At 33.3% G+C, this 72,089-nt stretch overlaps 1 protein-coding gene and 2 pseudogenes across 1 annotated transcript; 1 reads left to right on the forward strand and 2 right to left on the reverse strand.

Moving 5' to 3' along the window:
- Window positions 1-11,598: 11,598 nt before the first annotated feature.
- Window positions 11,599-12,336, reverse strand: LOC125833598 (uncharacterized; annotated as a pseudogene).
- Window positions 12,337-25,062: 12,726 nt separating this feature from the next.
- Window positions 25,063-54,756, forward strand: LOC125833696 (TMV resistance protein N-like). Its single transcript, XM_049512910.1, has 5 exons — window positions 25,063-25,565; window positions 25,886-26,975; window positions 27,552-27,866; window positions 42,518-43,907; window positions 54,668-54,756. The coding sequence occupies exons 1-5, from the start codon at window positions 25,066-25,068 to the stop codon at window positions 54,754-54,756; spliced, it is 3,384 nt and encodes a 1,127-aa protein (XP_049368867.1). The 5' UTR covers window positions 25,063-25,065.
- A 14,777-nt stretch (window positions 54,757-69,533) lies between these two features.
- The window catches only part of LOC125833880 (uncharacterized), a 6,098-nt pseudogene continuing 3,542 nt past the window's right edge, over window positions 69,534-72,089 (reverse strand).

Below are 72,089 nucleotides of genomic sequence, written 5' to 3' on the forward strand. Positions count from 1 at the left end.
TATTTATTTTTAATTGATGACAACTGTCTTTAACTTACAAATTGCTACATCATGTCATCATCCATAAATGGAACACCAGAGCTGACACGATCAACTACATCCTTCTGTCCTGAACCATATAGTATGAATTATTTTGGTTTTCCTGAAATTGAAATAAAACTTGTTAAAATCTGATAGGATATACCATAGATGAATGGTCAACATCATTTTCAAATTATTTAAGAACATACTTTTGGAAGTTTATATATGATCCAAGAGTGCTGGATGCTTATTGGGAATTGACATCTTCATACAATAGTAATATTGTCAAAGTAAAGCTCATTGGTCCTGTGAAGGACCTATTTAACTGGGAATTTGAAAATGTAAATGAATTGCTGCTGAAAGTGGAGGCTATCTCTCTCAATGATCAGGTTGCTTTTGATTACTCACTGTGGTGGAAGTTTCAGAAAGATGGCAAGTTTATTGTCAAAGTATGTTTTAGAAATTTTTGGGGAATATGGGAAGCATTCAAAAGGACTGGCCATTGAGAACAATTTGGAAGACAATTGCACCCCTGGAAGCCACCTGTTTCACTTGGATCGCTACTCCCGAAGCTTGTTCTGTGCAGCAGCCAGCAGATGCTTTTTGTGTGAAAGTGCTCATGAATAAGTAAATCATCTACTGCTTGACTGCACCTTCACTAGACAGATCTGGACAATGTTTCGTGCTATTTTTGGTGTCCAACAGGTCATGCCAGGATGCATTAAACTTGCACTAAGCAGCTGGAACGAGCAGCTTCACAAAGGGACAATGAACACTATGAAATTGCTATTCCTTCCTTCATTTTATGGTCTATTTGGATGGAGAGGAATTGTAGATATTTCAATGACAAGAGAAGCAAGAAAAAAAGGTATGGCGAGACTGGATCACCTTGCCTTAGACCCGTCTGAGCAGGGAATTTTTTTTTCCCGTAGTACCATTAATAATGATAGATACTCTTTAACAGCAGTAACAGCGTACTTTTATCCATTACAATACTTTGACAGAGTAAGCTGAGAATTCTTTTTTGACAATTATGTAATCTGAGAATTCTTGTTCGGTGTAGTATCAAAGGGTTTCAAAAATTATTGTCCCCTTTCCCTGATTTCGAGATGTGTGGTTATGTGACATTATAAGAGGGATCAAACATTCAAAGATGAGAAAATATGTTTTCAATAATTGGAGTTCAAACGGGCCCATGCAATTCCAATTAAGACATGCCCACTCTGTCTTAGTATATGATACACACATGCTTGGTTCTCAATTCTCATATCTAATAGTGGATCAAATCAAGTCTTTGACCAATAAATTTCTACACTACTTTAATATTTCTAATATACTCTGTACTAGATTGAGATGAGTTTAGGTAAAGCAATATGACTAGTGAGAATTCATATAGCTGACGTCAAGAGTTGAAATCTCAAATTGTCACTTACCTATTGATAATTATCTCAGAGTGTTTTTTTTTTTTTTTTTTTTTTTTGTAATAGAAAAATCATTCAATTATTGTCATTTCACGTATAAAGTCACTCAACCAATGTAAATGATATTTTTGATAGATATTGATGATGTGAAACTTTGTTCAAGCCAAACGTTTCAGAAATGAGAAGATATCAAGTTATCAACCAACAAAAGCACTTCAGAGTCTTGTAGAGAAGAAATTGTTTTATCTGAATTTTGCAATTTCGGTTGCTCTCTCATTCATACTCTGTCCGTTCATATTTTATTAGGGAAAATATAGTCAAATTTTGGTTGTTGTGTTTTTATCTTTTTAATTTTATGCATGTGTTACACATCTTTATTTTTTTTTTCAAGTAAACAAAACTATCATAGAGAATCACCCTTTTAGTTTATTTTACTTCAAAAATAATGGTATGTTGTATAACTTTCTTATTTATTATCATCACAAAATCTCAGAGTTAATCTCATCGATGATAACGACTAAACCTACTTTTTGTAACAAGTCACAAAATTATTTTTTGTAACAAGTCACAAAATTATTTTTTGTAACAATAAAGTCACTAAACTATATGTTAGTCCAATTTAAAATGCAAATCACTGAAAATTAGGGAAGTGTACGGATTCGACCAAAATCATTAACTTTGGTCCAAACATTGTTTAAAATGGTGAGGTGGTAGGGCTTTAATTATATATAGGTGTCATTATTTTTTTTGAAAAAAAAGAAGACATTCTTTTAATTATTTGTTTTTTTTTAAAAAAAAGACAATTATTATTATTTTTAAATAGGAAAAGTGGTTTTTGTTAGCCAACAATAAAAAATGAGTCATTTGGCTAATAACAAGTTACAAACAAGACAATTATCTAGCTCTTTTCCCTATCAAATCTACACACACCATTTAAATGACTAGTTACCTAAAGAATATAAAATAATGTAATGCTCAATGTTGAATCTTGAATGTATAAATAAGCCCCTTTATATTACTATGACATAGCTTCTAAACGTATTGTTTCATTATTTAATATTGATGATATATGTTGAATTTTTTTCTTGTAAAACTTTTAACAAATGAAAAGATATCAGTTAACAAAACCACTTGAAAGTCTTGTAGAGAAGAAATTTGTTCTCTCTAAATAATGTAAATTTGACTGATCTATGTCATTTCATACTTTATCCATTCATATTTGAAGAGGGAAAATATTGTCATTCTTAATTCAAATTTAGGTTACTTTGTTTTATCTTTATAATTTTTAGGCCAAATTCATCGATGCCTCCCTAAAGTTGGCATCAAGGTTCACTTGGACACTTTAACTGACCGATGTTCATTTTAGACGTCTCATATCATGTTCCACTGTGTCATTTTGATATTTTTTGCTAACATGACAGATTGTGTGTTACACTCATTTTTGAGCGCGTGAAAAACTTAAATTTTACTAATTTTTTTTTTAATTTCGTCTTCTTCCTGCTCTCTCCTTCCAACACTTCCTTCACCATCCACCACCATCCTGCCAACGCAATGCCATCAGCCCAACACCATATATCAAATTTCTCATCTCTTGATGAAACAAATTAATTTATTTACTTTATTTTTAAGTTTTAGCAATGATAACAATAGTAAAATGAAGACAATATCAAACAAATGTTATTCAACCATGGGTAGCTTCAACAATTTGTTATCTAATTTTTGAAATATAAGAGGCATTTAAGTTATCTTCATAACTCTTGTACAACAATGTGTTTTTGGAGTGGAAGAGGAGACAACAAAAGGCAAATCGAGGTGCTGCAGCTTTTTTTAATCTTATTTTTTAATTTATTGACATGTAACTTTTAGTTTTTCAAGTAATTAACTTTATAAATAAGTATTTACTCAAAATAAATTTTTAAATAATTATTTATGTTATATTAAGAAAAGAAAAAAAAATTATGTTATATTTGCCACATATCTTCATTTAATTCTTCCCTTTGACACATCAGCAGCAAGTGTGCCACACTCTTTTTAATATTTTTGTTGATTGTGAAAAAAATGTCAAAATGACACAACAAGACATGACATGAGGTGTCTAAAGTGAACAAAGTTTAGTTAAGGTGTCTAACTGAAAGTTGGTGTCAACTTTAGGAGGCCACCGATGAATTTGGCCTAATTTTTATCCATGTGTTACACATCTATATTTTTCCAAGTAATCAAAACTATAATAGAGACACACTTTTTTTAAAAAAAAAATTGTATCTTGTGGTACTTCCTATTTATCATCATCACAAAGTTTCAGGGTTAATCTCACCAATGGTCACTACTAAATTTAATCTTTGAAACATTACCATCACAAAATTATTATTTTTAACAATAAAGTCACTAAAGTATGCACTAGTCTCCTAAAAATCCAAATCACCGAAAACTGGGCAGAGCTAAAGATCAAGGTACAGGTTCTTCCAAACCTAGTAACCTTAGACCAAACATTGTTCAAAATGGTGAGGTGGTGAGGGTTTATGAAACCCCTCGCAACTCTTCTCTTAGAATTTGAATCATTCGTCATACGTATAAAAACTTAAACTAGGTGATGTCATACTTGTACATATGTGTTAAGGCCCATTCCTAGGCGTGAGAAGTGTATCAAAAGTGGTTTAGGGTCATAATGGACCTCTAGCACTAAGTCGAGTTCAAATCCTTCCTACCAGCTAAGCTTTTCGCATTAGTTTATACAAAGATTTAGATGGTCCATAACCTATCAAATTAAAGTTCTATGAGTCTTCTTTTTGACGCCATCAAGTTTGCATCAATCAAAATTCGGAGGAAAAAGTTATGATCATTTTAGTATTGTGAGACATTCTACTTTGAACATGCGTTTCGTTGGCAATGAACAATTCTGAACCAGTGAAACACCGGTCTAGAGCCGGTTGAGAGAAATATTAAGAGGTTTTCTGTTTTTAACATGCGTATCACTGGCGTTGAACAATGTTAGATAGGTGTTTCACCGATTGAAATGCTGGTTGAACGATAAAGTGTGAGTTTCATACCTAAAATATTATTTATTAGTTTGAGAAACACACCTCAGTGGGGTGTGTAATAAACTCTCTTTATTTGATAAAACATTTCCACATGACATTCCACATCGATAAAAATATAAAACCGTGAGAAAAATTAAATAAACTTTTAATATTAGTTAAAAGTTGAAGATTAAGGTATTACTATCTCAAAAAAATAATTATTTAAAAAAAATAAAATTTAAAATAATTTCTTATCCCACTCCACCACCTACTCCCATCCGACAATCCCCCGTCCTTTTATTTTATAAAATTTCTTTTATAAAATATTTTTAAAAAATTCATACTTCACTCCCTCCCCAAGCCACCCACTCCTTCCCAAATAATATTTGTTATTATTATTATTTTTTTAAAAAAATAAAATCCTACCCTAACCCATTTAATCCACCGCTCCTAATACTTTTTTTTCCTATTATTATAATATATTTTTCTCTTTTTGTGTTAGATATGTACATATATTTTTAAGAAATCCGAAAAATGGAAAAATCCGAAAAAAACCGAAAAACCCGAGGTTGAAAAATCCGAGTTTTATTGGTTTTGTTTGGTTTATAAATAAAAATCTGACACAAATGGTTTGGTTTGATATTTGAAAAATTCGAACCAACCCGGCCATGTACACCCCTACCAAATATAATAGAAATAATTTTTTTATTTTTATAAAGTCTCGCAGCAAGTAAAAGGTACTTTCCTAAAAAACATATGTATAGGAGTGAATGAGAGGGTTGATTATGAAAACTGAATTTTCTACACATTTAGGGTAATTTAGATGGCTTCCTAAGGGTTTTAAGGACTATAATACCCTTAAATAAATAAATAAAACGAGTTGGAAGTCGGGATAATTTTCTAGCAGACAGTGAGGTCCGTATTGGCTCCGTAACGCAGAGCCATATCGCAGAGCTGCTGCCAGGTTAGAGCATCATTAGTAAATCAGTCATAACTTTTTACTAAGAGCTCGAAATTTAGCAAACTAGCGGCATTGGAAAGAGGACTCAAAGACCTTTAACTTGATAGGTCATGGGCCACCTTACTCTTTATGTGCTAAAAGATATGGTCGTTTGAAGTTGACCCAAAACTTAAGAAAATGATGGGTGACTTGAGCGAACTTCTCTTTAGTTTTTTTTTGAACTAGAGGTGTTACATCTAGTGACCTTAACACCTTAAAAAATTTAAATCACTAGGAAAAATTCCGTTCATAATGGAAAAGGGTTCAAATCTTGATTTAGAAATTTTTGGGGTATTACAATTGCAACCACTAAACACTGAATTTTACCTCAACCAAAGCCTCCCAAACACTCCCCGAGTGGTCACCCATGTTGCCCCGAGGATTCCCGATGCACCAATCTTTGAATCAACACAATTGAATCACTAGAGTTTTCAAAATCGCAAAAAGAAGTTTGTGATTAAGTGCTAATCAGGTCTAGTCTTTATTTAAAAGAATAGATTGTTTAACCCGCCAACGCGGCCCGTGAATGCAAAAGCTCATCAAGAATAACCTTCTTGAATGCGGTGAGGAGCCCACGAACGTGAAGGCGAATGTGACCGGGGGCTCGCAAACATGGCAGGGGCCCCGTGATCGCAGAGGGTTAGGGCCCTAACCCATCGCGAACGTGGAAGAGGCCCTGCGAATTAGGCTACCACGTCCATTGGTCTCTGCAAATGCGACTTATTTCCCGTGTGCAAAGACCATTTTTAGTTGCACCAACTAATGCACATCTGCTCATTTATGGCAAGTCCAAATCCTCCGATGCAGTGCTCATGATTTATTCGGAACCCCGTGCATGCAAACGAGATATTCTACCCTATAAAATTTGATATTTCAAACTCAAAGGAGCAGTTAAAACTTCCCTTTAAGTTTGCTAAAAAAAGTGGGTCCCACACCTAAACTTTATTTTTAGTCAAAATCTATTGAGGGGCTCGAAATTATCCAGAAGCCTCGGGATCCACACAAAGGATCATTGTTGACCAAACTCAATTTTATGGTGATAACCGCGCTAACTTAATTTTTATCTGAGCATGTTTACCAAGAATATTGAACGAGGTCAAACTTAGGCCAAAGCTTAAAAGTTAAAACGCCTAATGACACAAACTCGCACCGAAAGCCTTGAAGTCTGGACCAATCATGACACTAGCCTAAAATGAACCTTCAAGAGCTGATGGAAATGCCAAAATTGCATTCCGTGGCTGTCTTCTTTAAATTTTGACCAATGTCAACCATTCATGTTTTAAAAGCTCCAAAACACAGAAATTCGCATAAAAGCCAAATGAACAACCAAGTGACCAAACTGTTAGTCCCAACAAGTCATAAATGACTTGAATCACTATAGGGACACTCTAAACGACAAAAAAAAGGAATTTGCACAGAATTAACCCAGAGGTTCATTCCAAGATCCACTACTAAAAAACATCAGTCCGCAAAACTAAGATTCAAGAAGTACCTGAAGGCTAAAAAAAGCCAAGAATTTGCTCTCGTGTCTCATGCTTGGACTCCCAAGTAACACCCTCAACTTGACGATGCCTCCAACATACCTTCACCACAAGAATGGATCTGGAACGCAACTACCGCACATCTTTCGCTAGAATAGCAATTAGACCCTCCACAAAGGTCAATCGATCATCCAATTCAATCGCATCATACTAGAGCAACATGAGACTTATCGGAACATACTGACGTAACATTAAAACATGGAAAATAGGGTGAATAGTTGTAAATGCTTGAGGTAGGGCCAACTCATAGGATACCTTACCAACTGCCCAAAGGATCTCAAAAGGCCCAATATACTTGGGGTTAAGCTTTCCTTGCCTCCCAAATCTTATCACACCCTTCATGGGTGACACACAGAAGAGTACCTAATCACTAACTGGAAACCGAAATGGTTGACGCCTATGATTGACATAACTCTGGTGTTTACTCTGAGCTGCACTGAGCCTATCCTGAATCACCCGCACCTCATCTAAGGCCTCCTGTAGCAGTAGTCCCTTTTACGATCTATAGAATCCATCCGTATAAATCAGAAGAAAACTGAGTCTCAGGACTCTTGTCTATGAGTCCATTTACAACCCGTTAAGGGTTTATGATCCATAAACATGACTCATCTTATTTAGGTTAAAATCAAAGTTTCTGAACTTGATCTGTGGATCAAGTCTACGACCCATAATAATTTACGAACTGTAAACCTAACTCATAGATCACATACCATTTTCCCTGTTTCTAAAGTTGGTCTATGAGCTTCATCAACGACCCGTGATTCCATCTATAGTCCATAAATTCAACTTGTACAAAATTATGTAGACTTGGGTTTTTTTTCTAAACTTCTCCTGATCTAATCTGAGTTAGGAACGTTTAGGGTGTTACAATGATCTACAAGAGTCCTAGGGTTTTGAATCAAGATTCTTTCCCAAACTTTATCTCTAAGAACTCCATGTAATGGTTTCTCAAGTTCAAGCTATAAAGTTTCAAGCCTAAATCTTTTCTCTAAGAATATGACCGAAATCTCAAAGACACATTTTAACTAAAAGGTCTTATTATCCCCCTGAACTCTTTTTTTTTTTTTTTGTAATTTTGTACACCTTTTTGGCTTGTAAGGCCATAATTAAACCAAAGTTCTGGAAAGAAATTGTTCCTCAGGAAGTGTCCCCTACCTTTATGACACAAGCTGTAAGTTACACCACTTTCCTCTTCTTTTTTTTTTCTCCAAAAACTTACTTTGATCCTACACCCTTCGTTTTAAATTGAGTGACCTATTTTAGTTTGGCACAAAATTTAAAATAGTAAATAAGACTTTTAAATGTGATGATCAAATATATTTTTATGATATTGACTAGGGAATGCCATTTTATTTTTTATTTTAACACAAAGTGAGAGAAAGCACGTGAGGTGTAAACTATGACAATGAGACATGGTCTCATTCCCATTTATTAATTAAAAAAAAGAAGAAAAAGAAATAGATAGATACCAACAGAGTGACACATCAATTGAAAAACAGTTTTATGCCATTAATCATAGGGACTACTTAACCAAATTACCTTTTATCTTTTCTTTGAAAGCGTAATTAGTAATTATGTACCTTCTTGGAGTAGTAAACATGATATTGGCAAAACAAATCTTCTAAATTAATAGAGGGATTTTTTAAAATTAAAAATGTAGTAATAATTAAAGGGCTTCAAGAGAAGAACATTGTTAGGATTGTAATTTTGAATTTTTTGGTTTCACCGGAGAGTAAAAAGGACAATCTGGTGCATTAAGCTTATACTGTATATAATGTGTGTGAAAAGGTTGAATCACAAGAGACTTTTTGATAACACAGAGACAACTTTATCAATTAAGTTAAGGCTCTCGTCTCCTTTAAATATAGGGAAATCTAACTGAAGTAGGCATCAGATATAAAAGGTGATCAAAAGAAGAATAGTTCGAAACATGATATCTTAAATTGTGGAACATGACATCAATGAAATTCGTTCTTTAAAATGAAAACAAATAAAGAGTCAAGTGAGGGTCCCTCATAGAGTTTTGAATGCAATTATTTACGAAAAAACATCATCATCAACATCAGTATGGGGATTCTTGATATATAGAATGGTTTCAAAAAAACAAAGAAGGGAACAACTTTATTTTGTTTTAATAGGATCTAACTTAACCATTTTGAATGTTCTTATCTTCTAGCCTTTCGTAATGAGTATTGATAAACTCTTCATTCAAAATTAAAGCGCTCAATAAAGTAGAGGTTCAACTTTTGAATTTTGTGAAGAAGCTTCTTTCATCTTTATGCATCTTTTGCTCAAACAAAATGGATATATGGTGAATGACATTGATAAGAAAAAGATATCATACGTATAATTTAACCTCAAAAACTAGCTTAAAAGTCAGATTTCGAAATCATATACATAGTGAGATAAATTGTCATGTCACCTGCTGATGTAGATTTAATGTCTTAGTATGTGTAGATCTGACAATTAAAATGTGTATAAACTAATATAGGAGTCTAACATCGAGTGAGACAAGAATTGAATGAGACAAGAATTGAATTAGGTGTACTCTGATCATTACCATAAAAAATAGACAACTATATACTCTTGCATAATCCTCACCAAAGTGAAACTCAACACATTTGGTGATGCAACATATAATCCCTCTACCTTCTAGCTTATGGGGCAACACTGACCAACATAGGAAAGTGGTTTTGGTCTCTTGGGAGAAAATCTAATTGCTAAAGAATTTGGTGATTTAAAAGTTAAATGTGGTAGAAAGTGAAATGTCGCAATTGTGGGGAACTTAGTGTGTGGCAATTGGTTGAGAAAAAATGTGTGTTTTCGATGAAATTGATAAATTGAGTATATATGAAGGAAAACACATATATTTGGGACCATAGACTCCCAAATAATTATAGTTGGTATAGAAGAAAATTAAATTCTACAAAGATAAAGATGATGAAATGGTATGCCAATTGAAGAGTTAAGTTACTCTTTGACTTCAAATGACACATAATTAGTCACCAAAAAATTCAAATGGGAATTTCACAGACACTACACTGACTTGCAAGCAGACATACACTAAAAGTGTTTAGAAAGGAGTTGGCAAAAAATAATCTAAGAACCACATATATACCACACATGAATTGGGATATATTCAAGGAGATTTATGAACAAATAAAAGTACTGATAGCACAAATACAAACTCAGGTAAGAAATAAAATAGAACAACTGAAGTGTACAAAAAGAGCTCATGCATAGTTCTAGATAAGAGTGTTCATGGGTTGGTTATTGATTTTGGTTCGGTTGTTCAATTATTAATCATGAAAATAAAATATAAAAACAAGGTGTGGAAGAGAAAAGCAAATTAATTAGCAAATAAGCATCTGCCAACTTCACCTGTCATAATGTACTTTTTCCTTTCAAATTGAATTTTCACTAACAGAGGAGAAAATGAAATGAAAACTAGATGAGCAAACAACTGAATCATGCCCCCAAATTGATTCAATTTTTTCCACCATAAAACTGGCTAGTGATATTGCCTGATCTAGGCACAAACTTGAAAGGCATTGGGATACGTCACTAGAGAGTCATGCCTGCTTACTTATAAACGCCATCATATAAAATATATGTATATAATTCCACATTGCCTTTTTTCAATCAAACAATGACCTAACCTGCTAATGATATTGTCTGCTTTGGGCCTAAGCCCACATGACTTTAAAACACGTCACTAAAGTGTAAAATCTACTTACTTATCATGTGTTTTTCCGGTGTGGACTTCTTATCCACACAAACACCCCTTATGAATTCAATGTACTCACCGAGGTTTGTCCAACCATATAAAATTTGCCTAAGAATTGCCCCATCAAATGAGATTTTCCTAGACATAGCAAAGATGTTTGCTCCACCTTATTAGAATTTGTGGAAACTTAGTTGAACTTTAGCTCGCATCGACACAACTGACACAAAAGTGACTCTAATACCATATGTAACAATCTAATCCACTAGTGATATTGTTCTATATGGGCCTAGACTCACACAACTTTAAAAAACTTTATTAAAGTATAAGATCTGCTTACTTATATACTTAACATCCATCTTGTTTTCTACAGAAGTGAAACTTCTTATCCTATGTTAGGGGTAACACATGCAACCTCCTTCCTAATTTTTGCTAGCAAATTAAATTATTTTTTTATTCTTGAATACTATATTCTTATAAATTATGAAGTAAAAACTAATTTGAACAAGTGATTCAAAATAAAAGAAATATGGGCCTGATAGTTGGTCATACAAATTGGGACTCTATATAAAATAGAACAATTTGTCTGCAAAATAGAAGATTTTGCGCATTTTGAATTACACTTACATTGGACAATAGGACTCAACAACTAGAAGCCCATCCAACACAGACTCAACAACTAATTCAAACATAAAGACCATGCATATCGTTTTTTCACCAACTCAACAATGAATTGAAATAAAACAAAAGACCTTGCATGCTGGTTTTCAATCAATAATAGACTTTGCATATTAAGTAAATAAGGATTCAAATGGCTATTTAATCTCCAAGGAAACAAAACTTGACCTTTTTTAATATTCATCGAAGTTTTTGATCATGAAGTTTCTTCTTCTTTTCCCCCCTCTTCTTCCTCCTCCTCCTCTAGTTCATCACGATATCCTCCATATTGTTGTTGCCAGTAGAGCAAATTCAACTGCCTACTAAACTGATAATTCTCACATGTCATTCCAAAATGTAAAGATTTACAATTGACACAGAAAAGTTTCCAACACTTAGGACATGCCCTAATTGGATATCCCCGTTGATTATCAATCAGTTTACCCATACAATCCATAAAAGGGCAATCAATAATTAGTGGCAAAGGTAGAACATTCGTTAGTCGATTGACATCTCTTACTCAGATAAGAAAATCAATCGGCATTATTGAATCGATATCCAAAATTTCCTTGCAATCAGAAGCAGGACACTTTATAGCAACCTCACGGATATCCTTATTAATTTTTTTACCTATATAATTCTGTATGCATTCTTCACAGTAACGATGATTGCAAATGGTGCCCCACATTATTGTGTTTGGCAGCGAAAACACATTTTTACAGATTTCACAGAAAGTACATGAAGATTCTCCCTTTTCAGTAATACAATTCTTTAGGTTAAGTGAATCTAGAATAACAGAATACTCAACTTCTATAGGTTTTTCACTGTTATTAGAGCTTGATTTCAAGTTCTTACCGGAATGAAATTGAGCTGAGTAAAAGAGAAACTTTTGCAATTCAATATCATCATCTCCGCTCTTGTAACCATTGTTATTTTCAATGATAGGGAGCTTCATTCTGCCGTCAGTGAAACCTTATATTTCTTTCCCAGTATATGCATATATGTTGTATATATATATGCTGCCTTTTCAGGTTCTTGTATTTATTTTACTTTTTGGGGTTTAGAATTAATTTGGATTATATCAAATTTAAAATATATTAATACAATATGTGCAATTTGGTATGATGTGTCGAAAAACGTGTTAGCCAAGTGAAATGGTCAATAAGATCATGCCACGTGTTGAAAGTGATACAACATGTCTAGTAAAATCAAACACGTATGAAAACATGCCCTCGTGTACAATTGACGTGTTTCAAACATTAAAAAATGTAAACTAAAATTTGATTGGTTGAAAAAGATCACCGTAATTACAATTCTTCCCACTCAAAAGAATCGGCATGTTCAAACCAATCGAATATCATCATGTCAACTTCAGTCTAATCAATCGGAAAAAAATTGTCCTCATCATAATTGTTCCATCCCAGCACAAGTGACATATTTCATTTAATCAAATATCATTATAACAACCAAAATATGGTAAAAAGAAGTTGTCCCGATCATACAGGTTTCATCCTAGCAGAAATCACATGTTCTAGATAATCAAATATTGTCATGAGAGTTTCAATGTGATTGGTCAAGAAGATTTTGGCATCTCTTCCTCTTGACAGAAGGACATGCTTGAGAAAATCTATATCATTATGTCAACTTCAATATGATTGAAAAAGGTGTGTCCTTTTTACAATTCTTCCAACCTACAACTATAATAAGGATTTTCATAATTTACCAAGCTAGATGATCTCGAGGATTAAATGATATAAGTTCTCTATGAAGATCAAGGATGAAGGCAAATTAAATACCTAGACATTTAAAACAAATCTAATGAAGGCAAATGTAAAACCAAGGTGTTAAAAGTTTAAATTCACTTATTTTTGTGGGATAATGCATAAGTACCCCCCTAGACTATGACCGAAACCTCAAAGATACACTTAGACTTAACTGGAGTCCTATTACCCTCCTAAACTAATTTAAAATGGAATAAAAACACCACAAACGCTGACTTGTCGTATAGAGTGTGCATTCTCTTGAAGACAAGTGATGAGTGCACAAATTGGACACATGTCATTTTTGTATTGGTAACTTTATGATTAGTTAGTACACATATTTATTGATAATAAAACTTATATATATTTGATTATTTTTGTTCTTTCTTTGTAAAATATTTATTTTAATTTCGCATTACCATTTCCCCAGCCTTCACGGCCTCGTTGATTTCCTCCTCATATGACCAGGTTCTACATAATTTTAACATACTTTATAACTTATATTCTATTGATGAACACTGAATTAGGTCGCGGGGTTTAGTTCGGGTACGATTTGGGGTCCATAAATGTGACTAGGGGAAAGCAGGGAGGAGAGGGTTGAGGTTCTGTCCCGCTCTGGCGAGGGAAATCCTGCACAAGCGGTCTCGCCGTGGCGGGGAAAATCCTGCCCAGCAGCCCTGACGAAAACAGAACCTCTGTTAATAATTTCTGGGGTTCCCTCTTTTCTATATTTCCCCTAGATTTCTTGGATATAACTAGGCATTTAAGAAAATCCCCATAGTTAGAACGATGATTGTCTATCCCTAATCAACCCAACGAAGTACGCATTTTAGAATCCTTTTACATTGTTTCAACACTACCACACACATATCCCCAGGATACACCCAGACTCTCACATGGTTATTAATTGGTCACAATGCACGTCCAAATTTCTCATTTACGAACCACATCGTAATTTATCTATACCTTTATACCTAATCTCGTGATGACTTTCTTTTCACAACACATTTCATGACACTCAAGCAGTTACAACTTGCAGACAAGTCCAAATTCTTTAATTAGTTAGTTCCATAGACGACCATTACTGATCATCTATGCCTTATACGACCCCTAAGGCCAGATACCAATCGGAACCTTTTCAGTTCCAATTAACTTGCTTGTCTCTTTTCAGCCGAGACTACGGTGTCTAGTTCACTTCGTTGAGATAGTAATTGAAATCGGGAGATACCAATTGGACTTAACTCATACCACAAGCGACAATAGTAGCTAGCGAGCCCCACAAAACTGCTAATTTCAATGAAAGAACTTGGTCGAACCCAATTCTTAACCGCCTCAATCTTTAACTGATGATAACTAAACCTAAATCAATTGTAGAGAAAACCAATGCACCTTGCAACTGGTCAAAAAGGTCATCTATCTGAGACAATGGATACGGTTCTGAATGGTGACCCTATTCAAATATCGGTAGTCTTTACACATTATCTCTTGCTAGTGATGGTGTTACCACTTTTGTTGCTTTAGTTCGAACCATAGAGTGAAGGAGGAAATATATCGATTTGTATCACCCAAATATCAATTGGATTCAAGTCATAGCACGAAAGAGTAGAAAGAAGTGAGTTTTTCCTAAAGTCCTATAGCCTCTCGAAGAAAGGTACAGACATCTTTGTACTATTCCGCAAGACTCTACTAGACTCATTTTGGTACAATGAGATCAACGAACCTAGGCTCTGATACCAACTTTGCCATGACCCAGACTATCGTGATTGACACCCACAATAACCCTCCGGTGGGAGAACCATTACTACAACCCAACTAAGCAGCCTTAACCAAAATACTACATATTTAAAGATACAGAAGCAGGTTTAAATGTAGAAATTATATGGAGTTCCCATAAACTCCAAAAGTTCAATTAACATCTAACAACTAATGCAGAAATACCCCTAGAACGTGAAAGTCATTGTACAAAAACTCTACTAACGACAAATCTAAGAACAAGGGGTACAACCCCGAAACTAAACAAATACCTTAAAACAAATAGTTTGAGTCCGAAAAGAACTTAAACAAGAGAGATCCAGGGCAGCCTAAAAGAACTGGCTCACCCTTGAATCCGGTCACGCTCACTAGTCACCTAACTGAGGTCTGTCAACAGCCGCCTGAAGATGCCAGTACTCAACAAAGAACAACCAAGTGCAGTATCAGTACACAACCACAGTGTACTGGTAGGATCACATGGCTATCCCAATAAGTGAAACACATGCAAGTAACCACAACATTATAAACATGCATATACCGAACATGTACAATATTAGTCATCTTTTCAGGATAAATGTAGCATCCCACATTCTCAATAATACACATTGGTTATCAATTTAGAGCAACATACAATCTTCCAATATCAATAATCATTAGATATGAACGTAATTATCACAAGTAGATACACAACACAATTCAACAGTCCTCTCACAGAACCCAATTCAATGGTCCTCTCATGGAACCCACACCCAAACTATTAACATGCCAGTACATGGTACACGATCCAATGTTTATGGCGGAACGTGGCAACCGATCCAATGTTTATGCTGGAATATGGCAACTGATCCAATGTTTATGCCAGAACGTGGCAATTGATCCCATGTTTATGTCGGAACGTGGCAACCAATCCAAGTTAGTGTGTCAGAACGTAACACCCGATCCATTTAACAAACCACAATCACAATCACAATGTATATTCTCACAATCATACAACAAGAGGTGATTCATGGCATACAATTATTCAATTATCCTCATTTACGATTAGGGTGATCAATAAAGCAACATTCACATACATACATGCATTATAATGAGCAATTACAAACATATATCACACCAACATGAAATAACAACCATCACCTACCTCAAACAAAGCTTGAATCCCCTAAGAAACTTGATTTTTTCCTTTCTGAATTCTTTTCGCTTGTTCTTGGTCTACAAACAATAATTATAATACGGGAATCAATAAACAATAACTAATTACCCGAATTACTAACAATCCCATCAACCCTAGATCAACCCCTTGATCCCAATATGCCAATTAGGATTGTTCCCACCATAAATTCTAGATCAAAACCCTCCCCCTTCGAGAATTACCCATTAGATTACGTTCTACGGATCGAAAAATGGATTCGGGGAATGAAAATCTTACCTTTAGCCTCAAGAACGGTGGAAAACTATCAAAATAAAACATGGGATCGTTTCTTAGCTCTTAAGTTCAAAAATTGCAAAATAAAACATTTTTGGGGGTTTATTTCCGACTTTAAGTCGCATCTGCCCAGCCATGGAGGCACTCGCCCGCTACAACGGCCCCACCCTGGCGGCAGAAATCCCCGCCAAAGCGGCTTGCACGAAACATTGAGCTATTTTAATAATTCCAAGACCCTATTTCACAACACACCTTCAACCCTTGACATTCAAAAACCACTCATTCACGCTAAGATCATTTTCGAGAATTCTGCTTGCCCGAATTCAATTATGTAAAGTCGTACGAGTTCCTTAACGTCTTAACTATGTATTAATGTAATCAAAATCATAATTAAATCACTCAGTTGTTACCAAATTTCCCTAGGCTTTACTGACTCCGATTTTATCCAAATCTGGACTAGGTTAGAAATTCCAAATTACTACCAAAAGTTTTCTGACCCCAATTATCTCTCCATTGGCTTTTTCCTAATGACGAAAATCAAGTCTTTACAGCTAACATCGGCTTTAGGTATGTTATCATTGGTGGTTGTTATCGTGGACATCGCCAGAAAATTTGTGTGAAGAAACTGACGGAAAATTGAAGTTTGTTTCTAGTAGGGTTGATTTTCAGACAAAATGGTGATTTTGAATTCGAATTTCTAATACATATGGATTTTGCTTCCTCTTTTAGTATTGGATTTATTATCCAAATTAATTTCACCTACTGGAGATATAGTACCTTGTGTATTTGATTCTGATGATGAAAACTTTCAACTCTCATGAAAATAGATCTAATCAACGAAACAATACGTTAGTCATGAAGAATTTGAAAGTGGAGAAGTCGAAAATAGGATGCATACTCGAGTTCTAAATCTACTGTAAGGCTCAAAGAAAGAAGAATAAAGTTGGATCTGTCATTACACGATCATCACTACCAAAGATACTGATTTTCAATGTATCTTATTTATTTTGATTCTTAATTTAGTCTTTGTTAGTGTATTACTGCTCTGATACATCACTGCTACAATACATAATGTATCAAGTTTTATAGAACATGCATTATGTATTTGTGGACACACCCATATGAATGTTTTATGATTTTTAAGATACATTAAATTAAGTTTTAGAGTGTTTCTCTATAAACTTGGTTATTTTGAATCTCAATATGTATATTTTTCTTTATTTTTTTTATTGTAATTATAGTGCTTGTGGTACACAATACAAAATATGATACTTTAAAAAATTATCTGATACAAATAAGTTTTATAAATTTAAGTATCACACAATTTTATCATTCAAGAGGTTGTTTATTAAGTTATGGATACACTTGATATCTAACCACTGCAACATATATTTCAACATGTATCAATTACATAAATTAATGTATCAAATATATTATTTTATATTTCCTTTTATGTGATACTTTAACATAAAATTATAGTAAATACAGTTGTTCACAATCATGATGTATCAGATACATTATTATCAAAATAAAAAAACATACATTATATAAACATTGTACCATATTTACAAAATTTAATAGTTTAACAGTGTGATTAAATCATTATCAAGAAGAAAATGTACACAAAGTTGAACAAATTTTATTTATTAATAGTAACACATCAATATATTGGAAGTTGAATGTATTTTTAAAAAAAGAAATGTATCACTTCTCTTTGGGTAAGAAAGTACCAGATCGCGTGTTATGACTTTCATGTCTATAATGTCCATAACAATTTGTGCTCGTAATAGACTTATAACTTGATTTTTTTTTCCTTTCTTTTCGTGATTGTCCAGGTATCCTTTTGTAACTAGGTGGCAAGACAATTTCTTTATCTGGTAATGGAACCATTGAATATTTCATAATTGCTTATTTATCTTTCAAGGCAAACAATGTATCTTTTTCCAGAATCATAAACGGAATAAAGATACTCAGATGATGCAATAACGTGTCAACATTAAAAAAAAATTAGTGATACATTCCATAAAATAGTTATTTCTATGTATCAATCACACAACTAACTTATACTTAATATTATATACAAAAAATAAATATTAGTAGATACATACTCTCATTCGTGAATATTTTGATGTGTTTATAACAAATTGCATGTATAATGTATCATCTATAAAATACAATTTTTCGCAAACACAATACGATGCATGAATATTAATGTATCATGATGCTTTATATCAAGAACACACCGACTCACAACTCTAAAAACTCATTACATATACGTCAAACTAGTAATGTATCAAGTTGTAACCATTAATGTATCATGACTTATACATACAAATTCAAATATAAAAAGATATTTATTAAAGCACAAATAAAAAAATAACCTCGTCCATTCTGAACCTGCTTCATACAAAACAACAAAGGACCTGATCGATTGAAGAATTGCTTTCTGAACCTGTTAATGTATTGTTTGCTTGTATTTGTGCTTATCTTGTAGGATTCGTTTCACTCTTGTTAGAAACATTTCAAAACCTAATTTGAATTGTGTAAGAGCATAGTTAGGAGTAACTTTGTGTCTTATAGTCAAAAGTCTATATTGATTAGAAATAGTTAATATAGTGGGCAATGAGAGCATTGCTTTGGCTCATTTAAGTAATAGGGATATTACTTAGTTTGAGATTAGGAGGTTAATCTTGTGGTTGTAATTTGTGTTTCACTTTTGCTTGAGAATATTAGTGAAAACAGTTTGAAAAATCATGTGTGACATGTCGTGGTTTTACTCCCTTGAGCAAGGAGGTTTCCAAGTAAAATCTTGTGTCTTTACTTACTTCAAGCATTTACTTTCAGTACTTAGAACTGTTAAAGGACCTGGTCCTGTGATCATTAGTGGATGCATACATTCCATCAATTGGTATTAGAGCACTGACATCTATCTGGTTAACACAAAGAGAAGAAAGATCCTGAAGGAATAATTGTTCCACCGAGCCTTGAAGAAGGTCAGTCCACCACTCGTCCATGTCGCTTCAACGGTAAATTCTATGGATGGTGGAAGACACGGATGCATGATTATATTAATGCAGAAGACACTGAGTTGTGGGATGTGATACGTGACGGACCATACGTTCCCACCAAGGATGTGAAAGAAGGAGAGCTGACTAAAATGATTCCCAAAATAAGAAGGGAATACGATGAAGCAGACATGAAGAAAATCGAGAAGAACTACAAAGCCAAAAAGTTGCTAGTCAGTGGGATTGGTCCTAATGAATACAACAGGATTTCTGCCTCTGAAATCGCAAAAGAAATTTAGGACTACCTCAAAACAGCCCATGAAGGAACAACTCAGGTCAATGAGTCAAAGGTAGACATGCTGATGAGCCAATATGAGAATTTTAGCATGAAGGAAGGTGAAACCATCCATGAAATGCATACTAGGTTTACCTCCATCACAAACGAGCTAAGGTGTCTTGGTGAACCCATTCACCCAAGAAAACAAGTTTGAAAAATTCTCAAGGTTCTTCCCAAATCATGGGAAAGCAAAGTGAACGCCATCACTGAGGCCAGAGATATAAAAGTTCTCACCATGGATGAGCTGATTGGAAAATTGCAAACCTATGAGCTAAATAGGCAGTAAGGTTAATCAGTAAAGGAAGGAAAGAAGGAGAAATCAATGGCACTAAAGATCTCCCAAAATGATGTGTTTGAGGATGAGGATGGGATGACTTATCTGACTAGAAGATTCCAAAAGATAGTCAAAAAGCATGGCAGATTTCAGAAGAAGTGGACTACCAACAAAACAGCAAACGCGCCAACGACCTCTGCCACAAATGTGGAAAGCCTGGCCACTTCATGTGGAATTATCAGAGCCAAAAGCATGAAGTTCAGGACTTCAAACCACGACGAAGAGACCAGGTCCCTGACCATGCTAAAAGAAAGGCCAATGCAGATCAAGTTGTGAAGAAAGCCTTTGCAGTATGGGGAAATGCCTCTAGCGACTTTGATGAGGATGAATCATAAAGATGTCTCGATGATGGTGGTCAATAATTATGAGACTGTTTTCAACTCCATATTCTCATTGATGGTGAAATCTGATGATGAAGAAGACAAAGACGAGGTAACTCTTTTTTATCTCAAAAACGATTTAGACACCTTGTCAATTAAGAGATTGAGAAAACTTGTTGTTGTACTGATTGACTCTGTAGATGAAATAACCAATAAAAATATATTGTTGAGTGAAAAACTGAGTCTGTGTGAAGATGAAAAAACTGCATTATGTCTCAAATGTCTGAAATGAGTGTTAGGTTGAGTATTCCGGAGATTGAGAGTTTTCAACTTGAAGAGGAACCCAGTACCTCTGAGGGTGGAAAAAGAAAACTCAGTAGTCTTGAACTTGAGCTACATGAAAGTCTGAAAGTGTCTGAGTCCAAACTAGCTGCCTCTCTTGAGAGAAATTCACAACTAGTAAAGGACCTAAGTCAAGTCAAAGAAGAGTTAAGTCACTCCCTGAAATGGACTGACTCATCTAAGATTCTTTCAAACTTAGCAAATTAGAAACTCAACAACATGAAGGGCCTAGGGTGTAGAAAGATAGAACCTCCCAACAACCCTCAAGCAAATATGTGTCAGTCTCTGATAATCTGTTGTGCACCCAGTGTGGAAGAAATAGTCACCTGAAAAGAAATTGCGAGTCTCTTAAAAGGGTAAAAGAAAATCAAGAGAACTTCTTTAAATAAAAAAGGGAGGAGGTAGAAAAGAAGAATGTACCTGGTCCTAGGTATCACTTTAGCAAGAACACGTTGCCCCCTTGGACAAGAAGTTTTTTCTAAGTCAAAAAATGAGTTTGAAAAGCAAAAGGCAAAAGATAACAACTATCTAAATTAAATTTCTCAATAGTATTAAAAGTTTTTTTTTGTTGGTAGAATAGTGTTAGAAGATCAAAAGATTGCATGAGATTAATCATCTGCAAACTGTAGTGCAATATTAATGTTTCTTCAATTAAAAGCTTGATAGGAGATTATTTACTTTTTTGTACCAAAATAGTGTGAGATTAATTTTGACTGAAAGGAAAAAAAATCCTTTCAACTTTTTACTTTGCCTTTTGATATGTTCAAAATATTATATTAGATTTTTATTCACAAGCACTTTAAACTAATTATTTACTTATAAATATTAAAAATTAAGGTGTAAAAAGCCTTATTTTTATATTTTGAAAATCAGAATATTTATGAACCTAATTACTATTTTTATATAGAATTTAATTGTCTCTTCATACATAACTTATCCACCATTAATCTAATGCTATATGTTTCACCTCTTTTTTTTCAATTCTTCTCCTAAAAAATGAGAGTAAACATTCTACCACATTCATTCTTAAAGATTAAAGTTAATGTACATGTAAAATTACAAATACAAAGAACCAAAAAAAAAAAAAAAGAGAAAGAAACACATGAGCAAGACAATTTGACATTTCTTTTTGCTTTTGTATCTATGATGAAAACTGAAACAAAACTAACGTAATAAATAGTCTATATTTGTGCATACAAAATAAAAATATGAAATTAAAGTAAGTTGCTAACAAAGCAACAATTCATTTATAGAAAGAGAGATAGAAACGTCTTATTATATTTCTAATTACTACAAATAAGTATAAAACTAACACACCAAACTCTGATGCTTCAATAATTGAATTCATGTCTATTTTCGTGACTATATAAGGGGATTCACAACTTTCACCACAAATTGTGACATTATTTTACCAGTTTAGAGCTCCTACACACAAGAATTGTAGGAGTAGTAAATAAAACTCTTTCTTGAAAAAGTTAAATTTATAGGAATAAAATTGTAGAAACATGAAAAGTCACATGGAAATTTGAAAGGTCAAATACTATTAAAATAAATATAAAGAAATAAAGCATGAAATTTAACTTTAAAAGATACATGTATCTACTTTAATTTCTTGTATTCAAGGAATAATTACTCATTTGTATTCTTTTATTATTTGTGTGTAAAATTTGAAAGGTCAAAATTAATAAATGAGAATAAGAAGATCAAATATATGAAAATTATAAAAGTGAGCTTTTACATGAAGATGCATGTGTAAATTTTTTTGATGTAATTAATTATTTTTTGGAAGAAAAAAAGAGCAGGCATGTATTTTAGAAAAGGTACAGAACAATTCTTTTGATATATGTGTGTAATAATAATAATAAATGATGATGATGACGACGACGATGATTATGATGATGATTAGAGTAAAATGATAAGTATATTAAACAATTCAATGTAACTTATAATTTAATTAATGATTCTTTCATTGTCTTTCTAATAAATAACTTAAAATTTAAAAAACAATTAAAATATTATTATTTAATATTTAATTAATTAATTAAAATTTAATTTAGTATAGGGGTAAAATGATAAGTATATTAAACAATTCATTGTAACTTATAATTTATTAGTGATTATTTCATTGTCTTTCTAATAAATAACTTACAATTTTAAAAATAATTAATATTTAATTAATTAAGCATTAATTTAACCTAAAAGTAAATACTAATCTAACTTTTCATCTTTTGGAGTTTCCCACTTTTAATTGTATACTAGTTTTTTGATACGTGTGTTGCACGTGATTATCAATTCCAAAAATATATGTTATAGTAAATAGTATTTGCTTATTTAAGCGAAGATTTGAATAATAAGATTAACAAAAAATAATATTGCAGATTGTTTTTTGAATGTTCAATGTGGATCATCAAAGATATATATCTTATTCACACAAACCTATGAAGATGGTCAATGAAAAATTTTATTTGTTAAATGCAATAATGTATATATTTATTTCAATTTGATGAGGTTCAATCACGTAATTAGTCTTATTTCACTAATATTACCTTATAGACAATATTTGCTTTGTATTTTTCTTGTCATCTAACCAGATGTGTTTTGCATGTGTATTCCACGTTAAATTGTTTTGATGTGATATAAATATGTGAAGAAAACAACTACATTTTATATATTCATATATTTTCACATTTGTTTTCGGGGCTTTTTTTTAAACAAAAAAACTCAGAACACTTTAAAATAATATATTTTGAAGTTAGAAGATCTTGTTAAGTTGATTATAATACATTTGTGACATATATAAGACTTTAATTTAAATACAAATACCTACCCAAATATAAATATATATTTGCATTAATGAAAATATTTATCTCATAAAATTAACTATTAAATAAATTATAATAATTAAAATAATACAAACTTCAATTGGCGTTATTACACGTCTTAGAAACTTTTCTTCGTCTAAAATACTGAAATATTAAGAAATAGTAAATAAGTAAAACAAAAGGGAAATGTTTATATAGTAATAACTATTTTAAAGCAAACTTCATAAGAGTCTAAATGACATAAGTAGCATTGATAAATAAAGTCATTCTTTAATCTTGAGCATCAAAAACAAATCGTGACAATTCTCTAAATTTTGAAAAAGATATTGAGAAACATATATCTACATCAATTGTTAACAAAAACAAATGAATTTAGACTACATCATGTTAACTTCATATATTTGAACATTACATACTAATGTATATATTAAGAAAAAATAAGTATCATATCATCAAAATTATTTTCCTCAAGTACTCGAGGTTATGGAATATACCCTCTTAGGATAAAACGACTTATTTCATCAGAATAGTGGTACCTCATATTCCGTTAAACTTCGAACTCACTCAACGACAATAAATCACACAAAAAATTTAAAATGCAAGAAGAAGAAGTGTAGAAGATTAGAAAAAATTGTGATTGAAAAAATGAGACGAAATCCCTCTATTTATAGTCAACAAATAATAGTATGAACAAATATTTTTTGTGTCTTGTCTGAAAAATCATGACCTTTAAGAGAAGTCACAATACTTTGAAAAAGTCACAACTTATTGAAAAAGTCACAACTCTTTGGAAAAGTCACAACTTATTGAAAAAGTCACAACTCTTTAGAAAAGTCACAACTCATCAAAAATCACAATCCTCTGAAAAAAGTCGCAACTTATCGAAAAAATCACAACTCATCGAAAAAGTCACAACCTAAGTTAGGAATATTATAGTGATTTAACATTCAAGTTAGGAGTTCATGCTTTTAAGATAATATAGATGAATGAATATGAATATAATATCTGATATGATGATAAAGCAAGCCCGGGGATGAGGCCCGCTAACTTTTATTTACGCATTTGTTGGAGGATGACTTTTCAACCTCCGTGTGGGGTCTTTTCCTTTGACAAGAAAGAAAGGAGGAATATTGAACAAGTATTTCTCTAGCAAAATATTTCTGTAATTTTTTTAGAAAAAAAATTATGATAGTGGTGTTATCATTTCGACTATTTTATTAGTATTGTTAACTTGGGTATCTCTTTTCAGAAATTTCCTACTGGTTACTTCTATTCTTTTTTTTTTGTTTTCATCCGGGTGTTCGAAGCTCATATTGAATCTCCAACTAAAGTTGGATCGCACACTGTAGGGCCTATTCGGGGGTGACACTTCCAACAATATTTTCTCTATATTAAGGGCTCGAACTCAAGACATCTGGTTAAGGATAAAACAATCCCCCAGTGCACCACAATCCATGTTGGTACTGCTTACTTCTATTCAATGCTACAACATATACCAGTTGACTTATCTTATTTCACCTCACAACCACTATCAATCCACACACTTCTTTTCTTTCTTCTCAATTTTCAACAAATTAATTGAATCCATGGCATCTTCTTCTGTGAGTACTTCACAGTATTCCCCTCAATGGAAGTACATTGTATTTCTAAGTTTTAGAGGTAAAGATACCCGTCAAACATTTACGGGCCACTTGTTTAAAGGTTTGAATAACAGGGGAATATTCACTTTTCAAGATGATAAAAGGCTAGAGTATGGCGATTCGGTCCCAAAAGAACTCATGAAAGCTATCAAAGAGTCTAAAGTTGCCCTTGTTGTATTCTCAAAGAATTATGCTACATCGAGGTGGTGCTTAGATGAACTAGTGAAAATCATGGAATGCAAGGACAAAAATGGACAAACAGTCATACCAATCTTCTATGATGTGGATCCATCACATGTTCGAAACCAAAGGGAGAGCTTTGCAGAAGCATTTTCCCAACACGAATTGAAGTATAAGGATGATTGTGAGGGGATGCAGAAGGTGCAAGGGTGGAGAACTGCCCTAACTGCGGCATCAAATTTAAAAGGATATGATATCCGTGATGGGTGAGTTAAAAACTCATAATTACTTTTAGTGAAAAAAGAATGAAACTTCATACACAATCTAATTTCATTGATTATCATATAGACATATGAAATGTTTTTATATATTTTTCCGGAAAAGGGAGTGATTTTAGATTATATATGTTTTTATCAGTAAGAAGGCATAGTTCTATCAATTAAACTTAACTATTCATGTTTTGTAACTATTACCTGAACTGCAATATTTCCTATTTAATACTCTCCTGAACATTAACAATGTGAAATACTTCCTAATACTTGACTTTCTCAAATTTCCCACATTCAATCTTTTTATATTTATGTAGGATTGAATCTGAGAATATTCAGCAGATCGTCGATCACATCTCCAAATTATACAAGAGTGCATATTTTTTATTTTCTTCGCAAGCTGTGGGAATAGATACTCATATAGAGAAAGTAGAGCACCTACTTGAGAAAGAAATGGATGATGTTCGGATTGTAGGGATCTGGGGAATGGGCGGAATAGGTAAAACGACAATAGCAACAACAATCTTTCATAAATATAATCTATCTGGTCAATTTGAAGCTGCTTGTATTCTTGATGATGTTAAAGAAAATGCCAAAAAGAATAGATTGTGCTTTTTACAAAATATCCTTCTTTCTGAACTATTAGGAGAAGAAGATAATTACGTCAAGAGTAAGCATGTGGGGAAAGTCATGATTCCGAGCAGACTTTGTTCTAAGAAGGTGTTAATTGTGCTTGATGACATAGATCATAGTGATCATTTGGAGTATTTAGCAGGTGATCTTTGTTGGTTTGGTAATGGAAGCAGAGTTATTGTAACAACTAGAAATAGAGATCTGATAAAGAATGATAATGCAATATATGATGTGTCTACGCTACCTGATCATGAAGCTATGCAATTGTTCAATCAACATGCTTTCAAAAAAGAAGCTCCAAATGAGCTTTTTATGAATCTCTCCTCGGAGGTAGTAAATCATGCTAAAGGCCTTCCTTTAGCCCTCAAGGTGTGGGGTTCTTTGTTGCATAACAAAGGATTAAGTCGGTGGGAAAGAACTGTCATCAAAATAAAGAAAACATCTAGTTTAGATATAGTTGAAAAGCTCAAAATAAGTTATGATGGGCTGGAGCCCGAAGAGCAAAAGATATTTCTAGATCTGGCATGTTTCTTTCGAGGATATACAAAAAAAGAAGTCATACAAATCCTTGAGAGCTGTGATTTTGAAGTTGAGTATGGATTGGATGTCCTAATTGATAAATCTCTCGTGTTCATCTCCAAGATTGATAGGATTGAAATACATGACTTGATGCAAGATATGGGTAGATATGTGGTGAAATTGCAAAAAGATTCGGGAGAACCTAGCAGACTATGGAATGCTGAAGATTTCAATGAAGTGATGGTCAACAATATGGTAAGTAGGATAAACAATGCAACAATATTCAATTTCTAGTTTTCATATTCCAAAGGCTTATAGGGCAGTCAATTCCAATTATTTGTTCATCTTGTTTCATATTATTGCAGGTAACACCAATTTAGTATTTTACTTTAATATATAGGAGAAGAAAAAATAAATTAATTGCCTAACGTGGCTAATTAGTCAAGTAGTCATTTTTAATCAACACCGCCTAATTCGTTTATCTTATGTTATTAAGCCATGAATTAGTCTAGTAGCCGCTTAATATGTTTAATCCAGTTTTATTATTTGGATTACGTTTTGTACGTACTAACAAAATCATTTATATCATCCATATATATATTTATCTTGAGTATCCTTTTATTCATAAACATCTCAAATAGAAAAAGTATAAGGAGGGTTAAAACTTACCTTACCAATCACCAGTTCGAAATGAATGTCATTTCTTATAGCCCAATAAACCAAGTGAAAGTAATATTGATTTCTTCGGTAACAAAAAAATAATGATATCGATAAGTTGATTGTACACGATATCTGAAGTTATGATTTGTTGATTTACAATCTTTTTACCAGGGGAGCATGACAGAAGCAATCTGGTTTACTTATTTTGAACAAATATGCTTTAATAAAGAGGCAATGAAAAATATGAAAAGGCTTAGGATATTATACATAGCCAATGGCAGGCTAAACCGCTCCTCCTCATCCCACTCTCCGATTGATTTAAAATACATTACCCGCGGCTCCATTGAGTGCTTGCCCAACAACCTGCGGTGGTTTTTTTGGAACAACTATCCTTGGGAGTCATTGCCAAAAATTTTTGAACCTCAAAGGCTTGTTCATCTCTCTCTCAGGGGGAGTTTGCTGCATGATCTATGGACAAAAAGAAAGGTACAATTTATTCATTGAGATACTTTCTATTTTGGCTTTTCCTAGAATTATGATATATGTGTTTAAATGAAATAAGATATTAGTTCCATTAATTCAAATGCACTAGAATTTCGAACTTAGAAACTTCAAATCCTGATTTCGTCTATGATGATGTTGGAACTCCATAACTCGGGCTAAACTTTTTCATTTTACAAAAAATAACGGAGTTTCACCATATTTTTACTGGCTTGAGCCGGAAAAAAAATATATATATATAAGTACATGGGGTAAACCTTACCTTACCAAATCCTAATGAAGTATCGAACCTCTACTAATTAACAAACATAAAGAAAATAAGAACTAGAGAAGACTAGATATCTTACGATCACCACAGAGTTTGTAATATACTCTATGATGATATTACAAATGAGGATGTTTAAATAATGCAAAATTATAAAAGCCAAGAAGAAAGTTGAGTTTTCAATCTCAAACTTCCTTTTATAAACATATAAATTTAAAAAGATAGATTACCCGTCTGAAGTAACCTGAAATATTTTCCTCTTGTCTTCTTCTTCAAATCTATCCAACAATAATTGATAGTTCATCATTTATTGTTGGATTTATTGGTTTCTGATGAAACTATTGACACTACATATGATTCTGCTTTGCCATTCGCATTGGTAGGTGACTTGGACCAAACTCCCCGGTCACTTTACCATCCCAACTATGTTGCCTTCCATGTGTCTTTTTTTTTTAAAAAAAACTTTTTTTGCTTCCACTTCTTTGTTGCCTAGGTGAGATATCTCCATCCCTAGCTATTTTATCAAAGCATATGCATTAGTTGGAATAAGTCTTGACGCTAAGGCCACTACTCATTCTTCTTTGTAATCGCACTTTCTTGTTGTCCCAAATACCCTTTATCTAGTTGTTGCCTCAGTGAATTCATCTATGGTTTTCCAGACCTATTGACTGTCATTATATCATACCCTTTATGGTGTTGATTACTACCAATTGGAGTGTACATTAGAGTTGTAATTTTTTCACTACTCTAAGCACAAAAATAGGTGCATTATGATTGAGATTATTGCCCAGATTTGGTGCGCTAATCTCATGTAATCTTTCTCTTTTGCTACCATCATTTTGATATTCTTCATCTTAAGCCTGTTCTGCCCATGTCTTGGACTTGGACGAAACCTCATCAATTACTTGAATTAAATCATTATTCAGTTGTACAAATTGCTCCTTTCTCATCTATGTCGAGGCTGAACTGTTTGCAACTATGAATAACATAGACAAGGTTGGTAGAGAAGGCCTCTGAACATCTTGATCATTTTCATCATGTAGCCTACTTACATCAACTTCTTTTGTAGGCGAAAAATTCCTAAACTCGGGTGTTGGTGAAGTTACTGTGGGAACAAAAGCTTAGCAACAACTAATTTGACAACCACACTTGTTGAAATTACTAGCCACAAATGTGAAAGCTAATAGCCACAAATGTGAAAGTTGGCAGTCACATTTGTGAAAGTTGGTAGTCAAAGTTTGGTAGAGTTTAGTTAGAGTTTGGCAGCCAAACTTTGTGGAAATTGGCTACCACATTTGTGTCAGACCATCTCCAGCCCATCTCTATTTTACCCTCCGTTCTCTATATTTGGAGGGTAAAATAGAGAATATCCTCTCCAATCATCTTTATATTACTCTTTGGAGAACTACTATTCACACTCTCTATTTTACTTTTTCATTATTTCTATTATTTTGCAAACATATTATTTTACATATAATCTCATTAATTAAATATTTAATATTCTTAATTCTTTTTAAATGTTATATAATATTTTTAAAAATATATTAAATAATATATACTATTTTCATCCGGAAAATAATATGTTAATCTATTTTTCAATTTTCGTCACTAATATAACTAGTATACGTACCCGCGTGTTGCGCAATTTTTAAAAAATATAATAACTTAAATATAAAAATAATTAATGCAAATTATGATTGAGTAACAAAGTGCATGTATAATCATATATAATATTGATTTTATATATACACTTAATGCTAACAAAATTTTGCCATAATCTATGTGTGATGAAGTCATGTTCTTCAAAGACACCAAACATTATTCTAAATTTTTTCCTTCTTTTAGTATAATATTGCACTTCACTTCATTCCTTAGTGGTGGGTTGAAGATTAATAGTATATGTGGCGTGTATTGAATTTTTATTTGTTTTAATTCATTGAATTTTAAATTCATAGATCAATTTAAAGCTAGTATTCAAAATATTGATTCTACTTGTAGCTAAATTCTAAATTTAATTTGCAAAGCAAGTTCAATCTTGAAAATAAGATGATTTCCATTCAATCAAATATAATTTCATAAACTAAAGATGCACAAAAAGATGAATTTTAGTGAAAAATATAAAAAAAATAATTACTATAGTCAAATTAATATTATATCACATAAAAATAAATTATTTTCAGTGCAAAGAAAAAATTGAAAGATGAAAAAAAGGGATCATCTTCTATTCATTAGATTTACTATAAGTCTCTTCTTTTATTTTATGAATTTTTAGATTTTTTTGACCTTTTTAAAATGTGTTGTAAATTTTATTCTTTAGTAATACGTTTAAGTTAACCGTGGCAAATAATATTAGGATTTATTTTTAAAAAATTTTAAATTATTTTTATATAAATAATTAATATATTATTTTTATTCTATCTTCAAATGTGATCTCTAGTATAATAAGATTAACCATATATGTTTATGAAATAGTTCAAATATCTTTTATTTGAATATACAATTGATCGTTAACTTTAATTTTTATTTATATAAGACAAGCTTTGATATTATATATATATATATATTGAAATTTAAAAATATAATAGAGAATGTTTCTTATCCTAAGTTTGCATTTGTACTAAAACTAAAAATATAATAGGGAATATTTCTTATTCTAAACTTGCATATATATTAAAATATATAATTTGACGAATACTCATAAAGAGTATTTTAAATTTTTTTTTTTTTTAAATGATAACTTGAAAACATTTTTATTGATGACATTAATTTTTAAAAAAATACAAATGTTATTGTTTTTAAAAAAAATTAAAAATTGATTATTTTTTTTGTGATATCCGTAGTACTTTTGTCTTTCTTATTATATTGGTAAAAGATTAAAATATATAATTGAGTTTTGAGATAGGATTGTTAGGTAAGTGGGTGAGGAATTTTAGGGATGATTTAGGTTATATTTTTTCCCTTTCTATCTTTAACTTTTTTTTAAAAATATAAAATAAAATTTACCAATATATTGTTAAATATTATATTATTAATGTTTTCTTCTTCTTTTTCTTCGTTTTTCGTTAAATATTAAATATTTATTTTTGTCATGACATTTTTTTTAAAATTTATTTTCATTGCAATCGTTACCTCCAAATCCAAAATTCAAGCACTATAAAAAATAAAATTAATAATTTATGAACCAAAATATCTACATAATATGATTTTTAAAAATCAACGCAATAAATTAAATATATTGCACTGTAAATATGAGGTTCTTAGATAATGTTCTCTTCGTCTTCTTTCCTCATGAATTCTTTTATTTCTTAAAATAATTTGTTTTGAGAGAACAATTTGCAAATTGCAATCAATGATTTTTTTTATCAGTGTAGTATATATAAAACGTTTGAATTATGTAACTGTTTTTTAAAATAAAATTTTCGTTTTTGTTGAAATTATAATTTGATAAAAAAGGAGGTAAAAAATATGATTTATTAAAATTTAAAATAAATTTTTAAAAGAATTTAAACCGTTCTGTGTATTTAGGATAGTTGGGCATGTGGATAAGAGAGACGTACTAAGTTAGTTTTAGTTGATTTTACATTTTATTTTATCTTATTTTGTCTCTGTATTTTTCATTTTATAGAGATGTCTTTATTGTTAAGCCAAATATATAAATTTTATTTTAATTTATATAATCATCTTTAAATTAAAATTAGATATTAGTAGATAAACGACAAATTTTTTTCTTTAATTAAATCTGTTATTTAAAAAATAAAGAGTACAAATCTCTTATAATTTTTTAAATTGTATATGTTAAAAATTATTTTTTGTTTTCTTTATATTACATTTACATAACCATATTTTTGAAAAATAATTATATACTTTCTAAAATAATGAAATAGATGTCAATCAATAAAGATAAGTATTAGAATTATAATTATGATAAAAATAAGAGTCCAAAATAACATATATGATAGCATGTGATATTTTTTACTTCTTCTATTATATAAATATATAAATAAAGATGAACATTTCTGTAAATTGCATACTTAAGATAGTAGGAAAACATGCATACTAGTGATAATGGGGAAAATGGAAAACAAAAAAAATAATGAAAAAGAAATAAAAAAATTCCTAATATAATCCAACCAAAAAATTATATATATATATATATATATATATACACACTCTACTACTACAACAATAGGTATCAAACAGCATGATTTATTGAATTTAAAAACAAAAACGGATGATCAAAACAAAAATTATACTCTTTAGTACTTTCATAGTTATTTTTTTTAATTCAAGAATAGAATAAAATGTGCAATATATAGATATCAATTTTTTGAGATACATCACAAGAGCATCACAAATGCAACAATGGTTAGATGTCAATTTTTTGAGATACATCACAAGAGCATCACAAATGCAACAATGGTTAGATATCAATTTTTTGAGATACAACACAAGAGCATCACAAATGCAACAATGGTTAGATGTCAATTTTTTGAGATACATCACAAAAGCATCACCCAATTTGTAGTATTTGATTACTATGGCAGCGTTATTAATAATCATCTCCTTACATTGGTCCAGTTGCCTTTTACCAGCTACCAACAATGGTCCAAAGCATACTGAGTTGGTAAATTTAAATTTGGATCGATACGCAACTAAAAGTTTTTAATATCACCCTTATCATGCCTTGGAGAATTATTTCGACTAGTCGGAGAACGTATATGACTACCAGTTATTTTTTTATGGACAACCAAAATCTAATTTTCAGCTTCATTATCTTCTTCATTGCCGTACTTTTGAGCTTGCAAATCAGAATATTTATCAGTTGTTAGCCGCCCTTTTTCATCATTTCCCCATCCAACAAAATTGGCCTTACACAACTCAAAATGTTCAGCAACTTCACCATCACATGTAGCAATTAGTTTCTGCCCCGAATCAGCTATTGGTGCCGCTTTCACCAATGGCAATGTACCAGTCGCTAATTTTTACGCTGCAACAATAGCTAAGTTGGATTTCTCACTTGTAACGCCTCTGTTTTGAGATAGTTGTTTCTCCAATTCGGCAATCGACTCATTGATCAAATTTGTAGCATTATTAAGAACTTCATCTGTTAAATTTTCCATAACCTTTCCAACATTCAAATCAGTTGAAGCTAACTCCTTTGTGGAAGATGCTTCAGCCATTTGTCTTCAGTGATGACCTGATCCCTCGAGTCATGATGACACCTACTATAATCCACCAGTAGGTAAGCCAACTCATTCTCAAATTGAAAAGTAATGAGTGTAAAGGTAGAACTAAACAGAGTTAACACTAAACAATGAAATAAGACAGAAGCGGAAAGCAAGTAAAAATCTATATACAAGAGAATTCCTCCCAGAACCTAGAAGTCACAAGTACAAAGCTGTCTAAAATGAAAGTACAAGTCTCAAAAGTGGACCACAACAACAAAGTCGTCTCAAAGGCAAAAGACTAGCTAAACATATATATAGAAGAAGAGGCTGATCCAGGACGCCAAGTGCTCACAAACTTCGTTTTAAGTCAAAATCCATAAAAGGGCCTAGAATTATCCTGGAAGCCTCGGGATCCGAACGAAGGATCGTTCTAAACCAAACTCAACACTTCAGAGCTAACCACACTGAAAAAATTCTCATTTGAGCTCATTTACTCAGAATGTTGACTAAAGTCAAGTTTAGGCCTTAACTTGAAAGATAAAAGACATAATACATAAACATGACCCTTAACTTGGCGTCAGCGGACAACTATGACCTTTAACTTTGGTTGTGCACAAGTAGTCACTTAAACTTGTATAAAATTGAACAAATAGACACATTCATCCTACATGGCACCCTACATGACAATTTTGTGTCCTATGTGGCATCATACGTGTATTATGCCATGTAGGACACGTGTGTCTATTTGTTCAATTTTATACAAGTTTAGGTGCCTACTTGTGCACACTCAAAGTTGGAGAGCATAGTTGTACACTGAAGCCAAGTTAATGGTCATATTTATGTATTATGTCAAATATAAAATGCCTAATCGCACAAATTCGCACTGAAAGACTCGGGAGTCGTGTTGATCACGCTACTAGTCTAAAATGTCCCTTCCAAAATTGATGGAATAGTCAAAATTAGATTCAGAGATGATCTTCTTGAACTTTTGATAAAAATGTATGTTCAAGGTTCAAAACACAAAAACTCGCATAAAACCAAACGAACGACCATGTGACTAAACTGTCAGTCCCATCAAGTAAAAAATGACTTGGGTTTGCTATAGGAATGTTCTAAACGATGAACACAAGGCATAACACAAAAATGACCTGGATTGTTCCAATATAGAGGAAAATCATCATTCATGACTTCTTGTTATTGTTCCAATACTTTCCAGTTTTCTCATCCAAATAAAATAACTTAATTCTTTTTGGATACTTATCAAGAAGATCAACCAAAACCTTCACTCTTTTCGTACTAGGTCTCGATATAATCTGTGTCGCTTTATCAATTGCTAAAGGTTTTTCAACGGCTGAAGCAATTGATAATAAAGCTTTTCTTTCAAACTTATTAGGTGGAAGCGGCGAAAGAAATCCATGTCAAAGCTATAGAGGTTTATTCCTTAAGGTTGAACCATTGTGACCATGAAAACACCCTATATAAGATTTCTTCACTCTTGAATTGCAAATAACGTACATGAGTATAAAGTGCTATTACAAAGTCCTCAAATTGATCAAATCTGATGAAGAAGTGTCTATGGGCAAGCCAACCTACCAAACAGTTGCCTTTGATGCCAAGTTGATTGGGTATTAAGGTACGAATATCATTCAAATCAGGATGACCATAGGAGAATTTGATAACTATTGCCTCGTGTAATCCTTCTTCCCTTGTGAATTCAATAACCTCATCCATAGTAAATTTGATAGTAGGTTCGCCATAGAAGAAGAATTAGCATGAAGGAGAGATGCATAGTTGATCTTAGAAGACGTCTCTCCCACAACATGAGGCTGGGGAGAGGAGGAGCATCCATGGCAGTACTCAAAGCTTCATGTCACCAAGAGAGAGAGCGACTGCTTTCTTTTTTACCTGCTTAGTCCAATAAAAGAAAAAATAATATTGAAATAAATAGTCATTATATCTAAAGAGGAAATAAAAAATAAAACATGGTCGGAACTCTACTATCTTGGAATTTCAGCCACTTGTCAAGTTTAAGGAGTTTTAGATATTGTGCCATACGGAAAAAGTTCAAAAGTACCTTTAAACTTTGTGAAATAAATGAATATACCCTAAGTTGATAGTTTGGTCCAAAAATGTCTTTGACGTCAATAGTTTGTTCCAAAAATGTCTTTATTGTTAGTTAATGGGTCAAAAATGCCCGTTGTGAAATAAGTACTATTTTTTTCTTTTTAAATACATTCTTTTCCTAATGATGATTTTTTAAATTAGAAAATGTTTATCATACTTCAATTCAGAAAGATTAAGAAATAAAAATATTGGGATAATGCATAAGTAACACCTCTAAACAATCACCCGAATTTCAGTGACACCCCTTAACTTAACTAGAGCCATATTATTTCCAAAGTCATTTTTTTCATATTTTCGTGCACCTTTCATGCTAATGTGGCACCTTCAACCAAGTAAGTTGGTTGTGTTTATACACATGCACCTGCCACGTCAGATTTAAAAAAAAAAAATTAAAAATTAATTTTATTTTATTGCTAATAATTTTTATTGTTTTAAAAAATATTCTTATTTTCTTTATCTTGTATTCAAATTAAGTTAATATACACAATTTTAAAAAAAATATTTCCTTGTACTTAAATTTTTTTTTTTTTACCTTCATTCATTGTTTTTTCTCCTTTATTTTTCTATAGATTTTATTTACTCTTTTTATTTTCTTTGTCTTTCCTTTTGATTGGATTGTAAATTTAATTTCAAATGCTTTTTATTTAAATTATGTTAATTTCGAATGGATATCAGAATAAGTGAAGAAAATCAAATAAAACAGGAAAAATTAAAACATTAAAATTAAAGGACACTTTTTAATTATTTTTCTAAAAAATACACATAATCTTTTAAAGAATTAAAAGTTAGAAGATAAGAAATTAAGGAAACAAAAAAAAATAAAAAGTTTAAAGTGAGGAAGAAATTAAAATAAATATTTTACATAGAAAGAACTGAATATATATATATATATATATATATCAATAATTATGTCATGCACTAACTAATTATAATGTTATTAATTAAAAGAAGACATGCGTCCAATTTTTTCACTCATCACTTGCCTTCAAGAGAGTGTGCACACTGTCTATGCCACGTTAGCTTTTAAGTGTTTTTATTCCATTTTAAAATAATTTAGGGGATAATGGGATTCTAGTTAAGGTAAGGGAGGTACATATGCATTATCCCAAAAATATTTTCTAATTTATTAGAATTATTTTATCGTTATCTAAATAAAAATTAATAACAGGGTCACTATGATCTTATATTTTATTGTATTTCAATTTTCATTGTTTTTATTAATGATCACTGTTTGTGCTTATGAGTTATATTTTTTCTTTTTACAATATAATCTTCATAATGTCTTCTTCTCCATCATCTTCAGTTTCAGATTCTTAATGAAACATAATAAATGGTAGTTCATTCATTCATATTTTTAGGTTTCATGGTTGTACTAATGACTATATAATATTTTCATATGTGGTATTGCATTTTTCTTTTTATGCTATGAGATAATTACTATACAATCATCTCCGCCGTTTTTAATTTTTTTAATTTATCATATGCAAACATTTATATAAATTCGAGTTTGTATTTATCTTTAAATTAAAGTACTACATATGTCAATAAAGTAGCATAAAGCTTGTAAGATTTTATAACCTCAACTTACAAGTTATTACTTATTTTTTGTATGATTGGTTTTTATTTATAGAACAAAGAAAGACCAATACTATATGCACCATTTTAAAATTTTCATTTGCAATATAAATTTTTTATTAAATATTTTGAAATAGTGCAATACATGTTTCCAGGACTAGTAATAATAATAAGAATGAAGTGTCATAATACACTTAAACTATTAACGTATTGAAGAAGGTATTACATAGGACCTACATGTAATTAGTAAGAGTTTGTATGTAATTAATAGAAGTTAGAGGGTTAGTTAGTAAAGAGTCGGTTAGATTAGTTACAACAAGATTCCTACTTAGTTTGTATAAATGTAGCACATTACTGATTCATTTGTTTTTCTATTAAGCAATGAAGTTCATTTCTCTTTCTCTCTAATTCTTCTTCTTTACGTCTAGAACATTCCTAATCAAAGGGAACTGTTCTTCAAGATATATTCTTCAAGATATCTAACATGGTATCAGAGCAGATCGATTACAGTTGTAACTACTTTCTGATCTAAACACACACTGATTGTACTGCTCATCTTGCTGGTGAAGCTATGGCGAATGTGGACAATGAGTTGCCTGAGAAGTTAAGTCACAATCATCCTCTGTTTTTACATACAATTGACAATTCTGGAGTATTACTCAGCTCAATTCAACTAACCGGAGTTGATAACTACTCTGTATGGAGTCGCGCTATGAAGATTGCAATTCTAGGGCGTAATAAGTTGGGATTCATTGACGGTTCATGTAAAAAGGAGGCGTATGGTCCTAATTTGACAAATCTATGGGAAAGGTGTAATGCAATTGTACTTTCATGGATTATGAAATGTGTGTCGAAGGAATTACTTGGAGGAATTGTTTACTCCACAAATGCAACTGCTGTGTGGAAGAATCTCCAAGAACGATATGATAAGGTTGATGGAAGTCGTATTTTTCAGCTTCATAAAGAAATTGCCACAATTAGTCAAGGTACAAGTTCAATTTCAGTCTATTTTGCTCGATTAAATGAACTGTGGGTAGAGTTTGATAGTTTAGCACCAGTTCCTGCCTGTGACTGTGCAAACTCAAGAGATTTTTTATATTTGTGCATAATCAGAAGTTATTGCAATTCCTTATGGGTCTTAATGAATCATATGAAAAAGCTAGAAGACATATCCTACTGATGATGCCATTACCATCTCTCAATAAGACTTATTCTATGTTAATTGAAAGAGGAAGTCAACGAAACATTTCACAATCATCTGCTAGCTCGTCCGAGTTGAATGCTTTGTTCACTAGTCGAAATCCAACACAATCAGTGCCTAGGTCAAGACTATCACACACCTCTACCTATGATCCAAATGCCTTTTGTGATTACTGCAAACGCACAAGTCATACTCAAGGTATTTGTTATCAGCTTCATGGATATCCCCCTGGGTATGAAAGGAAGAAGAAAGGACAATTCTCTACTAACACTGGGAGGGGCAGACCTCCTAACGAAAGGGGACAATATCCAGCTGCCAATAATGTGGTTAGTGAATCTGAACACAACCATAGATCTGACCTTGATCACAACAGCGGTATGAGTTCAGGGAATCATAGTGGAAGCCAAGGATATGTAAGTTCAGGGAATCATGGTGGAAGCCAAGGTTATGGGAGAGGAAATAGTCAGGTTGATCAAACTGATTACCAAAGAGGAATGACTGTCTTACATGAACAATATAACCAGATTTTAACTATGCTTGGACAAACTAATGTACATAGAGGCACTGAAGGACCATCTACATCTCATTCATCTTATTCAAATGCAAATTTAGCTCAGAAATATCCCACAACAGGTACAACTACTGCACTCACAAGCCATTTTACTCACACGGACTGGATTATAGATTCATGAGCCACAAATCACATGACACCACATGCTGATATGCTTGTTCAGAAACAGACTCTTTCACCAAATAATCCTAGAACTGTACAATTACCAAATGGCACCACTACTCCTATCACACACACTGGTTCAAGTAGTTTGACTAAACATGATACTCTCAATAATGTTCTCCTTATTCCAGAGTTTAAGTTCAATCTACTATCTGTGTCAAAAATGACTAAAGACCTGCAATGTGTTGTGTATTTCTTTCCTGACTTTGTTGTCATTCAGGACCTCTCAAGTGGGCAGGTGAATGTGATTGGTAAGGAGCATGCTGGGCTCTATCATCTCCCTTCTCATACTTACTCCACAAACACACAATGTCAGTCACATCTAGCACACACTGCTGCTGCCTCTTCTTCAACAGACTCTCAGATTCAATTGTGGCATCAAAGACTAGGACATACATCATCCAGTGTGTTAGCTCATACTCTTGATTTTGCTACCAGTAAATGTTCTCAAACTGTATACACATGCACCATATGCCCTTTAGCTAAGCAACATAGACTTCATTTTCCTCATAGCACTTCCATTTCTTCAGTTGTTACATATAGATGTTTGGGGTCCCTTCAACACTCCCACATATGATTGTAACGGATTCTTTGTTACCATAGTGGATGATTGTACTAGGATGTTATGGATATTTCTAATAAAATCCAAAAGTGATGTTTGTGTTGTGTTGAAAAACTTCTTTACTTTGGTCAAAACTCAGTTTAACTTTGTTGTTAAATCCATTAGAACTAATAATGGGTCAGAGTTTGTCAATACTGAGTGTCATCAATTGCTTACCAGTCTGGGTATTAGTCATCACAAGACTTATATTCATACTCCTCAACAAAATGGGATTGCTGAAAGGAAACACAAACACATACTTGAAATGGCAAGGGCAATCAGGTTTCAGGGTCATATCCCAATCAGATTTTGGGGTCACTGCATTCTCAGTGCTGCATACATTATCAACAGGTTGTCTACACCTGTGTTACATGGGAAATCACCTTATGAGGTGTTTCACAAGAAGAAACCTTCTCTTTTACATATGAGAGTCTTAGGTTGCCTTTGTTATGCCAAAAAACATGTACATCACTAATAAATTTCACCCTAGAAATGTGATTGGTATTCATATGGGTTAAAATGATCTTACAAAGGGGTATTTGTTGTATAACTTGCGAGATAAGAATTTCTTCCTCAACAGAGATGTTGAATTCAGAGAGTCTATATTCCCTTTTGTTGTGCCTACATCTAGTTCCTGGCAATTGTTTCCCTCTACTCATATACCATCTGACCATGATCCTCGTTATGATCCTGGTTCAGTGCCTATAGAGGAATCATGTGTGTCATTTGTTGTGCCTGTACTTGAAGTTCCTGCTCAGAGGAAGTCTCACAGGATCAGCAGAACTCCATTATGGCTTCAAGATTATGTTGCCTCTATTCGACTCAGTCCTATCAAGCCATTATACTCCATTGATCAGTACATTGGCTATGATCATTTATCCAGCTCTTATAAGGCCTTTCTTTCTTCCTTTGGGACTGATGTTGAACCTATCACTTTTGAGGAAGCTTGCAAGGACTCTAGGTGGGTTGAGGCAATACAGGCTGAGATATCAGCCTTGGAGGATCATAAGACTTGGTGAGTGGTTTCCTTACCTTCTCACAAAAAGGCTATTGGCTGCAAGTGGATATTCAAGATTAAGTATAAGGCTTCTGGAGAAGTTGAGAGATTTAAAGCCAGACTAGTTGTCAAAGGGTTCAAGAGGGAAGGTTTAGACTACCATGAGACTTTTTCTCCAGTTGTGAAAATGGTCACTATCAGGAGTGTGTCAGCTCTGGCTGCTTCTGAACACTGGCATGTTCATCAAATGGATGTCTCCAATGTTTTTCTTCAGGGAGATCTTTTTGATGAAGTCTATATGACTCTGCCTCAGGGATTTCAGCTTCCACAGGAATTCATTGTGCATGGGGGAAACCTGTATGTAAGCTCAATAAATCCCTCTATGGGTTGAAGCAGGCTCCTAGACAATGGAATGTAAAACTCACTGAAGCTCTTATCAGACTTGGTTTTGTTCAAATTCTTTTGGACTACTAATTGTTCATTAAAAGGACTGGTACATCACTAGTACTAATTCTTGTATATGTGGATGATATGATGATTACTGGTAATGAGCTTAAACTCATTCAACACACCAAAAAGATCCTCCAAGATACCTTCAAGATGAAGGATTTAGGAGACCTCAGATACTTTCTTGGGATTGAATTTGCAAGGTCACAAGCAGGTATTGTTATGCATCAAAGAAAGTACACATTGGAAATTATTTCTGAAGCTGGCATTGGAGCAGCAAAACCAGCTGCCACTCCTCTTGATCCTTATGTCCAGTTGACAACCAGAGAATATGATGAAATAAATGGAAAAGGCAAAGGATGATAAACTACTTAAAGATGCTACAATATATAGAAGGTTAGTTGGCAAACTGTTATATCTAAATGTCACAAGACCAAACATTCCCTTTGCTACACAAACCTTGAGTCAGTTCCTTCACCAACCTAAGCAGTCTCATCTTAATGCTGCACTCAAAGTTGTGAGATACATAAAAGGACAAGCTGGACTAGGTGTCCTGTTATCTAGCAAGAGAAACAATCAACTGAATGTATATTGTGATTCAGACTGGGGAGCATGCCTACATACTAGAAGATCAGTTTCTGGTTTTATGGTGAAGCTGAGAGATTCACTAATATCCTGGAAGTCAAAGAAACAAGGAACAATATCTAGAAGTTCAGCTGAAGCAGAATATAAGAGCATGTCAAGTGCTGTAGCTGAAGTTGTTTGGATAGTGAGGTTATTCAAAGAACTAGGTGCTGATGTTCAAATTCCCGTGACTATTCACTGTGATAGCAAGTCAGCAATTCAAATTGCAGCAAATCCAGTTCTTCATGAAAGAACAAAACATATTGAATTGGATTGCCATTTCATAAGGGAGAAAATACAACAAGGATTAGTGGAAACAAAGTATTTGAATACTAAGGAGCAAGAAGCTGATATATTAACTAAAGGTCTGGGGAAGTCTCAACATGAATACTTAATGTCCAAGTTTGGTGTATTAAATTTGTTCATACCTTCAAACTTGAGGGGGAGTATTGAAGAAGGTATTACATAGGACCTACATGTAATTAGTAAGAGTTTGTATGTAATTAATAGAAGTTAGAGGGTTAGTTAGTAAAGAATTGGTTAGATTAGTTACAACAAGATTCCTACTTAGTTTGTATAAATGTAGCACATTACTGATTCATTTGTTTTTCTATTAAGCAATGAAATTCATTTCTCTTTCTCTCTAATTCTTCTTCTTTACGTCTAGAACATTCCTAATCAAAGGGAACTGTTCTTCAAGATATCTTCTTCAAGATATCTAACATAACGGGAGAGTGAGAAACACACCTCAAGTAATATGTGATGGTGTGCATGTATACACACATTTGGTCCAATCACCATTGAAGTCATATGTTTAATAATATATATTAAACACCTTCATTTAGTTTTTGAACATTTATAAAAATGAAAATTAAACAATTTCTTTCTATATTCTGAATAGGAATTTTTGCCGTCTCTACGCTGGCTAGATCTCAGCTTCTCCAGTAGGCTAGTGGGAACACCAGATTTTACGGGGATGCCAAATTTGGAGCGTTTGAATCTGGAGGAATGTAGGAGTCTTAAAAAAGTTCACCCTTCTCTGGGAAATTGCAAAAAACTCATTAAGTTAAGTTTGTATCGTTGTGAAAGCCTTGAGAGGTTTCCATGCATTAACGTGGAGTCTCTTGAACATCTGAATCTAGAGGAATGCTTTAGATTGGAGGAATTTCCAGAAATCATTGGAAGAATGAAGTTGGAGTTAAAGATTAAGGTGAAATGCATTGGGATAAGAGAAATACCATCATATATTATTCAACACCAAGCACATCTTACAGAGCTAGATTTGTCAGACATGGAAAAACTTGTAGCTCTTCCAAGCAACATTGGCATGTTGAAAGGTTTGGTGAAGCTAGATGTCTCGTTATGCTCAAAACTTGGAAGCTTGCCAGAAGAGATAGGTGATTTAGAGAACTTGGTGAAACTTGATGCCAGCTATACTCGAATTTCACAACCTCCGTCTTCCATCATCCGCTTGAACAATCTTATAGTCTTGAGTTTTGAAGGACTATGCTTAGAAGATGGAGAGTACTTTGTGTTCCCTCGGGTGAATGAAGGGTTACGCTCATTGAAAATTCTGAATCTCAATTTTTGCAATATAATAGATGGAGGACTTCCGGAAGACATTGGATGCTTATCATCTTTGAAAGAGCTGCATCTCAGTGGAAATGATTTTGAACATTTGCCTGGAAGCATTGCCCAACTTGGTGCTCTTCAAACCTTGTACTTAACATATTGCGAAAGGATTACACAGCTGCCAAAATTTCCAGAGCACTTAAATACAATATTTGCAGATTGGAGCAGTGATTTGATCAGTAATTCGTTGTTTCAGAATATCTCATCATTGCAGCAGCATGACATCTCTGCTTCAGATTCCTTGTCACTAAAAGCACTTATGAGTCGGGTGGAGAATATCCCAAGTTGGTTCCACCATCGGGGATTTGATAAAAGTGTATCAGTCAATTTGCCTGAAAATTGGTACGTACGTGATAACTTCTTGGGATTTGCTGTATGTTACTCTGACAAATTAATTGACATCACAGTTCACTTGATTCCTTTATGTGATGATGGGACCTCGGGTATCACCCAGAAATTTGCCTTATCCAACCATTCAGAATATAATCCTAAGAATTACTCCTGCTATTTTTTTTTGGTACCACTTGCTGGCTTATGGGATACATGTAAGGCAAATGGGAAAACACCAAATGACTATGTGCTTATTAGGTTATGTTTTTCTGGAGAAATGAAGAAGTATGGATTACGTTTGTTGTATAAAGATTATCCTCAGAAACATTGTAATATTCTTGGGAGAGTGGCCAGTCTCTTCTGCTGCATTAACTGATCTCTTTTAATAATATTGTAATTACTTAACTCTTCTCATTTATGGTTATGGACCATAGCACTATCTTCGATTCGTTGTTTATGAGCGTGCTGTCGAGATAAAGAAATTACTGTAATTTTACCCTTCTTTTTCACTGCAGCTTCGTCTGTTTGTACTTTTATCTGTCCATTGTGCACCTATTTTACTGAGGAATTTGGAGCCACATAATCTAAGGGACTAACTCTAGTACCTTAATTCAGCATTTGACTCTTAAATGTTTACAAACAACTCTCCATGAAGATAAACTCTCTTCTTGTTACAAGCCTCGCTGTGCACGCCTTAACAAAACCTAGGATTATTAGAGAGTTGTCATCAGAACATTTAGAGTTAACTGTTAAGCAAGGTACTAGAGTTAGATTACACGGAAATTTTTAAAAGTAAATGACCGAAGCTTTGGATTATGAATACACAAATATTCTTTCAATCTTAAAGTCTAGAGTCTTGTTAGCAGTGCAAACTGAGAAGAAGAAGATGGTATTTTGAGAACAGAACCGGTGAGACTGCCTATGTAGGACACATGTTTCCTCTGCCTGAGAAAGAGATTCGTGAAAGAACAAATTGCAGATGAATGGCAAGATAACTTTGCCATATTTAAATATCATTTTGAAATATAATCACATTTTCCATTTGCTAACCCGTAGGCCATAGATGACCCCCAAAAGGAAAATTGTAGATGAACTGTGATATAGACATATTAACTATTCGAGTGACCACATATACACCTTTTATTGACATGAGTGTGTCTTATGAATATCCAATCTGACCTGGCAACATGCATATTCCTTTCTTGGATCTTATTCTAAAGTTGGCTTTGTCCATATTGAAAAATCCTAAAAGAGTCTTCGATAGCGCCAAACTTAGCCAGAGCATCTGCAATACATAGTATTAGCCTCCTGATAATACTATATTGAGAAGACATAGTTTCTCCTTAATTTTCATATTCCAGTGTTTCAATTTCCAGGGAGGCTTTACCACATCTAGCCGAGCACCTTTTCTTCCAACACATTTCTGTTTTGGTAAACAAAATCAATAAACTAATTTTTTGCATACTTTTGTTTATAATAGCTAAATGAGATTTAAATATCAAATATTAGTAGACATGTATAACAAGACCACCTCACTAAAACATTGATGAAATTTTCATACAAACGCTATCACTATAACGAGGTTTGTCTTTCCGTCAAGTTTAAGGGATTTTAGGTATTCTATCTTTTAGTTATAATTACAATTATATTAGTTTTGGAACATTAAATTTTGATATAACAATAATGTAAAACAATTTCTGATTTCACACAAAATAATGTGTTTGACTCTTGTAATCCAAACACCGTTGCACATTTTTCATCGGAGGGGGTAAATTAGACACAACGGTCATTTGATGCCCGCAAATACAAAAAGAAATAGCTTCCTATCTCAGTTTCTATGTGTTCTCAATAACAGCATTTGCCATCTCTGCAAAAGCTAGACCTCAGGGGCTCTAAAAGGCTGATGTGAGCACCAGATTTCACAGGGATGCCAAATTTGAAGTATTTGAATCTTCGAAGTTGTAGTAATCTTAAAGAGGTTTACCATTCCCAAGGATGTTCCAAAAAACTCATTGAGTTATGCTTGGATGTTTGTGAAAACCTTAAAAGGTTTCCATTTTTTAGCGGGGAATCTCTTGAATCTCTGGAACTATCTTTCTGTTCTACCATCATCTGTTAAGTACCTAGCTCATACTACCAAGCAAAATTTGAGTTCTATGGAAAACCTTATATCACTTCCAAGCAGCATTGGCTTGTTGAAAAGCTTGGTGGAGCTACATGTGTTGAATTTCTATAAACTTGAAAGCTTGCCAGAAGAGATAGGAGATTTAGAAAATTTGGAGCTGCTTGCTGCTCAGTGGTGTCTCATTTCATGACCTCCCTCTTCCATTGTCCGCTTCAACAAGCTTAAACACTTGACTTCTGCAAAACAAAATTCAGAAGTTGGCCTGGAAGATGGATTGTTCTTCGTGTTCCCTCAGGTGAATGTCGGGTTTCTCTCATTGGAAAAACTTGATCTCAGATACAGCAATTTAATCCAGGGAGGACTTTCGAAAGACATTGGATCCTTATCATCTTTGAAAGTGTTGAATCTCACTGGAAATAATTTTGAACATTTGCCTCAAAGCGTAGCCCAGCTTGGTGCTGTTCAACGCTTGTCCCTATCATGTAGCAAGAGGTTCAAAGAGTTTCCAGGTTTCACGCGGATGCCAAACTTGAACACTTAGATTCTGTCAAATTGTATGAATCTAGAACAGTTAGTAGATTTCACGGGGATGCCAAATTTATGGACTTTAGATCTCTCAAATTGTATGAATCTTGAAGAGGTTCATTATTCCCAATGTGTTTTTGAAAATCTCTATGGTTTAACTTTACTTTATGTATACAACTTAAGAGGTTTCCGGGTCTTTACATTGATTCTCTTAAGTATGTATAACTGGGGGATTGCTCTAGTTTAGAAAATATTCCGGAAATCATTGGAAGCATGAAAGCGAAGTCGGATATTCACATGCTAGACAGTGTGATAAGGGATCTAAATTCGATGTGTATGTCATTTACACATTCCTTGTCTCAGGATATCGTTTCCTTGAAGCAAGGTGTTAGGCAATTGGCATTTTTACTTCCAGCTTATTCTTTTTACTGTTTTTTTTTTTTTTTAACTTATTTTAGTTTACTGTTTCCCTATTTTCTAGAAAAAGACTAAGTCAAAGTTAGTTGCTTAATTTTCTGAAGTTAGTCGCCCTTTATGGTTGATTAGTGGGTCATTTTCTTATTCAGTTTTTATCCACTTTTTAAATTATCTGTTAGACAGGAAATAGTTATCTTTTTTCTTGTATACTTTCTGATGTTCTCCATGTTAATGATATGCTGCAATTTTAATGAGTTCTTTGTGCTTTAATACTTCAATTCAGTTGAAGGAGAGTTCAATGTTTTAATAGTTTCATTAGAGCCTCTGGTTAATCTTATCGGACCAAAAAGTTTTAAACTAAAACACAAATGACATCCAACAACCTACCTTTAAATCCACCATTCACTCTCACCGGTGGAAATTACCAAATTTGATCTATGAAGATGCAAGCTTTTCTGGAAGCTTATGAACTTTGGAAAATTGTGACGGAAGATAAATCAGTTGTTGCTCTACAAACAAATTCTACCTTGTCTCAAATCAAATCCAACAATGAAAAGAAGACAAAGAAATCTAAAGCCAAGAAACGTTGCTTATGCAGAATGTTGTGGCAGATTCTGTGTTCTATGGAATGACTTGTAAAACAACAAAAGAGGCTTGAGATAGGTTGAAAGAACAATATCAAGGCAGCAATAGAACACATCAAATGCAGGTGTTGAATCCAAAAAGAGAGTTCAAGTCCCTAAATATGTAGGAGGACGAAACAATCAGCAAGTGTATTGATCGAATATCCTTAATTGTTAATAACATTAGACTTCTTGGTGAAGAATTTACAGACAAACGGATTGCGGAGAAAGTTCTTGTGACTCTTCCTGAGAGGTTTGAATATTAAATTTCTTCTCTTAAGAATCCAAGGACATGAGAAAACTCTCACTAGGTGAACTAATGAGTGCTCTTCAAGCACAAGAACAAAGAAGGACTATGAGACGGAACAAGTTCAGTGAAAGACCTTTCTTTGTTCAAAAGCAAAACTTTTGTAAAGGAAAGCAACAGTTCAACCAAAAGAATAAGGGCAAGCATGATGGAGGAAACAATAGTGGAGATGTGAAACAAAAGTTTCCTCCATGCAAACATTGCAAAAAAAAACGACACATCAGGAGAAGTATTGTTGGTGGAGAGTCGATGCTATATGCAACAACTGTAAGCAGACGGGGCACATATCCAAAAAAATTGCAAATCAAGAGTAAAGGTTTCTGAAGCTTTGCAAGCACAACTAGTAGAAGTTGCATTCGCACATGAGGAGCAACTCTTTGCAATTTCATACTTTTCAACCAATGAATCCTCTTATTCGTGACTTTTTGATAGTTGTTGCACACATCACTTGTGAAATAATGCTGAAATGTTCAAATTCCTTGATGATACTTACAAATCAAAAGTAAAAGTGGGAAATGGTGAGACTGTAGAAGTCAAAGGCAGAGGTGCATTGTCTATCTCAACTATATCAGGTATCAAAACTATTCCTGATGTTTTGTACAAACCTGATGAGTCAATTTTTTTTAGCAATGGATAAATGCTTGAAAATAATTATTCTTTACATTTTAAGAATCGTGAATGTCATACCCCCGAGCATACACCTTGGACATGGACGGCACTTGGAGACCATTGTTGGTCCCAAGCAAGCCCTATGATACATATGAATCAATAGAATACACGAAAGCTATAATAGATAAACCTTTAAAACATATAAAGAACTTAAAACAATGCTTGGAAATACTTGATATAAATAGTTAAATGTTTAGCAAAAAATCTGAGAAAGTACTGAAAACTAACTCTGTCTACCCATGAAGCCTTTACTGTCTAAAGATAGGCGATGAGACAAGGCTCACAACACCTCAAAATACTACAAAAACCAAACAATAAACTAGAGTCCTCCGAAAGCAAGGACGTCTCACAAAAAGCTGACGAGCGGATGATGTGATATCAACAGAATGTCTGTTGATGATCCTAAGTATCTTAATCATCATCATGAAGTGATATAAGTAAAATGACATCAACACATTTAATAAGAGTATGCAATAAGGCTGAATAAAGTAAATAACTGACTGAAGGACTGAAATCAACTCAACTGAATCAATATATGAATATGAAGTGAAAATCATTTAAGCTTTACAATAAGATAAGCAATAAAATTAATATGAACATAATAATACACTTTACTCTGTTGGGAGCTTCTCTAAATCACAACCATCACTATGAGCCTAGCAATGATACAACGTTCAACTCACGTTGCTAGGGTTACCCTATACTTTGTCGGGGTATTTTCCACAGGGTTCAGGTCCAAGGATGGGTTCACTGACTGTGGACCCTTTCACCGTCCGTGAACACGTCTGTAAAACATTGCCTTAGAATATTTTTCATAGGGTTCGGGTCCAAGAATAGGTTCACTCCTCGTGGACCCTTTCACCGTTCGTGAAACCGTCCATAGACCATTGACTCAGAATATTTTTCACAAGATTCAGGTCCAAGGATGGGTTCACTTACTATGGACCAGCCTTTCACCGTCCGTGAACCCGTCCGTAGACTAGTGCCTTAAAATAATTTTCACAAGGTTCAGGTCCAAGGTTGGGTTCACTGACCATGAAACTTACCACCATCAGTGAACCCTTTCTTATAAGTCTACTTTTCACTGATTCAACTATCTTTTCTTATTCCAACTTCCAATTGACCTTTTACACTTCCAGGTATTACACAATGGCTAAAAGAGTGTTAAGGTATATTAAAGGAACCAACAAGTTTGGAATTTTTTTTCCAACATCTGTGAAGTAACTATGAACTTGGTGGGTTACTCTGATAGTGATTAGGGTGGTAGCGTTGATAATTCCAGAAGAACTTCTGGATATATTTTCTATTTGAAGGCAAGTTATTTTAGTTGGAGCTCTAGGAAACAAGAAACTACAGCTCAATCAATAGCAGAAGTTGAGTGCATAGTTGTTGCATCTGCTTTAAAAACAAGTTATATGGATAAGGAAGATGTTGAAGGACTTAGGCATGTACAAACAGAAGCTACCAAGATCATGTCAGTTTAAAAGTTTCAATTTCAGAAAATCTAGTGTTTCATGGTTGAACTAAGCATATCAAGATCAACTTTAATTTTATTAGAGAAGTTCGACAATCTAATGAAGTGTTGCTTGTTCATTGCTCATCTGAGAACCAACTAGCTGGCATTTTCACTAGGTCACTACCAAAGGAAAGGTTTGAAGATCCAAGGCAAATAATTTGTGTTTGTAACCAAAAATATCAAGGAGAAGTGTTAGAAAATTGACCTTATGAAGAACTTAAGATACAATAAGCTCAAATAAAATATAACTGGAGGAGTCTGAGAAAATAGTTTCCAGAGAATAAGAACAATGGGCTTCGCTAGTATTCAGTCAATTAATGATCTTATATAGAATTACAACTTTAATAGAGTCACAATCCCACTAAACCACTAACTAAATCCACTAACCTAACTCTCCTAAACTATAGGGAAAAGCTATCTTCTACTCTAGAAAATAATAGAATATCCACGTACTAATAAAATATCAAAGTAACAACTAAGATAAGAAATAGTTATACTACAGAAATTGGTCAAACTAAAATAGGAATGATGTTGTCAACTTTAACACCCCTTCTCAACATTAGCTCTCCGTCTTAACCATGCCTAGCTTCTTGTAAAAACTCTTCAACTTTTTGACACTAAAACCTTTGGTGAACAAGTCTGCAATTTGATGTTCCATTTTGATGTGCTCCAAACCAATCTCTCCTTGCAACACTTTTTCCCGGATAAAGTGGTAATGTATCTCCACATGTTTAGTCCTTGCGTGGAAAAATGGATTTTCAACCAAGCAAATTGCTGACTGATTATCACAGTACAAAATAACTTTATAACCTACTGGTTGTCTTAGATCCTTCATCAACTGCATAAGCCATGTACTTTCCTGAGCTGCAAATGCTGCTGCCTGATACTTTGCTTCTATTGTTGACAGCAACACTGTTGCTTGCCTTTTACTGCGCCAAGAAATCACTCCAGCTCCAAGCTTAAACACAAAGCCAGTAGTTGAACGACGGGTATCATGGTCTCCTCCATAGTCAAGAGTCATAGTATCCGATTAGTTTGCATTCTTCACCTTTCTTATACAACAGACCATAGTCAATTGTACTATTTACATATCTCAAGATTCGATGAACTCCATTCAAATGAGACTTATTTGGATTTTGCATGTAACGACTTACACACATACTCAGGATAATCGTGACTCTGAAAACCTAATGGTTGATACATGTAAATCTCTCGATCCAACTCTCCGTGCAAGAATGCATTCTTTACATCCATTTGCCATAGGTTCCAATCTTTACTAGCTGCAAGTGCAAGTAAGACAGTAGTAAGATTTTCCACTGGACTAAACGTTTCATCATAGTCTAGTCCATATTGTTGAGAAAAACCCTAAGCTACAAAACGAGCTTTGCGCCTTTCAATTGATCCATTTGTGTGACACTTTATCTTGTAAATCCATTTACAGGAAATAGGTTTGGCATCCCTTGGTTTTTTCACGAGCTTTCACATTTGATTCAGTTGTAGCGCAACAACTTCCTCCTCCATAGCCTTAATCCACTTTGGATTCTGGAATGCTTCCTCAAAAGTTTCTGGTTCCTTTTCATTTTTATCTTCTACAATGGCAGCATTGGCAAACTTGGGATTTTGCTTTCTGATCCTCGTTGACCTTATGAGTGGAGGTGGTGAATCTGCTCCAATTAGTTCACCTTCTTCACCTGGTTGTTTGTACATACCAGTTTGCCACTGATTTTGAGTCACAACTTCATCAACATTGTCTTCATTAGCTTCCGCCCAAAATTGTCCCGGGATATTTTTGCGTGAAGTAGGCTCCAACAGATTTCTGCTAGGTGTCTATTCTTACTTTCTGCTATGCCATTTTGTTGTGGCGTATTTGGACATGTGATCTGATGGCGTATTCGACACTTTTCAAGAAATTCAGAAAATTCATGTGAGTTATATTCCCCACCATTGTCAGTTCGTAGACAAAGATTTTTCTGACCAACTTCTCCTTCAACAACCTTTTTGAATTCTTTGAATTTTGAAAATACCTCATACTTCTTTAAAAAATAAATCCACACGTACCTCGAAAAAATATCAATGAATGTCAACATATAGTTCATTCCACCAATAGAGAGTTGTTTGACAGGGCCGAACATATCTGAGTGAATTAACTCTAATGGTTCCTTGGCTGTATATTTCAAATCCTGATATGGCAACTAATGCGCTTTACCATACTGACAACCTGCACATATTACATCCGTCCTTACTGGAAGTTTGGGAAGACCCTTCAACATTGACTTTTCCATCATGACTCTAGTTTAAAGTAGCTAACGTGACTCAACCGCATGTGTCATAAGTTCTCCGTCTCATTCTTCCTTGTCTTGTCTATATATGCGGTTTCTGCCGACATTACATAAATAGAATTTAACCTTTGCCCCTTCATCACTAGCTCTTCTTTAACCTCAAGATCATGGTATATTCTTACATCTTGCGGACAAAATAGAACATAATGACCCGAAGATGTCAATTGAGCTACTGAAAGAAGATTTTTCTTCATACTTGGGAGATGATAAACATTTTGAAGCAGCATCAGATCAGCACAACTATTTGGAGACACAATAGTCTTACCAATGTGAGCTATCGGTAATTTTATGTCATCTGTTGTCACCACTTCAAGACTTCCCTTGTACTCGGACAAACTTTACAGCTTCTTTTTGTCACCATTCATATGGTTTGAGCATCCCAAGTCAACAATCCAGTCATTCTCATAGTCAATTTGTTTAGAGATTGTTACTGTAAGAGATAACTCTTCTTGTTCTATAGCAAAGAACGTTTCAGCATCCTAATCATCTTCACTATTTTCCGTTGGACCGGAGGTAGCAACAACATTGCTTTCAACAATCCTCTTTTTGAACCAACAAATATTGGCTTTATGTCCCTTCTTCCCAAAGTTATGGCATTTCCCTTCAAACCTCTTGTTGTTGCCCCAATTGTTCTTTGAACTTCCACCTGGATGAGAGCTTCCTTCTCCTTGATGATTTTTTGACTTATCATCAGTTCTTTTTGATCCACCGGCGTTGTACTGCTTGGGGTTCCCTCTGCTTTTGTTGACGTAGAGTGCTTCGTCCTCGCCTTTAAGACAGACTCCGTTCATTTGCTTAGCCAAGTCTTCCTAACCTGCTAGCAAATTCTCAAATTCTACAAGTGATGACTGATTTTGCCATCCTTGTACATCATCAATGAAGCTTCTATATTCAGGCTTCAGACCATGGATTATAATTCCCTTCATCCTCGTCTCTCCAATTGGAGCTTGTGGATCTAACTCTGAAATCTCTCGACATAACATCTTCACCTTATGAAAGTATTGTGCAATTGTCATGTTGCATTGTCCTATCGAGATTAATTCAGTCTCTAAGAGTTGGAGCCTTGTATCATTTTTCTTTTAACATAGATTGGCGAATGTATCCCAAGCCTGCTTTGGCGTGGTGGTGTCTCGTATGTGCTCTAGCACATCCTCTTCGGCCATTGTTTTCAAAGCGAATATAGCCTTACCAGCTTTTGTCTTCCACTTTCGCAGAGTGCCATTTGCATCTTCTACTGCTGGTTGTGTCACCTCGCTACCGTTGACAACCTCTCACAGATCTTGCCCTTGCATATAAGACATTGTGCAAGTTGACCATGTACTGTAATTGCTGTTGTTGAGCTTTATCATTCCGCCGACAGCTTGTAGGACTGTCATTGTGTCAGCAACAGAAGTCTCCAAAAAAAAAAAAACCCTACAGTAAATGATCTCCCAAGGAACAACCTTGCTCTTGATACCAAATGAAGAACTTAAGATACAATAAGCTCAAATAAAATATAATTGGAGGAGTCTGAGAAAATAGTTTCCAGAGAATAAGAACAACGGTCTTCGCTTGTATTCAGTCAGTTAATGATCTTATATAGACTTACAACTTTAATAGAGTCACAATCCCACTAAACCACTAACTAAATCCACTAACCTAACTCTCCTAAACTTTAGGGAAAAGCTATCTGCTACTCTAGAAAATAATAGAACATCCACGTACTAATAAAATATCAAAGTAACAACTAAACTAAGAAATAGTTATACTACAGAATTGGTCAAATTAAACTAGGAATGATGTTGTCAACTTTAATACTTTTTACTTCCAGCTTATTGATTATACTGATTTTAACTTATTTCAGTTTATTGCTTTCGTATTTTCTAGCAAAAGACTTAGTCAATGTTAGCAGCTTAATTTTTTGAAGTGAGAGGCTCTTTATGGCAAATTAGTGGGACATTTTCTTATTCAGTTTTTAAATTCAAATTTTCTCCATCTTAATGACATGCTGAAATTTTAATGAGTTTTTTGAGCTTTAATACTTCAATTCAGTTTTAGGAGAGTTCTATGTTTTAATACAAGGTAGCAGCTCTGCTTCAGATTTCGTGTCACAACGAGTGTTTATCATTAGGAGTGGCGGAAATAAGATCCTAAGTTGGTTCCACCATCAAGGAGTCAATAAAAGTTTATTACTCAATTTGCCAGAAAAATAGTATGTACCCCATAACAGCTTCTTGGGATTTGCTATATGTTACTATGGAAAATAGATTTACGCCTTTGTTGACTTGATTCTCTTATGTAATGATGAGATGTCCCAGGAACTAGATTCAGAAATATCGTGGATGAGATGGGTACTAGAAGTACCCGACCATCCACAATGTGACGAGAGTTCCCCAGTGAGAGGTATACTAGAATTGTCCGACCATTACGGATTTGATAGAGAATCTACTATTGAATTTTTCTTGGTACCTCTTGATAATGTATGGGATACATCCAAGACAAATGGGAAAACCCCAAATGACGATGGGTGTATTGGGTTATCTTTCTCTGAAAAAATGGAGGAGTATGAATTTCGTTTGTTGTATAAAGATGAAACTAAGCTTGAGGCCATGTTAAAAATGAAGAAAAATAATGATGAATCAATGGTTGGTTGTGCAATTGTGTTCATCAATGGGTGATGTACCTATCAACAGTAAATTTTTGTAAATTGATTTTCCATGTTGCCTCTGCTTGTGTTGAGTTAAAGGGTGTGATAGGATATTTTTCCTTTGTTACAAGATTGAGTAGCTCGTTTTTGAAACTTCACTCTTTTAATTTTGAACTTTTTCCCACAGAGACAGTTTTTTTCCACATGGCAATTATGTTTTTTTAAAAAGAGAGTTTGTAATACACACAACATCACATATTACTTGAGGTGTATTTTTTTTTAACTTATGAGTGATAGTTTGGGTGTGTTTCTCACACTTCCAATAGTTAGGTATAAACAAAAAAAAAAGTGATAGTTTAGATGTGTTTTTGATACATTAACTTAAAAACAAAGGAAGTAATAAGGTTGTAGCTATATTATTTAAGAGTACAAATGTAGAAAACTTTCTTTTTTGGACATTTATTATTTTTCAATACGACACAGCTTGGAGATTTAAATAGAAAGATTTTATTCTCCCCAAGGTACCCTAATTTCTTCTTCCTCCTCTATTATTGATTCTTCTTTTCCAAACAAAGTAGGACCATGGTGTTGTCTTCTTTAAAGTTTAAAGAGAGGGCCATGTGACTTTTTCACAAACTTTTTAAGAGTTTTTTTAATTAAATATAGCGGAAAAACTCAAAAATTTCATTCAATTATCACAAATGGCCTACATATTCATGTCATTCGTTAATAACCAGGAATAAAAATGAGCCAACGGTCACATGTTTGGCACTTTCATACCATTAACCATGCCCTAACGGCATACATATTGCGTTTAATAAGCTAATTTCTTGATTTTAATATACCAAATATGTCAAATGTCATCAATTTAAACCACCCACGTCCTCTAATTTATTCCATCTATTTTAACTCATTCCTTTTACATTTTAACTCGCCCCATGTTATAACTTGATCAAATTTTTTTTTATCAATTTAGTATTTTACTTAGTCGTACAGAGTATAAAATTGTTTGTTATAGTGATATCAGTTGCTCATCTAGGCTCGTGATTTTTCTTTATTCAGAAAGAGTTTCCACATAAAAATTTTGATATCATTATCATTATCACTTGTTGGTTCTCTTTTTTCAAGATATCTCTAGAATTCTATAATTTTTCATCTTTCTAGAAAAGGTGAAATATAATTAATACTTGAAAATTTATTTCTTAAATCATCTTCTTCCTGGACTATCTATTTTTAATAAATTACCGATGTTGAATTAATATATTTTACAATTTCAAAAATATTCTTTCCGAAAAATTGCCTCAAATAGGACTCATAATGTTTTTGAAGTTAACTAGTTTGCTAAAGGTGTACCTAATGAATAATGATGTTTTAGATTCAAAGTATATTGGAGGTAAAAATTATTAGGTAATTAATTTCCTTCAGCCTAAGTCTTATTAAACAATATCCATTAACTAAGATACAACCATTATGTAAAAAAGAAAACACTAAGAAATAATTTGTTGGACAAAAATTTATTAAACCTCCTTGGAAAACTAATATAGCAAAATTAGGAGTCTTTTTTCCTTTGGCAGAAAAGACAAGGGATATCAAAAATGATAATTACTTTTTTATTCTTAATTAAATATATTATGTTCGAGCCTGAATATAGAATGCCTTTCTTAGGAGCTTTTTATCCTCAATATTATAAGACTTTCTCACGTGAATCTGAACTAAGTCACACCCTGATATGGGCATATGATACTGAGTGGAATCAACTTGTATTTTGAGATATTTTCCAAGGTATAGTCCTTCTTTGCAGCTTCATCCACTTGTATTTTGAACTGTCCATATAGTTCATATTCATGTGGACCCCATAGAAATAATTGAATTTGATTGGAGTAGACACCATCTTCATGAAAGATTTTCATATTTGATGTCCTGTATATAACTTTGTGCCAAATATAATCAATTTTCTCAATCCACACAATTCTTATCTTTCTTCTCAAATTTCAACAAATTAACCGAATCAATGTCATCATCTTCTTCTTTTGTGAGCAGTTCACAGTACTGTCCTCGATGGAAGTATGATATCTTTCTGAGTTTTAGAGGTGAAGATCTCCTAAAATATTTACAGGTCACTTGTACAAAGGTTTGAAAAACAGGGGAATATTTACCTTTCAAGATGATAAAAAGCTAGAGCATGGTGATTCGATTCCAGAAGAACTCTTGAAAGCTATCAAAGAGTCTCAAGTTGCCCTTGTCATTTTCTCAGAGAATTATGCTGCATCGAGGTGGTGCTTGAATGAACTAGTTATAAAGACTGGGTATAAGTTGAAAGACGATAGTTTATTAATGAAGATAGAAAGTTGCTTAAATAGAATTACAGCGGAAAGACTCCTAAACGAACTGAAGTAATAAAACCTAACTAGACAATAACTGCTGAAACTTAATCCTAAATAAACAGGGATAGTGACTGCTCAAACTTAATACGACTAAATAACTAAACTGACTCGTGATGTTCCAATACGCCCCCTCAAGTTATGCAATGGGTCACTAAGACTAACTTGAAAAGATTATTCTCAAATGCAAGTTTAGGCAGTGCCTTGGTGAGAGTGTCGGCTATTTGATTGGCACCATGAACATGAACAACACGAACCCGTTTGGTGTCAACATGATGGCGAACAAAGTGAAAGTCCACGGCAGCATGCTTCACACGACTATGGAGGACAGGATTCTTGCTTAGGAATATGGCTCCAAGATTGTCACAATATATTGTGGGCAACTGATGGAGTGGGAATCGCAGCTCATTTAGAAGGTTGGTGACCCATAAGGTTTCAGAAAGAGCACTAGCTACTGCCCTATACTCAGACTCGGTGGAAGAGCGTGAGACAGTATTTTGCTTCTTTGAAGACCAGCAAATCGGATTGTGACCAAGGAACATAATATAACCAGATGTAGAAACTCTGTCAGTGATGTCTCCACCCCAATTTGCATCAGAGTACACATGTAGATTGAAGTCATCAATGGGAGTAACCCGTAGGCTGAGATGAATGGTACCACACAGGTATCAAAGGATGTGCTTCACAGTTTTCCAGTGAAGGTTTGATGGTGCTTGCATGAATTGAGACAGCTTGTTGACTGCATAGGCTATGTCCGGTCTGGTGAAAGATAGGTATTGAAGTCTGCCCAAGACTCGACGATAACATGTGGTATCAGTCAGGTGAGTATCATCAGATAAGACGGGTAACTCAGAGGCACTCATTGTTGTGTTGATACTCTTGCAGTCATTCATTAGCTCATTATTTAAAATCTCGTTCACATAGTTTGCTTGGGTGAGAATTAAACCACCAGAGCTACGTAGCACTTTAACACCAAGAAAGTAGGGAAGATTACCTAAATCTTTAATAGAGAACTGAGAAGCAATGAAGGTGATAGCCTGATTGACACTGAAGGTGTTGCTCCCAGTGACAATAATATCGTCGACATAGACAAGGACAAATAACGTGTCACCTAGACCATGTCTGAAAAAAAGCGAGGCATCTGACTTTGTCTTAACAAATCCTATGGATGAGAGATAACCCGTGAGGGCATTGTACCACACCCGAGGAACCTGTTTCAAGCCATAGATCGCCTTGTGCAGACGACATATATGTGTTGGCTTGTCATCACTAATAAACCCAGGAGGTTGTACCATGTATACTTCCTCATCTAGGTTGCCTTGGAGGAAATCATTATTGACATCAAGTTGACGTAGGTGCCAATTATGATGAAGTGCAACAGAAAGGACGATGCGAACTATGGTTGGCTTGACGACTGGGCTGAATGTGGCATGAAAATCAATGACCAACCTTTGGGTGAAGCCTTTTGCAACCAGACGCGCTTTGTATCTGTCGATGGTACCATCTGCATTCCTTTTGATCCTGAAAAGCCATTTTAAAGATACAATATATTTTGTTGGGTCAGGAGGAACAAGTTCCCAAGTCTGGTTCTTTATAAAAACATTAAGCTCCTGTTTCATTGTGTTACGCCACTCGGGATATTTTTGTGCTTGTTTGAAAGTTGTGGGTGTGATGGTGGGGTTCAAGTTGGCTAGGTAATCAAAAATTCTTTTGGGTTTGGTGATGTTGTTTTGGGATCGAGTGATAGCACGGGTAGAAGGAGATGGGCAGTGAGGCAGTGAAGGAGTGAGCTCCAACTCGGGGATAGGATAGGATGGTTGAGGAGCCAAGGGTGTTGATGGTTTGGTATTTCTGCGTTGATAGACAAGTAAATGAGGCAAGCTGGTGTGCGTGTTCGCAAAGATAGTAGGTTAAGACGGGGGGTTCTGGGAAGTGGAAATTATAGAAGGTGAGGGAGTTAAAGACTTACCTGGAGAAGGAGAAGTTGCGAGAGGTGAAGCTGCTTCTGCCACTGGTGCATTGTCGGAGGAGGACTGTGAGTTTGAGTTGTCTTGGGACTTGGCTGGAGAAGAAGCAGCCATTGATGAGGAATCTGTTTTGCGTACTTCTATTTCTAATGGAGGGGGAAGATCTGTACTTAAAGGAAGTTTAAATGTGGGGTCGGAAGAATTGGAAATTGTGGTTGTTTCAAATTGTAGGGGAGTCGCTTTACTGGCAAGGTTGGAGAACAAAGTTTTAAATGGAAAAATATTCTTAACAAATCGCATGTCTAGAGATAAATACACCTTTGCAGAGATTAATGACAATGATGAGACAAGAAGAATCCAAGATAGACACACGGGGTATATTTTGGTTCAAGTTTATTTTTGGAGTATGGTTTAAGCCATGGATAGCATAAACAACCAAAAGTACGTAGAGAGCTATAATCAGGTGATTTTCCAAGTAATATTTGGAATGGGGATTTATTATCTAGGTGGGAGGTGGGCAGACAGTTGATGAAGTAGACAGTGTGATGACATGCGAAGGATCAAAATTGGGTTGGAAGGGACACCTCATGTAAGAGTGTTCTTGCAGTTTCAATGATATGGCGATGTCGTCGTTCTGCAAGTACAACTCGTTGAGGCGTATAAGGTGGGGTGGAAAGGTGTTCAATGCCGTGAAGTGAAAGATAGGGGTCAAGACTTTTATACTCTCTTCCGCCATCCGTGTAAAGTGATAAAATTTTGGTGTCAAAATGTTTTTCCATCAGAGGATGGAATTTTTGAAAGATTTCTTTAACTTCACTTTTTTTTGTTAATGTATAGAGCCAAGTATATTTAGTATATTGGTCAACAAAAATACAATAATATAGCTTCTTATCAAGAGATAAAATCAGTGATGGCCCCCATAAATCACTAAAAATAATTTGAAGAGGTTTAGAGCTATGCAGTGATAGTAAGGAAAAAGGATGCCGATGGGCTTTATTAGTTAAACAAGAATTACAATGAAAAGGTTTGTCTCGCTCATGAAACGGTAACAAGAACTTATTTAAAATAAACCTAAGAACTCTAGAGTGAGGATGACCAAGACGTTGATGCCAAGTAATGAGAGGAATGGATGTAGTGGTCATGTGAGCTTGGGGAGGTGGGACAGGCCACTCATACAGTCCATTTTTGGTCCGGCCGTGCACCAGCGGTTTCTGTGTTTTCAAATCCTTCACAACAAAGTCAAAAGGAAAAAATTCAATCGACTTTAGATTGTCTTGACAAAATTTAGAAACAGAGAGAAGCTTACGTTTAATGGAAGGAGCACAGAGAGTGTGGGTTAGTTTAAAAATATTATTTGATGCATTTAATTGAGTAGAACCAGTGTGAGAAATAGGAATTTTATTACCATCACCCATGGAGACATCCTTGTTACCATGGTACGGTTGTAGGTTCTGTGTCTCTGTGGTGATGTGATGGGTGGCTCCTGAGTCAACTATCCAGGGGTTGGTGGCAGCAGTAAACCCAACTGCATAGTTGGCTTTGGCTTCAAAGTGATTGTGAGACTTCGAGCGGCAAACATTGGCGGTATGGCCTATCCTGTTACATAGTTGACAACGAGTAACGCCGTTTGGATTTGAGTTAGACTGCCATTGTGGTGGAGTATTTGGCCGCGAGTTCTGACGCCATTGTTGAGAATTGGTTGTCTGCCTGCGATTATTGGTGTTGTTTTTGGTGGGAGTGGTGACTGCAACAGTGATAGGACTAGACATCTTCTTAGCATCCTCGTGGCGAAGGAAGAGTTCATAGTCTAGTAGTTTTTCAAACAATTCCTCATAGGATATAATCGTATCACGTGCACGAATGGCAGCAGATATCTCTTGAAACTCAGGCCCCAGACCACTTAGTATTTTGACTATGAGTTCAGGATTGGACACATGAGCACCAGCAGTGGCTAACTCATCCAAAAGGGACCGAATATTGTGAAGATATTCAGTGATGGAGCGAGAGTCCTTAGTGAGATGAGAAAGCTGATCACGCAAACTGAAGACCCGAGTTTGAGACTGTTCGCGTAAGTGGTATGCAAATCATCCCAAGCTTATTTAGCCGAGTTAGCGGTAGCAACAGTAGAAGCAATGGTGGGTTCAACAGAAGCCATAAGGGCATTCTGGATGAGTTTGTCTTGGCGGAACCAAGGTAAGAAGGAAGGATTAGGAGATATGTTCGTACCGAGGGCAATCGTGTGATTGGGGGCCGGAGTGGTCCCATCAAGATGGCCAAAGAGGTTGTAGCCATACATAAGCATGGAGAATTGGGCTTTCCAGGTGGTGAAGTGTTGACCACCGCTTAGTTTAATGGGTAGTTGGGAAGCAGGATTAAACTGAATGATTATGTTACTACCCATTGTGTTATCAGCATTGACAACTGTTGGATTATTGCCATTGTTGTTCCCATTGGGATTGGTCATTGTTGCTGATTTGTGTGAGGAGAAGGAAGGAAATTTTTTTTGGATCGTTCTCGTTAGAGCGTGAAGAGCCCTGATACCATATAAAGACTGGGTATAAGTTGAAAGACGATAATTTATTAATGAAGACAGAAAGTTGCTTAAATAGAATTACATCGGAAAGACTCCTAAACGAACTGAAGTAATAAAACCTAACTAGACAATAATTGCTGAAACTTAATCCTAAATAAACAGGGATAGGGACTGCTCAAACTTAATATGACTAAATAACTAAACTGACTCGTGATGTTCCAATACTAGTGAAGATTATGGAATACATGAAAGAAGAAAATGGACAAATAGTCATACCGGTCTTCTATAATGTGGATCCATCACATGTTCGTCACCAGAGAGAAAACTTTGCAAAAGCATTTGCCAAACATGAATTGAAGTACAAGGATGATGTTGAGAGAATGGAGAGGTGCAAAGATGGAGGACCGCCTTAACTGCTGCAACGGATCTAAAAGGATATGATATCCGCCAAGGGTGAGTTAAAAAATATATGTGTGTAGATTAGACCTTAGAAATGCTTTATTAGACTATTGTGTGTTTACAAACAAATTTTAAAAGCTTAGATTCAGTTAAGCCAAATAACTTATACTATGAAACACTTATAATACTTAACTTTATTATGCTTATCCACAATATGTGATGACGCTTATTTAATTAATCTTCTTATGCATGTAGGGTTGAATCAGAGGATATTCAACAAATTGTTAATCAAATTTCGCTCAAATTATGCAAGACTTTAGTATCTTATTTGCAAGATGTTGTGGGAATAGATACTCATTTAGAGGAAGTAAAATCCCAACTAAAGCTTGAAATCAATGAAGTTCGAAGTGTTGGGATTTGGGGCATGGGGGGGAATTGGTAAAACGACAATAGCAAGGGCAATTTTTGACACACTCTCGTATCAATTTGAAGCTGCAAGTTTCATTGTGGATATTAAAGAAAAAAATGTGGAATGCATTCTTTGCAAAATATCCTTCTCTCGGAATTGTTAAGGAAAAAAGATAATTATGTGAATAATAAGGAGGACGAAAATCATATGATAGCTCGTAGACTTCGTTTTAAGTACGTTTTAGTTGTGCTTGATGACATAGATCATAGAGACCATTTGGATTACCTTGTAGAAGATCCTAATTGGTATGGTAATGGGAGTAGAATTATTGCAACAACTAGAGATAAGCATTTGATTGAAACAAATAATGTGATATATGAAGTGACTACACTAGTTGACCATGAAACTATTAAATTGTTCAATCAATATGCTTTCGTCAAAAAAGAAGTTCCCGATGAATATTTTGAGAAGCTCTCAATGGAGGTTGTACATCATGCTAGAGGCCTTCCTTTAGCCTTGAAAGTGTGGGGTTCTTTATTACATAAGAGGGACATAACCGAGTGGAGAGTGCTATGGAGGAAATGAAAAATAACTCTAATTCAGAAATTGTTGAAAAGCTCAGAATTAGCTACGATCGATTGGAGGCCATACAAAAAGATATATTTCTAGATATAGCATGCTTCTTTCGAGGGAAAGATAAAGATTACATCATGAAAATTCTTGAGAGTTATTATTCTGGAGCAAATATTGGATTGTGTGTCCTAATTCACAAATCTCTTGTATTCATCTCTATAAACAATACTATTGAAATGCATGACTTAATACAAGAGATGGATAAACACGTGGTGAAAATGCATAAAGATTCGGGTGAACCTAGTAGAATATGGAACATTGAAGATTTCAAAGAAGTGATTGACAACAACACAGTAAGTAGGTTAAACAATGCAATATTATTTAATTTCCTGTTTTCATATATTGATATTTATTTATATTATGTTATTAAGCCATTAATTGGTCTACTAGCCGTTTATTTATCTTTTTGCCAGGGGACCATGACAGTGGAAGCAATTTGGTGTACTTATTTTGGACAAATAATCTTTAATAAAGAGGCAATGAAAAATATGAAAAAGCTTAGGATATTATACATAAATGATGGTAGCTTAAACAATTTCTTTTTACCCCCCTCTACGATTGATTCGAAATACATTCCCAACGGCTCCATTGAGTTTCTGTCCAATAACTTGCGGTGGATTTTCTGAAAGCAATATCCTTGGGAGTCATTGCCAGAAAATTTTAAACCTCAAAGGCTTGTTCATCTCTATCTCGGGTGGAGTTTACTGCATGATTTATGGACAAAAAGAAAGGTATCATTTTATTTGAGATACTTTCTATTTTGCCTTTTCCTAGAATTTATTTATTTATTTGTGAACAGGTATATATAAAAAATTAAGCAATTTCTCTGTTTGTTGTGAATAGGAGCTTTTGCCCTGTCTACAATGGCTAGATCTGAGCTTCTCTAAAAGACTGATGCAAACACCAAATTTCACGGGGATGCCAAATTTGGAGTGTTTGAATCTGGAGAAATGTAGTAGTCTTAAAGAGGTTCACTCTTCCCTGGGTGATTGCAAAAAAACTCATTAAGTTAAATTTGTATCGTTGTGAAAGCCTTGAGAGTTTTCCATGTGTTAATGTGAAGTCACTACAAGAAAAGATACTTAGTGCTACAAAATCTAAGCTATGAATTTGAAAATTGTAGCTATTACTTAGTAATAGCTATAAAAATTCAAATTTCGTAGCTATCTAAAAATTCGCCAAATTTATTAGCCATGAATATTAAGTTGACAAAGCTAAATCCTTATATTTGCTTTGATTATTAACAATCGTGGCAATAACAATCTAAATAGCTACAATTTTACTGCTACAATAAAATTTTGTAGTTAATTATAACTTATTTGCTACGCAATAAAAGTAATTGTAGCAATAGTAACCATTTAGCCATAATAAGTTATTTGAAACAAAATACTGTGGCGAAATAAATAATTTTTCTTCAAGTTATAAAATGACGTGTCAATAGTTAAATGAAATAGCCATAGAGTTTTTGCTATAGTAAAATTTTGTAGCTAAGTATTATTTTTTGCGACGAATTTAAATTTACTATAGTAATAATAACCTTTTAGCCACAATAACTTATTTGAAGAAATATTTGTAGCTAAATAAATAATTTAGCTTTAAGTAATAAAATATTTTAATTAAATGAAATAGTCATAGATTTTCTTCTACTATAAAATTTCATAGATAATTATTAAATTTTCCACGAATTTGAATTTACTGTAGTAATAATAACCTTTTAGCCACAATAAATTATTTAAAGAAAAATTGCAGCTAAATATTTTTTTTCAAGTTATAAAAATTGTGGCATATTAAAAATATAATCATAGATTTTTGCTATGATAAAATTTTATAGTTAATTATTAAGTTTTTCATTGAAACAATATTAACATTTTATCCATAAGAAGTAATTTAAATAAAAAATTACCACTAAAAAATATTATGTTTCGGGTACCAAAAAATTGTTGCAATGATTAACTTCATAGTTATAATTATTTCTCAAAATAAAATGATACAACCATGTGATCACAATTGAGGTTATACATTTTATCTGATATGAGGTGAAACGTAATCCTTGAGGTGCGTATTCTTGTGTTAAGAATTCATGTTATACGATTTGGACCTCTTCTATCGAACATTATATTTATCGAGCTAGCTTAAAAGAGATGTTAATATTTCTATCAATTCAATTTTACAGGATCTTAATTTTTAAGTTTTAAATATAGCTTAAATAAATAGAAGTTATAAAAAATAAAAAAAATAAAAAAATGAAAAAATAAATCAAAGTTATGTCTAATGAACTTGATGTAATTGTACTTTTTATATATAAAATGACATGTATAATCAATATACATTTTATTAAACAATGTCATATTTTATATGAATTATTCTGGAATATAGATAGATAAATTAATAATTTATTGAATATAATTAATACACAAAAAAATTATATTGACATTCAATTCTTTTTTTCTTAATTTAATCTCAATATCTTAATCCATATAATTTTTGTATTTTCAGTTAAAACTATAAAACTATAATTCAAAATTCACATCTCTATTTAAATTCAAATTGAAATAAATAAATGTTGTGGAAGTATAGTTCCACTATAGTTATAGTTGAACAATTTAACTTGAATTTTAATTCATTGTTGAGATAAAAAAAATTGAATTGATTATTTTTCTTGAAAACTCTATCTTAAAATAATTTTCAAACTTGAATTGTATGGTAATTAAAATTTACCATCACAACATTGTTTTACCTCTCCAATTCTATTTAAATAGATTAAATATATTTTCTGATATTGACTGTTTTATTTTATTTCAGTGTATTCTATTTTTAACTTGACATTCTAATGCATATATCATTTTAAATGCATATACAATAATAACAATATAATAATAATAATATTAATGATAATAATAAATATAATTATAATAATAATAACGATAATAATCAATATATTACTACAATATGAGCTTTGAAGATGGTAGAGAAAATTATATTGAATTCATATAATTTTTTACTTTTTAAATTCAAACTAAAAACAATAATTGAAAATTAAGTATGGTCATAAAATTAACTAAACACTATTCCCTCCATTCCATATTAGTTGTCTATATATCTTTGACACGATCTTATAAGATTATAAATAAGAAGGATAATTTTACTACTTTATTCCGTAATAATTTTTATCTGAAACTTCACAAACTTGTTTACACTTTTAAGAAGAACTAAATTGTAAGGAAGATTGAGAAAATGTAATTAATTTTATCTTCATTTCATAAATTGACAAGTAATTTGAGACAACTATTTTAATTAATGTGTACATTTAATATGAGTCGATTGTCTCTCTTAAACATTTTCTCTACCTCCACGTGATAGTAATAAGATATGAATATACCATATCCTTCTTTGACCTTCTTATGAAATTTCACTAGGTATGTTCGGATCAATTCCCACTTGATACATTTTTCTTGATGCTCTCATGTTCGAAAAATCCTAGATTCGCCTATTTATATAATAATTGTTGTATTAGTTAAATTTATAGTTATAATAGCATTTGTAAAATAAAAGAAGCAAAATTTATACATATAATAATAACTATAAATAAAGCAAAAATCTTTCCCAAAATTATCTCTCCAACCATACTTCACCCTTCCCTTTCCCCATTTGGATCCAAAATATTCCCCCCCGAAAAAATTAAAAATTACAAAACATCAAAATTTACCCCTAAAATTTTGAAACCCAATTAAATAGCTTATTCCCCCTTCCCACTTATCAAAAACCTAGAAACCCTTTTTCATCTTCCCACGCCATATATGTCTGCTCCCTCTTCCCTCACCCTTTCTTATCTCAATTTTTTGTTTAATTTTTTATTTTTGATAGTATGCTAATATTTCTTTTATAGGTTTTACATGACCTTCTTCAAGCTGATGAGATAAGCTTTCACAATATGAATTTTTTTTACTCAATCATATACTCTGAATTTTCTATTATGTATAGGTTTGAGAAAAGATTGAACCACAAATAATTTATCATACACAATTATATTCTATATTGTTGCAAGGGATTATTGTCTCTCATGGCTTGAATCAATGAGTATTGCATTGAATTGTGTATTTTTGTCAATTTAAAGGTATGTTTTTTACCTAGGTATTAATTTAATAAGTGGTATTAAATTTTAAAATCGATATCTAGGTATTAATTTAATAATTGATACTGAAAATTGAGATCTATATCTACATGTTTTAAGAAGTTTAAAAGTTATTGATTGGATTACTTCTCTGCTTACTTTGTATTTTTTTTTTTTGTTTTCATTTGCTAAATATTTTTGTAAGAAAAATTACTCAAGACTATTTTTTTCTCTTTGAAATTCTAAATCATTATTCTTTTGGTGCTATAATACTTTACCGTTATTGATAGGCATATTTATGGAATAAGAGCATATAAATGGCAAATTGGGACCGATGCTGATCAAGATAAAGTACAATTGAAGATTGTGGAAGGAGATTGGAGAGATAGGGGAAAATTATGTTGCTTTGGACTCAAATAAGATGTCTTACAAGAATTGTATATTGTGACTATTCTCAATATTGTAAAATGTAATTATATGTAACTTGAGAATTATTTTGAAATCTCAAAAATGTATTTGGGATTATATTATGTAACTTTCTTTTACTAGCAAAGCTTGTGGAAAATCCTTTCATCTATGGTAATGAAATTGTTTGAAATCTATTTTTTAGCTATATTATAAAAATTCTTGTGATTATTAATGCTTATGGCAGTAATTTTAAATTTGTAGCAATGAATTTTGATAGTTATAGCTAAATCTATATGTAATTATCAAAAATAGGCAATACATTTTCACTTGTCTTAGCAAATTAAAACTATTAGCTATATTTTATGTATGTTATGGCAAAGAGTTTGAGTTCTTAGCTTTCTGAAACAAATATTTGTGGCAAATACTTTGATTTTATTGCTATAGATTTTCTAGTTTGTAGCTAAATACAAGTATTATTGTCACAAGATTAAAAATATGAAATAGCCACAAATTTTGAATTTTCGTAGAAAATAAATCAAGTCATTTGCCACAATAGAATTCATTGTGTCTACAATATAAAAATTACTATAGATTTAATTTGTTGTGGAAAAAGAGAAAAATTATTTGCTACAAGTAAATATTTCATAGCAATTTTTTTTACCATCATAGCTACAACACAATTTTAATTGTAGCTATAAGTATTAGTCCTTGGCCAAGGATAATGTAAAGTCTGTAGCTAACTTTTAGCCACCCTACATCTTGCTACGAATGCTACGAAAAAATATTTTATGGCTAAAGTGTTTAGCTATGGAAAATTTCATATTTAGCTACAATGTGTTTTGTAACATTAAGTGCATTTTCCTGTAGTGAGTCTCTTGAACATCTGAATCTAGAGGGTTGCCAAAGTTTGGAGATATTTCTAGAAATCATTGAAAGAATGAAGTCGGAGTTAGAGATAAAGGTGAAATGCATTGGGATAAGTGAAATACCATCATCTATTATTTAGCACCAAGCTCATCTTACAAAGCTAGATTTGACAGTCATGGAAAAACTTGTAGCTCTTCCAAGTAGCATTGGCATGTTGAAAGGATTGGTGAAGCTAGATGTGTCGTGGTGCCCAAAACATAAAAACTTGCCCGAAGAGATAGGTGATTTAGAAAACTTGAGGAGCTTGATGCCAGCTGCACTCGAATTTCACAGCCTCCCTCTTCCATCGTCCAGTTGAACAAGCTTAAATCCTTGAGTTTTTCAGGACAATGTTTAGAAGATGGAGTGCACTCTGTGTTCCCTCTGGTGAATGAAGGGTTATGCTCATTGGAAATTCTGAATCTTAGTTTCTGCAATTTAATAGATGGAGGACTTTCGGAAGACATTGGGTGCTTATCGTCTTTGAAAGAGTTGCATATCAATGGAAATAATTTTGTCCATTTGCCTGAAAGCATTGCCCAACTTGGTGATCTTGAAACCTTGTACTTATCAAATTGCAAGAGGCTTCCACAACTGCCAGAATTTTCAAAGCAATTGCATACAATATCTGCATATTGGAGCAATGATTTGATCTGTAATTCGTTGTTTCAGAATATCTCATCTGCTTCAGATTCCTAGTCACTAAGAGCGCTTATGAGTTGGGGGATCAACACCCTAGGTTGGTTCAACCAACAGGGAACTAGTACAAGTGTATCAGTCAATTTGCCTAAAAATTGGTACGTACGTGAGAACTTCTTAAGATTTGTTGTATGTTACTCTGGAAAATTGATTGACATGATAGCTCACTTGATTCCCTTATGTGATGATGGGATGTCGGGTATCACCCAGAAACTTGCCTTATCCAACCATTCAGAATGTAATCCTGAGATTTCATTTTTGTTGATACCTCTTTCTGACTTATGGGAAACATCTAAGGCAAATGGGAGAACACCAAATGACTATGGGCTTTTTACGTTATGTTTCTATGGTGAAATGAAGCATTATGGATTACGTTGTTGTATAAAGTTGATCCTGAGCTTGACACGAATTGCTCCTCTTCTAAGAAACATTCGAATATTCTTGGGAGATTGGTCAGTTTCTTCAGCTGCAAACCAAGGAATTTAGATTAAATAAATATAGGTAGTATTCTAATATTTATGTTGTCTCTAGTTTTTCTTTGCTTGTATATTTGCTATTTTTTTCTTCTATTAATGTTGTAGTTAAATTATTAAAAATATCAAAGCTTCTTCTAGTGTTGAATTGAACAAAAATCAATAACGGGCGAGTGATTTGTATGTATGAAAAAGAGGAAAAGTGAGGTAAACCAAAAAGAAAACTGGTCCTTTTTTGCAACTTGCGTCCTATCTTGGTTCTCCGACTAAATTTATTTTTAATTTTGTTGTATTGTTTTCACTGAGTTATCATTCCCAAAACTCCTTAAGATATCATACGTGATCTCTGATTTAAAAACAAATATCTCTCTTTCTGATGCACGGAAAAGATGAAACAATTGAAGATGCTTAACTTTTTAGGGAAAAATGTTAAAAGTAAAGGACAGAATACTAGTTGTGGTCGCTCCTTTTTGGATTATGAATAGTTTTTCAATCTTACAGTCTACCGCCTTGATGGTAGCATGCAAACTGAGAAGAAGAAGATGGTATTTTGAGAACAGAATCGGTGACACTGCCTATGAAGGGAACATATCTCCTCTACCTAAGAAAGAGATCCACGAAAGAACTTGGGTAAGCAATAATTCATTTTATTAAATTTCATTTTGAAATATAATCCTATTTTCCTTTGGCTGACAATAACTGGCCTAAAAAACAAATTGCAGATTATAACTTTGCGAAAATGGGTGAATGAAAGAAGCCTAGGGGGACTATTTCCAATGTAGCTCCAATGCTCGAGCGTTTCTCCCCTACTGAAGAAGCGTAGTCTCCATTGACATCTACTGTCAAATGTTACATTGTGAATAGGAATTGGTTGAGGTTATTTCTCTCTATATTTTGTACTCTCATATTTATATAGTAGATTGCTTATCTCCTTTGTGGATATAGGTCGATTGACCGAACCACGTTAAATCTTCGTGTCTTCTGGTATATTTATCATTTGTCTTCTTATTCATGGTCTTTTGAGGTTTACTTTACTAGCTTTTGCATGACACCTGCTTATTTCGGTAGTAACAACCAGAAGCTACAAATGGGAATTTCACAGACACTCTACTGACTTGCAAGCAGACACTAAAGGTTGTTTAGAAAGGAGCTGGCAACAACAATCTATGAATCACAGATATACCACAAATGATCAATTCTAGGAGATTCATGTACTGATATAGCACAAATACAAACTGAGATAAAAGTTAAAATAGAACAACTCAAGTGTACAAAAAGAGCTCATAGTCATAGATAGGGGTATTTATGGGTTGGTTATTGGTTAGGTTGTTATCAATTAGGCTCAATTATTTAGTTATTAATCATAGATGAAAATAAAATCAAAACACAAGATATGGAATAGAAAAGTAAATTAATTAGAAAACAAGCACTTGCCAACTTCACCTGTGATAATGTACTTTTTCCTTTTAAGTTGAATTTTCACCAACAGAGGAGAAAATGAAATGAAAACCAGAAGGGCCAACAACTGAATCATGCCCGAAATTGATTCAATTAATCCAACAATATAATTCTTCTATCCCTTCAATTATTATTTGCACCACCATTTTCCCACCATACAACTTGTTAGTGATATTGTTTGCTTTGGGTCTAGACCCGCAAGGCTTTAAAATGCGTCACTAGATTAGTGTCACGAGGTCTGCTAACTTTTATACCTAATAACTCTCAGGTGTTTTGTCGATGTGGAGGTCTGATATTAAGTTGGGAAGTGACATAAACCACCTCTTATAATATTATATATATATATATATATATATATATATATATATATCATATCATATCATATTCTACTATATAATAAAATGGATTTTATGCCCAAGTACAATATATAATATTCAAGATTGGGACTTTTCCCAATTTTGAATATTATATATTATACTTGGGCATAAACTCCCTTTTAAAATAATATATATATATATATATATATATATATATATATGTCACAAATGGAAAAGTCCCAATCAAGGAAGCAACATATATCATTTACAAATGACTTAAAAAGCATTAAAAATTACAATAATTATCAATTTAAAATATTTAAAAGCTATATAATAAAATAGGTTGACTCTCAAAATTCTATCAGGCTCACATATATTGGGACAAAAAAAATAACATATCATTTTAAAATTACCAAAAAAGTATTATAAATAATAATAATTAACAACTTAAAATATCTGAAAGACATTTTAAAAGGGTTAATTTTGTAATTTTATCCGTATCACATAAATTAGGACAAAGTGACCAGTAATGTACGTTATTTGAAAGTTACATAAAAATATTATAAATCACAATAATTAATAACTTAAAATATATTTTTTTGAAATGAAAATTTAGATGACTCTCCAAATTTCATTTGTGTCACATGAATTGAGACAACAAAAATAACAT

Source organism: Solanum verrucosum, unplaced genomic scaffold (assembly GCF_900185275.1).
Source record: "Solanum verrucosum unplaced genomic scaffold, falcon-dt-bn FXZP01001052.1, whole genome shotgun sequence".
Lineage (NCBI taxonomy): Eukaryota > Viridiplantae > Streptophyta > Magnoliopsida > Solanales > Solanaceae > Solanum > Solanum verrucosum.

Coding starts and splice junctions, on each gene's coding strand:
- LOC125833696 (XM_049512910.1), top strand. CDS start 25,066: ATGGCATCTTCTTCTGTGAGTACTTCACAGTATTCCCCTCAATGGAAG. Junction 25,566..25,885: donor GGATATGATATCCGTGATGG/GTGAGTTAAAAA, acceptor ATATTTATGTAG/GATTGAATCTGAGAATATTC. Junction 43,908..54,667: donor AGATTATCCTCAGAAACATT/GTAATATTCTTG, acceptor TGTTGTATAAAG/ATGAAACTAAGCTTGAGGCC.